General features: G+C 37.7%; 1 protein-coding gene across 1 annotated transcript; it reads left to right on the plus strand.

Annotated features, from left to right (window-relative positions):
• Positions 1-32,217: 32,217 nt before the first annotated feature.
• LOC149138102 (uncharacterized) lies at positions 32,218-39,041 on the plus strand. Its single transcript, XM_089450250.1, has 3 exons — positions 32,218-32,463; positions 32,554-32,686; positions 37,255-39,041. Exons 1-3 carry the CDS (start codon positions 32,218-32,220, stop codon positions 39,039-39,041), a joined length of 2,166 nt encoding a protein of 721 aa, XP_089306376.1.
• The last annotated feature ends 33,048 nt before the right edge of the window (positions 39,042-72,089 follow it).

Consider the following 72,089-nt stretch of genomic DNA (forward strand, 5'->3'; position numbering starts at 1 on the left):
TTAATCTTAATTTTAATAGTTCTTTTTTTTTTTTGGTTTTTTTTGTTAATTTTCTACTTTATTTTTTTAATCTAGTTTGTTTTTATTTTTTTAATTTTTTGTTAATGTTTTATTTTTTTTATTTTCTATTTTTATTTACTTCATTTTATAGTTTTTTTAATTTTGTCTGCTTGTTTTTTTTTTCCATTTTTTTTTTTTTTTTTTATGGTTTAGGAGATAATTGTTTTTTACAATTTTTTTAAAAATATGTTTTTCTTATTATTTATTTCTTTATATATATATATATATATATATATATATATTAGTATTTTAATTATTATTTTTTATAGGTTAATTTTGTTTTGTTTTTTTCGTTTTTTTGTTTTTTTTAATTTTATGTTTTGTTTTTAATATATATTTTTATTTAGTTTTTGTTATATTTTTGTAATTTTTTTTTTTTTTTTTTTTTTGAATTTTATGTTTTCATTATTCTTTTGAAATTTTAATGTTTTTCGGAGTCATGATAAAAACTTTTACAACATTATTTCAAAATGTTGAAAATCTACCCTAGAAAAAAAAGTGTTATTGCAACAACACTTTTCATTTTGAGGGTGTTTTTTGCACAAAAAATTGGTTTTCACTGCCATTTTTAAAACATATTGAAAATCTACCCTAGAAAAAAAAATGTTATTCTAGCATCAACACTTTTCGTTGTTAGCACTGTTTTTCATGTTTTTTTGGGGTTTTTTTTGCTAGAGTTCCTGTTTTGAGTTTATAGTTCCCGTTGCAAAGTTTACATTGTTGAAAGTATGGCATGTCTAAATAATAAACCTGCGCATGCTGAAACCAAAGTCATGCAAGGAGTTTGAAATGGTATTTAAATATTGTAGAAAACTGGCTTTCACAAGTAATATACCTCATAACAAAATACGCCACCTCAACCCATGGGTATGGCATTTACGATCATACCCTCTTCCTTTCTAGATCGTTGTCTCCCTAGCCTGTAAAAACAACTCCAAGAACTCTGGTAAAGGAGACTTCCGATAGAACCATTTCTGATCTCCTCACTGCAACCTGCTGACAATTGAAATAACTTCCTCCATAATAGACATATCGAGCCCATGGACTCTGGAATGATTTCCTTCCAGGTTTAACACAAATTCAACTGCGATAGCTTCGTTAAATCCTTGTAACCTCTCAAAATACACATGCCATCCTGCATCCAAGAAGACTTGCCAAACATCTGCATTGCGTCGAACCTGCTCTATGCTTTCTAGTTCGTGTCTCACAGCCTGCCCACCCATTCTACAACGACTTTGTAGCAACACTTCGAAGTAATATCAGACTGTCGAGGAGGAGTGCCGACAGGTAGATTTGCAGTGAGAGAGTTGTGATAGCGATGGGGTGCAGTGAGAGTGAAACTAGGAGGATAACAGTGAAATATGAAAAATCCATGGCGGATAATGGTAATAATGAGTGCTAATTGTGGTAATTACTTCGCAGCATTGGAAAGGACTGTTCATTATTACAATAGTACTAACTTCAAGTCCTGATGTATATGGGTAATCGTGCGAAGTATGATGGAAATTGTGGAGTGTACGCACTTAGCACAAGGTTCAATAATGATACTAAAAAGTCATTATTGTAATTTAATTATGGAATTTTTTTCATTTATTATAGTACCTCCCCCCAACTAAGGGATGACTGTCCTTGGTCATATCGAGTCATGTCACATGAATTATCAATCAAATCCACAAAGTCGATCGGGGACGTACCTGGCGACTTACCTTGACGAAGTAACAATAGCAGAGGAGTAGCAGCATCAGAGGGAGTAACCGCACCCGAGGAGTAACAACCGCAGGGGAGTAACAACACGCGAGGAGTAACAGCACAGCTTGAACACTTAGTTGGAATCATGATGGAGTAACATTAGAGGAGTAACAACACCGCTTAAACACTTAGTCGGAATCGTGACAGAGTAACACCAGAGGAGTAACGTCATCGGAGGAGTAACAACACTAGAGGAGCAACAACACCAGAGGAGTAACAACACAGGAGTACTCAGATGAAATCGCGATGGAGTAACAACACCAGCGTACTTAGACGAAATCGTGACAGAGTAACAACACCGAAGGAGTAAAAGCACCGAAGTACTTTGACAAAATTGCGACGGAGTAACAACACCAGTGAAGTACTTAGACAAAACCACCATGATCAGATTAACATCACCAGAGGAGTAAAAACACCAGTGAAGTACTTAGACAAAATTGCCCTAATCAGAGTAACAACATCAGAGGAGTAACAACACCAGTGAAGTACTTAGACAAACTTGCCATAATCAGCGTAACAACACCGAAGGAGTAACAACACCAGTGAGATATCTGCAAGAAAAAAAAAAGAATGATAGAGTAGTAACAACATTTTATTATATTAGATATATAAATATATATTATTGTTTATTTTTTAGATCAGGGTTGCAGAGGAGGAATTCCCTACACTAATAACTTCAAAACCAGAGTTATCAGAGAGATATTTAATAAAGGAGTCCCTTGAAGCTGGACGGTGATATAATCTGAGGCGATGTCCATTCACGATCAAAGGAGTATGTGCCTTATCAATTGTTATAAGTCAAACAATCCATTATCGAACACCGTGTCAACTGCATATGGTCCCATCCACCTTGAGCAAAGTTTTCCCTTAAAATACTTGAATCAAGAATCATAGAGTAATGCCCAATATCCTATTTGAAACACCTTTTTCTTAATGAATTTGTCATACCATTTAGTTTTCTGCTACAGGATTGCAGCAATATTATGGACAACTACCAAACGAATTTCATCCAGCTCATTCAATTGTTCCAGTTGGTGTTTCTGAGCTTTTGAAAGATCTAAACCTACTTTAAGGGCTGTCCTGGGCGTCTTAATTTTGAATTCCACTAGAAACAAAGGAGATTTCCCATAGACAAGATTGTATGGTGAAAACCTTATTGTGTTCCGCCATGTTGTTATATACGCCCACAGTGCCTTAGGAAGCTTTTTAGCCCAATTCCAGTGATGGTTCGCTACAGTCTTTGTAAGAATATTCTTGAGTACCTTGTTTGTGCTTTCAAATTGACCATTCACCTGAGGGTGATATGGAGATGTTACCCTATTCTTGATTCCATACTTTTTCGTAAGTCCTGTTATCAGATATGATGTAAACTGTGCCCCTCCATCTGAAACTATGTCTCTAGGAACTTCGTACCATGCAAGAATTTCTTCAAATAAAAAGTCTAAGACAGCCTATTCTATTTCTTTCAAAATAGCCTTGGCCTCTACCCACTTTGTCACGTAATCCGTGCAAACCAGAATGTGAACTTTCTGCTATGAAGGCGGATTAAATGGCCCAACGAAATCGATAGCCCATTTTTCAAAGGGATCAAGAGCTAGTTGGGGCTGTAACGAAATTTCATCTGCCCAACTAGGCTGACCCATCTACTGGAAACTATCACACCCTCTAACATATTTCCTTGCATCACAAAAAATAGAAGGCCAATAGTATCCCATTTGTAACACCTTATGACCTGTCTGCTTATCTGCAAAATGTCCCCCACAGGGGCCATCATGAGCAACTTTCAGGACATCATAGATGTCATCACCACTTATGCAACGCCGAATTTTCTAGTTAGATACTGTGTAAAAGAGATGTCCCTCTATCCATGAATAACGAGCATGTTGGGTGTGGAGCCTGATTATCTTCTTTATTAAGAGGTATCTTCGCATTGGACCCTAGTTCGTTGCCGCCCGTAAAATGTGTGCCGCCAGGGGGGTCCAGGGGGGGCGACGACGATTATTTGGAGCCCCCCCTGGAGGGGGATCGGGGGTAGTGCCCCCGAAGCTAAAAATAGATGTAAAATTGCCTTGTAAAATGTTGTAATTTCATAGTCAATCTGGGCTGTTTATTAGGTGGAGATCTGACAAGAGAAGTTATGTTTAATTTAGGTTTTTTTCCCTAGAAGGAAACCCCTCACTATATATGAGGGAATTGTATTGCGTCTATGTATATTTTTATTCTGAGCGAGAAAGAGAGAGGATATTGTGTGAGAGCGAAGAGGGAATTACAACGGATCTGTTGTAGGTTGTATCTCTTCAGTTTGTTGGATAATATAAAAGGAAGGGTTGGTTGTTTCTACGTGGACGTAGCCCAAATTGTGTGAACCACGTATATATGTGTCTCTCTTGTTTTATGTGTTATCTGTGTTTATATTTCTGCAATATATTTGATGTGTTCCATTGCTTTGTAATATATAATTTTCTAACAAAGCACTATGATGGATAATCCTTCGCTGTTCTCTATAAGGCAAGTGTTGAGGCACCTTTCCTGTAGAAATATAGTTAGAAATATCTACATACCATGGAGTGTGAGTAGAGATTGCAAAAATATGTTCATCTGGAAAACCATCCTCTACAGGTGTACCTTCATCACTAGTATCCATCCTAGATAGGAAATCTACAACTACATTATCTTTCCCTACTTTATCTACAATGGTAATATCAAATTCTTGAATTAACAATAACCATCTTGTAATGTGACCAACGTTATTGTTTTGTCCATCAGATACATGATAGTTGTATGATAAGTGTGCACGAAAGTAGGATACACTGTGATATATTGCCAAAATTTATTAATAGCATAAATTACAACCAAGAACTCCTTTTTAGTTACCGTATAGTTTAATTCAGCAGGGGTCAAATTCTTGATGCCATAGTAAATTGTGTATGATTTCTTATCCTCCCGTTGCCCCAAAACCGCCCCTACTGTTGTTTGAGAAGAATCAGTAGAGATGTGAAACGGGAGCTTCCAGTCAGGAATGCGTAATATCAGAGCCTTGTAGACTAGTTCTTTGATTTCTACAAAAGTTGCTTCACATTCATCTGTCCACACAAATTCTGCATCCTTAGGTAGTAATTGAAAAAGTGGGAATGCTATTTTAGAAAAAAATTCTATGAAATTCCTATAATAGCCAGCATAACCAATAAATTTGCATACCTGTGTCAGTGTCTTAGGCGTAGGAAATTTTAATATTACCTCTACCTTTGCAGGATCAACCTGAATTCCTGCAGCTGAAAGCAAGTGTCCCAACACTATTCCTTCTTTCATCATCATATGACATTTGACTGTACTAAGAGAAACATGTGTTTTCTTGCATCTTTCAAGTACTTTCTCTAAGTTTTTCAAAGCTTCTGTAAAGGAATCCCCATATGGGGTGAAGTCGTCCATGTAAATCTCAACACTATCATTAACTAGATTAGAGAAAATTCCTAATATTTCCCTTTGAAAGGTAGCAGGTGCGTTACAGAGGCAAAATGGAAGGACTCGGTAGGAAAAGGTTCCCCAAGGGCATGTGAAGGTAGTTTTGTCCTGATCCTCAGGAGCTATTTGTATTTGATTGTATTCGTTAAATCTGGGCAGAAAGGAGAAAAACTCCTTCTCGACTAATGTATCAAGGACTTGGTCAATAAAGGGTAAAGGAAAATGGTATTTCTAAGTTGCTTTGTTTAGTTCCCTATAATTAACGCAAATCCACCACTTTCCATTCTTATTAGGAACAATGACTAGTGGGGAAACCCATTGAATGTCTGATATCAGATAAATAACACCCACATCTAATAGCTTCTGTAATTCATCATTGACAATGTTTTTTAAGGCAGGATTTATTCTTCTTTGTAGCTGCCTAATAGGTCGACATTCCTGTTTAATGTATATATGATGAGTACATAAATCAGTAGGGATGCCTTTCATATTTTTATACTCCTGTGAAAAGGCTTGTTTATGCTCTTGAAGGACTTTCAGTAGCTGTCGGATTGGGAGTGTGAAATGTCAGGATTAATATTCAATGTTTTCCTTGGTTCAATTTCTACAAGAACACTATTACAAGGTACAATTTCAAGAATGTTTTCTACTTTTGACAGCTAACAGGTTGAGTCAGAAACAAAGTTGGGACTGCTGAGAGGGGTGCTAATGGAATCGTCCTTCGTTTCATCCTTAACACAGAGAGCCTCGATGATGGTAAGGATGGGTATAACTTCTTCATTCTTAGTTTCAGGCTCTTTGGTAGGTAGAGAATTTTGTATCAAGGTAAATCTGGGTTTATTTGATGAACTTGGTTCTACAGTGGGGTAAAGGATAAGATTCTTTGTAACTTCCCCATTGGATATTACCATGTTTCTAGATCAACACCTAATGTAAGCATTTGTGGTTGCAAGCCAAGGTCTTTCTAAACTCAAAGGATCCCCACCAGTTGGGGATTGGGTATTTAAAACCAAAAGGTCAACGACGTACTTCCATGAGTCTACCGAAATAGTGATATCTTCCAGCTTCCCTACCGGTTTGATAGTAGACCGATCTATCAATTCTAGGATGGTTGGAGTTGGTTTAAGGTTCCGTAGACCCAAGGTAATCACGGTTTCCGAGGTTATAGCATTAATCACTGCCCCCAAATCTACTAGTACATTTTGGATATCCACCCCATTAATATGTACTATCAGAATCGGGTTCCCAGATCCTCATATTTGACAGGTATAGATTTCCCCAGCATTATATCTGATAATTTACCCATGACATGAATAGTAAGCGGGTCCTTTGGTTTTCTGTTAGGTTTCTTAGAACAATCTCTTTAACTATCTTAGCATAAACCGGTATGTCCTTCGTAGCCCGAAGTAACGAAATTTTAATGGATAAATTCTACAATTCCCCTAAAAAGTCAAATTCGGGACAAGGACTTGGTTTGCTCAATGATAATATCTCAGGATAGGGTGGACTAGTCTGGCATCCTATAGTAACAATAGTTTGTGAAGGGGTTTGTTGCTTTATGTTGGTAGGCTAAATTGCTTCATTTTTAACCCTTTTTCCCTTCAAAACCATAACCTTATACCTCTGTTTTAACCTTGCAAACCCCCTTATTCCTGCACTAGTCCAAGAATCGTATCCCTTCCTGCACTAGATTTATGTTTCATGTTTAAGGGTTACGAGTGTGCTTAATTAATCATTTTCATAGATTTTATGCTTTTAAATCTTTTCAACTAATAATTCTCTTCCTAGAAGTTTTTGATGGACAATGAATTAATTATCTTGTTAGCATGGTCGACTGCAGGTAGGATTCCTGCACCGCTGGCGAATCTTCAACTACTATCACAACTCACCACTCCATGCAGACACCGTGTTCTTGAACGATTAACTCGAGTTGGGCTCGGAGCATAGAGGGAAATCAGGGATATGGTGGAGATTAGGTCACCAACTGAATACCTAGAATAAACTTTTGTTATAGCTGAAAGGCTTAGCATGAGCTATTGTTCTTATTTTGTTATAGCTGAAAGGCTCAGATTGGAACACTCGTTGTAATTTGGTTATGACTGCAGGCCTGAATGAATGTATAAAACATAGGACTCAGATATCAAATGGTAGCGAGTGATAGATATAGCAAGTATACTATGATTCTATCCATTTGTAATTTTGCTTATATCACCCTCATTCTGGGCTGGATTCGAATTGATGATGTATATTTGTTGATCATTAATAGAAAGGAGCTGCCCCATTTTTTCTCAATCTTGCATTGTAATTCTATGTTGATGCGTTGATTAAAGAGATGAGTCTTTACATTTCATAAACAGGGAAACAAGCTGGTTGGCTGGGGCCCAACCAACCCAACTTGTTCTCCCTCGTGTTCTTATCTTTATTTCAATTAAGGTGTGTAATTTTTTTTTAATGCAAAGTGTGAAGTAAACAGATGTTTCTTTTATCTTTCTGCAAGGTTTAAATCTGATTTCATTACAGTGTGACGGATCCATGGTGTGCGAGTTCGATTGAAGTTTAATCTTATGATTTCCTTCTTTGAAGTTTAATCTCGTTTTTTTCCTGGATCGTGCAAGCACACATTCCTGCACTAGTGCATTTTCAATTTTGCATATTGATTCTTCTGATTCATCACAGTAATGACCTTTTTCTTTTATTTGATAAGTTTTAATGCGATCCTGAAGAGTGTGATTTTTATTAAGTCTTAATGTGATTCTGAAAAGCGTGATTTCCATTTTGAAGTTCTTTTGATATTTTGAATTAAACACACTTCTGAAACAAAATGCTATTGTGACACACACTGGTCTGTGCTTGCACTTTATGATATGTAGGAAAGATCTTATTCATGCATAGTAATTCTTAAAGGAAATATTTTTTATTTCAAAAGGTTATGCATCCAGATCAGTTCGTGTGGATAGCTATTACAGGATTGAAGACTGATGTCACATTTAAAAGATATCTTAGATTACATGCAGAAGTTCCTTAATTAAAGAAGAGCGTGCTTTGACATTGGGAATTAATTCTTGTTTTAGACATTAAGATTAGTCGAAGCATATTTCAGTTTGAGGAATTTATTTCGAAGTTCTGTTCACCTTTGCAAGTTATTTTCCTTAGCTACCACATTCTTTATTTTCTCGATTGGAAAACTTGGTGCCTGAACCTCTGTTCCAGTACAGGAATCAATCTCCTAATACAGGAACAGAGTTCTCTAGCCTTAAGGTTTAGAGTTCCTGCATAGAGATATAAATCTTCAGTATAGGTGTAAAATATACTCCCAACACCTAATCTTTGTTTTGGTACTAGTGCAAGAACATTGCAGAAGTACAGGAATAATAACTTAATACAGGGAGGAAGATCTAAAAGGGTCAGATATCTTCAAGGGTCCAATTATTAATTTGGAACACATCTATACTGAAGAGAAACATAGATTTACATTTTCAAGGATTGTTGCAAGAGGTTTTGAGAATTCCTTTCATTTGTTTTCCTACAAAAGTACTTTCTTTCATATTCCAACACTAGAATATCTTTGGTGTAAATTGTCGGGTGATCTTTTCTTTTTGATTCTGCAAGATTGCAACTAAGGAATTAGGAATAGAGTTTGGAAAAGTTCATATCATTTATGGCATTTCCTGTGCTTCATCTCTAAGTTTACAAAACCCCCGGGTTGACAATTAAGTGTTGAAGGAGTCTACTTGACAGCAATTCCTGCACCCAACATTTTGGCGTCGTTGTCGGGGAGGCGATTTGAAATTGGTAAGAACTTTCCATTTTTCTGCAATAGCGGTAAGTCTAATATTATTTTTTCCTGTAGTATGATTCTGTTGTTTTGAGGATTTTACAAGTGCTGATTTTCTTTTCCATTGCAGCAATTAACAAATTCTTTTTCTTTTATAAGCATTTGAATTTTTTTTTTGCATTTATTTTTTTTAAAATGAATGCCTAAGAATTTTAGGGGTCCGAAGCCCAATAAGGGCCGACAAAATATTGAAAGATCTGAAAACTATTCTCATATTGGACCTTCTTTTGCAGGTAGGAAGTCCAAGTTAACGCAAACTCATCACGCTGGAACAATCCACCTGGATTCTGGACATAGTGATTCAGGTGTGAAACAACCCGAAAAGGGGAAGAAGGAGGCTAAAGGTGATTAGAAAGTTCGATTCAGCATTATTCAACCTTCACCTTCTAGGAGTAGTATGAGTGGAGGCACAACAATGGCTGATCATGAAGACCATGCAGAGGGATCTGGCGAGAACTAGGTAAATGACGAACAGTCCACTTTTGGATTTCCAATATTGAACTCGAAAGAGAATGTACAAATGATGAATATTTCACCTTCATCTCTTCCACACTTTCAAGGTAAGGTGCACAAAGATCCAGATTCATTTCTTTTCGAATTTGATATATTATGTCAAAGTTATGATTACTCTTCTGATGCCCAGAAATTAAAGTTGTTTCCAACGATTCTCAAGGATTCAGTCTTGTGCTGGTTCATGGGACTAGGAGGAAACACTGTAAGTTCATGGGACCAAATCAAGAGAGTATTTTTGAATAAATATCAAGAATATTGTAAAACTAGAGAAATGCAAGACGAGATCTTCACTATTGTACAAGGTGATGATGAGACTTTGGAGGATTACTTAGAGAGATTTTTGTATATACTCCAAAGGTCCAAACACAAATTTGATTTAAGTACTATTCGAACCTTGTTCCTACGAGGAATTATTGAGGATTCTAGACATAATATGAATTTTTTAGGAGAAGGAGACATTGCTCAAAAAACTTTTGAACAAATTTGTGACTTGTGCAGGAAGTTCTCCAGAAACCAGTCTAGATCCACTAGAGGAGGTTGAAGTAAAACTAAAAAACTGGGGTCTACAAATGATATGATCATTGGATTGGAGAATAAGATGGGAAATATGAAAATTGAAATAATGAATACTGTTAGCAAACAAATAGACTCTTTGAAATTTCAGCAAAAACTAGAAAAAGAACTAGAGTCATTGTCTATTTTTTTTCCAAAGTGTAGAAAGAAGCATCCTTTAAGAGAATGTCCACCTGATATGAAAAGTGCTAATAAATGTGTGATTTGTTCAGAGAACCATGCCATCGAGGATTGGCCCTGATTAAAAGTTGTACTCAAAGGAGAGCATTCCGAACCTGAGTCCTTACATGCCATGGGAGCACAAAGGAACTGGCCTCAGGTAAGTGCAGGTATGGCTCCTGAACCACATTTTTATGGCTATAATCCATCTCCATATTCCTATTATAATAATAATAATCACTCTCAACATTGGAAGCATGGGAACCATTTCCATCATGGACAGTCTTCTCAATCTTGGCAATAAGGATGGAGAGGGCCAAACCATTCATATCATTCTTATCTTGCTCAGATGCCATCATATCCTCCTTCTTATGCACCACACCATACGTCAGAACCATATTTTCCCTTTCTACCTTAGCAGAGTCAATCATTGACACCATTTCCTTTGCCACCACCATTCAGACCACCTCAACTACTTTCTCAATCGGTACCTAATCCTAATAATAAGGTGGTACAACTGATTCATTCGGTTGGACCATCTCCTCTCCCTACCTATCAAACCTTGTCGGTTGGGATAAATGAGCTTCAGTTGAGATCGGGAAGGGTGGTTAAACCAGAAAAACAAAAAAAATCCACGGTGATTATTGAGGAGAAAAATGAGGAGGCAACTGCTGATCATTCGAAAAACAATATCACCCTTCAACCCATTCCCGTACGTTCAGATTCACCATCTTCTTCAAACTAGCCCCCCTATCCAGAACGGTTGGTAATGGAGAAGAGCGACCTCGAGTCCACCTTGGCTTCTGAATTAAGGAATCCTTTTATAAAGGTTCCTTTACTTCAGGCTATTCAAGAAATTCCCATCTGCACAAATATCATTTAGGAATTATGTCTTAAAACTCCAGGAAGGAAGAGAGTAGAACCTCAGACCATTCTATTTGTTGGTAGAGCAGCTGAGTTGATGACGGGATGTGTATCGATGGAGAGATATACAAATCCTGGAAACCCAGTTGTTTCTATCCAGATAGGTGATATCCTTGTCTCTAATGTATTAATAGACCTCGGGGCAGCCATCAATGTGATGACTAGGAAAACCATGGAACAACTTGGGTTGAGCCATATTCGTCCCACACCCATTGTGCTTGAACTTACAGACAGATCTAAAATCAAGCCCAATGGAGTATTGGACGACGTGGTTGTCTCTATATATTCATGGGAATACCCCGCGGATTTCATTGTGCTTCAGCCAAAGAATCCCATGGGAGGACATCCTTTGATTATGGGATGCACATGGCTTGCCATGGCTAATGCTTACATTGGATGTCGTTTCGGTGACATGTATATTTCACATGGAGACTCTAGGAAAAAGGTCACCTTATACCCACCTGCTAGATCTATTCAGGGACTCAAGGATACCTTATGGTTAGATTATGACAGTAGTGATGAGGAGACCCAACCTATTTCTTCGATTCAACATCATACTGAGTCTGCTCAGGATGGTAAATTGCGAGATTTCTTGAACAATCTAGACACCATGCCTAGTTTTGATACACTTCATCAGATCTTTAGTCTGGATTTCCAAGAAAACTCTGATTCCCAACCTTCCTTATCCCATACTATTGCATGATATTCCTGTACTCTTGAGCCTGAGACCACTCTTGTTGAAATTAGTCCAGGAAAATCCTTATAGATTAGTTCAGACCTGGATTCATCTCAGCAAGAGCAGCTTGTTACCTTGTTGCGAGATCATTTGGATGCATTTGCTTGGATTTATGAAGACATGAAAGGCATTCCTCCTGAGACTTGTACTCATCATATCTATATCCAGGAGGGAGCCCGACCTATCTGACAACCCCAGAGACGAATGAATCCCACACTAAGAGATATTGTTAAGGAAGAATTACAAAAACTCTTAGATGCTAATTTCATCTACCCCATTTCTGATAGCCAGTGGGTCTCTCCATTAGTGATAGTCCCTAAGAAATATGGGAGATGGCATATTTGCATTGACTATCGAGAATTAAACAAAGCCACTCTCAAGGATTACTTTCCCCTTCCTTTCATCGATCAGGTGCTAGATACCCTTGCCGGTAAAAAGTACTTTTCATTTTTAGATGGCTTCAATGGGTATAACCAAATCTAGATCACACCTTCAGATAAAGACAAAACCAGCTTTACATTCCCTTGGGGTACATTTTCCTACCAAGTGCTTCCTTTCGGGTTGTGTAATGCACCCGCTACCTTTCAAAGGGTTGTTGTTGTTGGGAAAAGTATCCAATACGGAATGACCCTATCCCACTCTAAGGGTGATAGTACCTCAGCAACAACTGAATGCAAAGCTATTCAAGATTACTTCTTTATGAGATGTAAGAGAGAGGAGAAAGAGATCCACTAACCGTTGTCTTCCGCTAATGATTGATCCAATCTTTCCTCTTTGCTGCTTGCTCCCAGCTCCTTACTCTTTCACTGACCCAGCTACACCAAGATCCTGCAAAATAACAAGAGGGAGAAACTACAAGAAGCATACATTCATAATTGATTCAAGGATTAGAATAAATCAAATATACAAGTATCAATACGCCATTGAGACACATGCATATAAAAGAACCTCAAATGCTTTATTAATGGAAGAAGTAAAGTTCTGAGAGTGTTACAACCATAAGAGGCCCAATCCAGCAACACCTCCCAGTAGAAAGAAATCTCCTCTTCACCTCCTTCAAGCAAATCACCCAATAGTTCTATACTCAAACCAACAGCACTTCCTTACATTCACAAGATTCCAGCCTCCCTAGACCTCATGAGAGAGCTCTATATATAGGAGTTTTGGAGAAAGGATGAGTCAGCTTGAGGCTGGCATGAAGCTGACTAGTGTCCTCTCCCACTTCAGTTATTATTCAGTTCTTGAGTCCACTTGGAGGTTCTTGCTTCCACTTGGAGATCTAGATCCTCTTACTCATCACAAGGCGAATTCCCTGATCCAAGTGTCATTTTGGAAGCTTCCTGGGCATTTGACACATTGAAGAATGACTGTGCCACTTGGCCAATCTCGCCCAGCGCAGGTAGCCTTCATTGCTTTTGACATTCAGCGCAGGTACAGAGTGGAGCAGTTGACATTCAGCGCAGATGCTCAGTGGAGCAGTTGACATGATCCAGAATTAGCTTGATTTTGAGTGTTTTCAGGTGGAGAACTGATATTCAGTGCTGTGGTTTGCTGACCTTGTTCCTCTAGGGGTAGGAACAACATGTTTAGGGACTTTGGATCCCTTAGATTATTGACATTTCATGCTTCATGCTGTAAGGCACAAAAATGTCTATAACAGTTGCCCCCTAAAGTATGAGGTCGTTTATCGGGTGAAATGCTTTATCAGGAGGATCCGAAGTTCATTCAATCGCTGAGAGGTGACCTGTAATAAATATAATACAATACATTATTTTTCATTCTGCTTTCATGATCTAGCTAAGGCGGGCATTCCCATGCTCAGCTTTATAAATTCATTTTGGTACATAGAACAGACGATCGTCTGATGGTAGACTGATAATTCTCTGCTGAAATTATCATCCTTTGAGTAGGATGATCATCTGATGCAATGATGTACATATCAAATTTCTTTATATTTCCTGAATATATATCGCAGCCCGGATGGATGAAACTAGATCCGGGGTCTTGAAACTCGTTCGATCTTCACTCTAAGTACAAGTCGATCCATGTGAGAATTGCGCTGAAGTCGAACATGGAAAGACATCGCTTGATTACCGGTCAATAATGTAAACCGTTAACAAGCGCGAGAGGAATCATTGATAATGATAATGATCCTCAAGGTACTGCAGTACAATTCACGTGGTGTGAATAAAGGACTTGGCGTCGAACACCACACAAAATCTTCTGGTCGAAGGTCATTGATGTATACCTGTCGCCGGAAGTGAGAAACTTGCCATTGAGGCATGCAAGCTTCAAAGTACTGGGGGGTTTCTTCCTAAATCAACTTCTTGGATAATGAGTTGAAGTCGACAAGAAGCGATCTGTCAAAGGAGGGCCTTAATGAATCCCACATCAGTGACACGGAACGAAGCTAATGATTTTAGTGGAGGTGAAAACAATCTGTGATATATGATTCAGGGTGGCGATCATGGGTGGATGAAGGATAATGTATGGCAGTGGATGAGACACGGTTGACTCTTTCTGAACAACATCTCTTGAACATATAACGACACTGATGTGATGGATCGGTAGCATTACCCCAAATGTGGATGGTTTGGCGAGGACCATGGTGATGAGACCGGTGAATGAAACAACCCAACCCGATGTGATACGGAGGACAAAGTGTCATGTTCAAGAGCGACTTGCTACCATTAAAGCTTTGAGGTTCTCCCAATTTTTCCCCAGTCATTTCTGACCAGTACCTCTTTATTTTTGTCAAGCTTGAGGAGGATAACATATGCTTGTTCTATAACCTGCCCTTCGGGCAAGCCCATCGCTATGTTTTAACGAGCCTAGCGATAGGGAAACTCGTTCTCGTCTAAAGACAAGTTTGTCTCTATTTAATCATTTTAACGAGTCTAACGACAAGGAAAACTCGGTCCCTTTCATTTTTAGAGAGTCTGAAAAGGTATAGAAAGTTAACTCCAAAATTCCTTTTTTGTCATCTAATCCCTTAAGTCCGAAAAAGTATAAAACAATACAGAAGGGATGAGTTTTCGATAATTTTAACGAGCCGAATAAAACAAGCGCTCGACTTTTTTGTGTAATAATCCCTCAGTTCCAAAAAGATTAAAATCTAGAGGAGGGATAGCTCTTCCGGTCACTTTAACGAGCTGGAAGGCCAAAACTCGGCAAACTTTTCATATTTTACGAGTCAGGAGAAAAGAGCTCAAAGAAGACTCGTCTTTTGAGGAACGAGTGATAAACAGGGATAGCAGCAGATTCCAGGTACAGTTTGGAATTTTCCAATCACGGCAGTGTCACAAGGATGGCTAGGTGAAATCACTCTTCGCAGCTGTTCCTCAAAATGGGTAAACAATCATATGGGGGTGAATGATCGGCCAAATGGAATGGAGGTGGCAGGTGCAAACACGACCAAGGCTTTTTATGGCTAATAAATTTACGATCACAATGGTTATTTACCGAGATAGGTTCATTTTTTAATGAGCTTAAACTCTGGAGGAAACTCTTGCTCACGCTTTTCTATTTTTTAACGAGCATAAATTCCACGGTAAAACTGCTCGATCTTATGTTTATTTTTTAACGAGCATGAACTATGTGCTAAAACTGCTCGGATCTCGCTTTTCTATTTTTTAACGAGTATAAATTCCGCGGTAAAACTGCTCGATTATATGGTCAAATTTTGATTTTTTACCATTACTAGCTTTTCTCTTTTCAGGTATAGTACTGTATTTTCAATTGCTGTAACAAACTTTGTTAGAAATGAATGATATTTGCATGAAAATGAGATTATAACCCTAATATTTCACTTTGAACTACGTAAAAAGCCATTAAAAGGTGTTTTTACCTCTCATTTACCATTTCATTTGCATTTGGTTTGTTGGAGCTCTGGAGGTGCCTCTTCCCCCTTGATTTTCACCAGCTGATTCCGGGAGATTCTGCAGACGATTTTCGGCGTCGTCTGGACCAGGTAGGAGCTAAACCCTAGCTCTTTCTTTTCATGGTTTCATTTCTCTGTTTTAGGCCCATTTCCCAATATTTCTGAGCCCCAGGGGTTTTGCAAAATCGCCCTAGTTTCAACGCAGGTTCCCCTTTTGAAACCTGCGCTAAAGGTCAAGCTGCCTTAAGGCAGCCTGACCCTCAGCGCAAGTGGGAGACTCTCTGCCTGCGCTGGGCTCAAAAACTGAGTTTTTAAGGTCATTTTTGATGATTTTTCCGCCAGTTTTTCATCAAAATCAGGAACTTACTCCTTCTCTTGTTTGCTTTGCAGGGAACTTTGAACAAAATGTCCCTTACATGGCGAGAACGAGAACATGAAGAGGAGGACATGATTGCCCTTCATGACCCAGTCACGGTGAACGCGCTGCGGAACTGTGGCCTGCTGAAGTTCTTCCGTATCTCTAGCATGAGAGCACATATTTCTTTGCTGCAGTACATGCTTGATGCTTGGGATCCTGTTAACCAAGTGTTCCAGATTAGGGGAAAGGCCATCCCCTTGACCATAGAGGACATGTACTTCTTGACTGGACTGTCAAGACGAGGTGCCCCCATTTCCTTGTCAGGTACGGCCCGGGGGACTGATTCCACCAGAGATTATGTCCGCCAGTATTGCAGGGAAGGTTCTCAGCCGAGCAGAGACGGCAAGATTGTTATCCGTGAGATTACTGATCGGGTTCTCAGGTCCATTCTATTCACTATTGGTAGGATGGCCGGCAGTGCAGCTCTACATGTTGCCAACAGGTCTTATATGCAGCACGCCTTGGAGTGTCTCCAACCGAAAGTATTCAACTGGTGTGATGCAGTACTTGTTCAGATGAAAAGTCAATTGACCAAGGTAAAGGACGGGAAGCTGAAGAACTTTGGATTTGGTTCTATTCTGACTGCCTTCGCCTTGGAGAAAATCCCACTGATGCAGCCTCAGTACATCATACTCGACTTGCCTTCTCCGACCGAGCCACGCATGCAGAGGTGGGTCGACCACATGTCTAGGCATGCTGGTCAACCTCAGATTACTTTTACTGAGGCCTTCTTTAGGTGGTTCGAGCGCTAGGAGATGGCGTTTTCCGAGTATCCATATGTGGGTATGGATTTCCGAGGTGATCCGGATTTGGTGCTACCGGATGGCGAACAGTGGGGCGCCATTGGTAAACTCCTTGACCATATTACTGTTTACTGTTATTATTTATAATGTTGCTGTGCTTTATTCTATCAAGACTTTTAATTGTACTCTTGGGTGCATGCAGATATTGGTCCTGTTCGTCCAGCAGTTCGTCCGAGATCGCCAGTCGCTGCCCCGGCAGCGGAGCCTGCTAGGAGAGTTGTTATTCGCGACCTTGACGATAGACCCTTACAGTTGTGCAGGAGCAGGTTGAGAGCCTTACTCGTGGTCTTCCGGATGTACAGATTGACGAGTTACCTTTAGAGCTGCAGCGGCATACTATTGGTGTGCCTAGACGATGGACTCGTCTCTTGCGCATGATTGCACAGGCCGTGACGTACTATCATGAGCACCACTAGGCTAGGGTGCCCCCTAGCATCTTTTTGAGTTTTAGTTCATATGACCAATTTTGTCTTGGTTACAAAACATTATGTATGAACTTATATAAACAGCTTATATGTATTTTGATTTTCGAGTTTTATTCTGGTTGATTTATGTGATCCATATGTACAATCTTTAATGATGTGTCCTTTTTATAAATGTTGCAAATGTCTATCTAACACATAGTTTGCTAATGAGTCAGTTAATGTATTTAAGTTTCTTGAAATATGTTGATATTGAATTGAATCAAATCGTCTTTCCAAGATCTTAACCCTTAGGAACATGCGATAAATAGCTGGATTGCGAACAGAATATATACCATTGAGTTGTAGTATTACGAGCTATGAGTCTAGCCTGACAATTAGTCGGCGTATGCCATGTGTGATGGCATTAGAGAGTAGTTCTATCAACGCGCTATACTCAGCGATGTTATTTGTTGATTGCCCAATACATACACCTCTGAAACTTACTAACTCGCCGCTTGGATCAAAAATGGCCCAGGCTGCGGAGGATAGGTTCCGCGAACTACGACTCGCTCCGTCAGCATATCCAACACATGTCTCCAAAAGGTTCGACATCTGCAATAAATGAAAAGGTGGATCACTCGACCATAACAAATACTTTAGCGAAAACAAAATACAACAAAAGCATGCAGGTTATTGTTTAAGCATAGTAACGCTTGAGGTACAACCCATTACGGGGCTGCGCCAGTGGAATTCCGTCGTAATCCATTAACTCGTAGGCTCCTTTTGCTAACACCCTTTTAACAATATAGGGGCCCATCCATAAGGACTTGAATTTATCTGCTCCCAATTTATCGGATTCTTGGTCATAAAGCAAGACCAAATCACCTTCTGAGAAGACACGGGGTTTGACATTTTTGTCGAACTGAGCCTTGACTCGTTTCTTATGGGCCTCGTTAGCCAAAGCGGCGTCACGACGGGTTTCATCCAACTGGATTAATTCCAAGAAACGAGCCTCTTCCTCTGAAGTTCCAGGGAGGAGATCGATTGCGAGTTTAAGCGACGAAATTTTGCACTAGATTGGCAAGACTGCTTCCAGGCCATACACCAGTTGAAAAGGTGTGAACCCGGTTGCGTTCTTTACTGAGGTTCGGTAAGCCCACAAGGCTGAGTACAGGATTAGGTGCCACCTTCTTTTATGAACTCCGATCATCCTTTGCAACATACACTTCAGGACCTTGTTGATTGCTTCAACTTGTCCGTTGGCTTGCGGATAATACGGGGTAGAGCTGTCGTGAGATAGCCCTAGCTTGGCAGCTAATTCGACCATCATGTGATTGCGAAAATGTGACCCATGATCTGTCACTATAGCCTATGGTATGCCGAACCTGGCGACTACATGATTGAAAAAGAAAAGGGCAGCTGTTTCACCAGTGTTATCCAATGTAGGCATCGCCTTGGCCCATTTGGTAAAATAGTCAATAGCGACTATAATATACCCATGCCCCCCGGTCGAGGTGGGGTTACATTGCATGAAATCGACGCCCCACTTGGCGAAGGGCCCAACAGCAACTATCGGCTGTAAAGGTGCGGGTGGTCGTCTGGTTTTGCTATCAAAAATTTGACAAGCATGGCAACTTCTGACTGCGGTTATGCAATCTTTGAACATGGTTGGCCAGAAGTATCCTGCTCGTAAGATTCTTTGTGTTGTTGCATATCCAGACTGATGCCCCCCACATGTGCCTGAATGACATTCATTCAGGGCTTTTTCGGCCTCCTCATGGGTAAGGCACCTCCTCAGAACTGTATCGACACCACGGCGGTAAAGTGTATCACCGACGATCATGTAGTCTTTTGCTTGGTATCGTATACGTTTTTGTTCGGAGCGAGAGGTGTTAGGCCTGAACTTCTGGGTTTGGAGATAAACTATGATATCTCCATACCACTCATCACTTACAGATATCAGAAACAAACTTTCGTCCACGATTGACTCTTCCGATGTTTCATCGTTGGACGACGATGGGAGATCACACAATAATTCTGCGAAAACTAGAGCTTTCTTTGATTTGGATTTCACAAATTCCAGATCAAACTCTTGAAGGATCGCTATCCATTTTGAATATTTGCCTCCCAGCAACTGTCGCGACAGTATATAAGTCATGGGGTTGCAATCTGACAAGATGGTAGTTTTCCGAAAGAGGACATAATGTCGAAACCTTTGAATCGCTTGAACAACTGCAAGCGCTAGTTTTTCAACATAAGAATATTTACTTTCTGTATCATTTAAGTTTTTACTTAAATAATAGATAGGATGTTCAATTCCATCGACTTCTTGAACTAAAACCATTGCAATGGTCCTATCCGCTGCAGCCAGATACAGGTTAAAATCTCTTTGATAGTCCGGGGCGTACATTAATGATGCTTTTACTAGACAATCTTTCAGAGCATCAAAGGAAGCTTGCGCCACCTGGTCCCAGACAAAAGGTACATCCTTTTTCAAAAGACGAGTATAACCCTTAGCAAGTTCTGCATAATTTGGAATGAACCTCCTCAGAAAGTTTGCTTTCCCTTAGAGTTTCTGAATCTGAAGCAAATTTGAAGGTGGAGGCAAATTAATGATTGCCTGAACCTTGCAGGGGTCGAGACGAATCCCATCCTTAGAGACTACAAAACCAAGTAAACAACCAGAACCGACGCAAAACACACATTTGTGCGGATTGAGTCTTATCTTGTAGTGTTGGCAACGTAGAAATATCGCTCTTAAATGCTGCGGATGATCAGTCCGCTTTCGCGAATGAGCCGGAAGATCGTCGAGATAAGGTTGAACAATGTTCTTGATGTCATGGAAGGCATAATTCATCGCCCTCTGAAACGTCGCCCCTGCGTTCTTTAAACCAAAGGGTAATTTTCGATAAGCGAACGTGCCCCATGGACAAATAAATGCAGTCTTTGACTGGTCCTGTGGGCGGATATTTATTTGATTATACCCGGAAAATCCATCCATAAATGAAAAGATTTCACATCCGGCGCATTCATCAATTATCTGGTCGATGAAGGGTGTAGGGTAGTTGTCCTTCGGACAAGCTTGGTTTACATCCCTATAATCAACACACACTCTAATCGTCCCTTGTTTCTTCATAACAGGGACAATATTCGATACCCAATCGGTTAGAGGAACCGGGTAGATGAATCCAGCATGGAGGAGTTTTTCAACTTCCGCCTTAATGGCAGCGGCTTTCTTGGGGTGTACCTGTCGAAGCCGTTGTCTTACTGGTTTGACATCAGGATACATTTTAATTTCATGTTCAACAATACTCGAGTCAATGCTTGGCATTTCATCATATGACCAAGCAAAGACATCTCTAAATTCGCGAAAAAGAGCGTTATATATTTCCAGTTCTGAAGGGGAACAACCTTTGCCGACATAAATATTCTCTACAACATCTGTTTTAGTCGAGATATTTATGGCTATAGTCTCTTCAATATTGGATAGGTTTCGCTCGGAATCCACCGTGTTTACAGTATTTGTTAGGAATTCAAAAACTGAAGGGTGATAAAGGTCACTTTGAGTATCTTCTTCGTATTCCGAAAGAAGGGAACGATGGTGGTGATCATTCCATGGTGCCCCCTCAATCATCATTGATTGTAAGATTCCTTTGTCAGTCCCATGTACTTTCGACCAAGGATCTAATGGGGTTCCATATTCTCTAGACCTATCTACCCAAACGCTTGACGAGCGTTGATTTGGGTTTGCCTCCCATGCTTGAAACATTGATTGCTACAATATTTCTAAAGGGCTTGGGGGCAAAACCATTGAATGATCCATGTTGAACTTCGTGGAAGATATCATGTTGCAGGTTGCTACAAACGGTATATTTCCCATATTAATAGGGGGTGGTAGCGCGAAAGTTCCCATCAATGTGGGGTCTTTTAGTAATCCTACTCCGATATCTTGAATTGAATGGTTGCTCTCATGGATCATGGGAATGCTTCCTGTAACTTGTGAACCATTAGGGAGGAAATTCTGTTGGTCGACGATCATAATCCCTCCTTCAAACGGGAATGCGATCTTCCTAAAATAAGTCGACACGATAGCTGCCATGGCATAAATCCATGGTCTACCCAGTAGGATGTTATAGTCAAGATTTCCATCAATGACCTCAACATCAATTTCTACTGTTTTTCCTCCCAGTTCAACTTTCAAGTTATTAAGGATACCGTAAGGGGTATAAGTCCTTTCATCGAAAGCTTTTAATGTCGTCGATGATCGCGACAAGGTTGGAGATCCCAAAGTTTTCCAGCAGCTCATCGACATAATACATGTCGATGCCCCCTCATCAATAATTGTTCTGTGAACAGTTTTGTTGAGGGCTTTCACTTGAATAAGGAAAGCTAGCTGAGCTGGTAACTGAGGATCATATCCCTTGTGATCAAAGGATACAAGATTGGAATCCTTGGGATCAACCCCACCAATTGCCGATAACAACGCCTGCCTTTGGGTTGGACAATTTTGTAGCACTTCAAGAGTCGACATAGCGGATGGCGATTGGGCCAAATCTTCCACTATATTATAATGCTGCGCCGCTCTGGCACGAGGATTAAATGTCGACTTGTGTACTACACCCTTTGGCGGTTTTATTGTTAATTCAGGGATGGTGGGTGTTACAACTTCTGTCGAAGTTGTTGTCGAACTACTTGGTTGATCTTTACCTTTTTCGTTCGACAGCTGAGGATTCCCATAATCTTTGTTCCTTGTCGAAATCAAAGCATCATTCTGCTGTTTTGAAACCGACAACATAAGGACTTGCGACGGGGAAGCATTTCCACTATCAACCAGATTTTGACCTGGGTTGGGAAATGGATCAGTTAACACAGCTGAGGTTTGGGAACTTTTAAAGAACCTCTTTAACTCAGCTTTGAATGGGCAATTCTTTGTGCCATGATCCTTATCATCACATATTAGACATGGATAATTTTGTTTTCCTTTGCCAGGAGGGTTTGAAGAATTTTTTCCAGGGGATGACTCACCCTGTTTCTTCTTCTTCCCTTTGTTTTGCTTCTTCTTGCTTCCTGGTTGATTGGTTTCTTTGCCTTTATCTTCCGATACGGCATTTACTTCCAAAGCAAGAATTTCTTCTTTTGCATTTTGATCCGAATTCTTACGGGCTTTCTTTGACGAAGCCTTTATCGATTTCGTGTTTGCCATGCCAATCACGCCATCACCGGCATGAGAGTCACTATTTGATTTAGGAGGGGGAGGAATTGAAAACTCTGGTCTAGGGGCGTCAGGTATTTTGTCATAGAGTGTGCCGGACTGAGTATAAACTAAGTCCAAATATTGCGCACGAGCAACGACTTGCTCCTCTGTTACGACTCCCCCCTTGGCCACATCTTCCGTAATAGCTGGAAGTAACGACTTTATAAACCATTCAGCTAATAGCTGATCGGGAACATATGTTTTCACCATCCTACGACGACGATGCCACTCATGTATATGATCAGATATATGGGTAGCAGTTGTCTGTTTGAAGTTGGTTAATATTTCTGTTCCCGTTTCATACCTTATCGGTAATTGAAAATGGGTTAAGAAAGTCGTGGCTAGGGAACTAAAATTGTCGAAAGAGGCTCTTGGCAATTCAATATACCATTTAGCCGCTGGACCTGTCAATGTCCTCTGAAAGAGGCGAAGCCTTATCGAATCGTCGTTTAGGGTGTTCGACGAACACCACAGATGAAAAGTCATCACGTGATTCGACGGGTCCTCACCTGGATTTCCATTGAATTTAGGAATGTCAGACAGAAGTTTGTGAGGAATCGCTGGCCACCAAGGGGCATAAGCAATCGGATCGTTTGTTAAACGGTGTAAATTGGGTAACTCTAAAGTCGCCACGAATGGTAACTGTTGATTCAGGTTAGGCGAAGCGTAACCAGGGTACGATGGAATCGCTTGAGCAGTGGGTCTTTGCATACCAGCATAATGTAATTGATGTTGGTATGACTGATACGGTTGGTGGACTTGACCACTGTAAAGTGGTTGGTTTTGACCGTTTTGTATATACGGTTGTCCACTGTTCGCAAAGATCTGCTGCTCAGAACCTTGGTACACTTGCTGGAATTGCGGTTGTTGGTATTGTACAAGCCATGGTTGTGACGCCATGTTTTGTTGTGCTATGCTAACCGTTGGACCAAGGTGTGGGGTAATTGTACCCGTTTGGACCTGTGTCGCCCCACCAGTTGGCGATTGTGGTTGTGACCCATGATCAAGTGGCTGTTGCATTACAACCTGAGAAATCTGAGGTTGACATGCAACAGGTATCGCTTGAACTTGTGACACTGTTACAATAGCCGGTGTGGTTGGGATGTTCGTCACAGGTACACACTGTTGCATAGAATATACAACCCTTGGTTGTTGAGGTAGCATAGGTACCCAACTACTTGATGCAATTCCAGTATAACCTGAATATTGTTGAGAACTGCCATATGGATATCCTCTTGGAGGAGGTAATGAAAGGGCATACTGCCCCCCATATGGTAGTAATCCGGAACTCAGAGGGATTGTTAGTCCTTAAGGACTGGATGGCCCAAATTGACCTCCATGAGGATCAATCTGTCGAGCTTCAACATAAGAGTTGCCGGGCATTACTCCGGATGAACAAACTGGAACAGACCATACTGTCGAAATAGTCCCTTGGTGGACTCCTTCTAGCTGTTGTGAGCTAGTTGGGACAGCTGGTATGTCGGCAAACATCGTCGGAGTGACGGCAGGGGCTTCTGCTGTCGCTGTGTCATTTGACACAGTCCTAGATGATGACGGTTGTTCAGACATTTTAAGTCTATCCAATAGATTGCCTAGCGATTCTACAGGAACTTCCACTTGTGGTGGATTAACTTTTGATGAAGGAAATAGAGTGACCCCGACTCCAAAATGAGTTGGAGTACTTGCTTGCGGATCCTCTGCAATTTCCTCTATCGCAATCAAACCCGGTGGAAGAGGAAGACCATCAGGTCCGTAAAATATTTCTGGTGCCGAAGAAGTGGTTGTTTCGACAGCGACAGTTGTTTGAGGAACAAAACTCTCTGGACCGGTTACAGATGGAACAGGTTCAGTTACACAAGTATTTGCCCCCAGACTAGGATCAGTATTACTGTCCTTCTGTGGCTGTTGAACTTCTTCTATAGAGGCAGGGTTTCCAGAAATGTTAGGAGTAACCGGAACCTCAGATGCAGTTGGAACACTTGTTCTAACTTTTATAGGAGATTTTGAACCGGTTAAACGAGTTCGCTTTGTCCGTACTGTTTTCGATTCCGGAGACAAAGACGGTTGACTCGTAAGTCTCCGCGAACGACGGGGTTTCAATTGACTTTCTTCCACGATTGCGGATTACTCGATCAACCAAAATATTAAAAGGGGAAATTTGTGTTTCCGAATTGAATGAATTTTATTAGACGCTTTTAGACACAACTTGCTTTTTCACTTTTTAAGAGTTGAGAAAAAGCTAAAGATGACTCTAGTCTCCTTCGATGTATTAACGAGCCCGAAGTGACAAATGCTCAGTTGGACTTTTTCAGTTATAGATTTTGAAAAAGGCCAAAAGAAACTACTCTGGAGATCTAGGCAGAGGGTGTGCCAAACCTTTCGCAAAACCACAGAATACGTTTTACGGTACGGGTGGTCGATCTTCGTGAATGCTGTGTTCACTGCATTGCGATCAGTAGGGCGGCCGACACGGCTTCCTAAGGATAAAAGATATATGCCTATAGGGGTCTCCCAATATATACGCGACGGTACGTGGGAGCACAAGTCCGTATTAGTGCCACCGACTCTCAGGAGGAATCACCCACCTTCGTCGAGATCGACAGTCACTATGTTTAACGACGCCGGAACACGTCTCTAGCTTAGACCTCTATGTGTTTGCGTTATGTTTCAAAGCGTTGTTAGGTTCATTCAATATATTTTAAGTTGATCTTTTTAAAGTTTGCCTTTCAAGGTTCACCACGAGATGTTTTGATACAAATTCCTAAATGTAGTCTAAGATGAGAAGCAAGCTTTTTCAATCTTTTCGACTTATGAAAATCTTAACTACTGAGGGAAAAGAGAGACAAAATCTTTTCACACAGATCAAAGAGCACTCACTAATGCACTTTTTCCCTAAATCAACATACAAACTTATATGCAAAATGCAAAATGCAGGTATTTCTTTTCTCTTTCTTAATGTTTGTGCGATACAAAAGAAAGTTGTTGTATAACTTCGAATTCAATTTCAAGTGAAAGAAAACAAGCTTGTCCAAAATCAAAAGACACCTTAAGATTTACTTGTTTCGACACTAGAAATATATAAATTCAAACCATATGACGAAAGCAAAAGCTCAATCAGCTATGAACAGCAAACAAACTAACTCTTAAGATCAAAACGACACTTAATCACAGGTCTAGATCTAAGAGGCCACAACAAAACTATTTCACTTTCGTTATGGGAAACTGTAAATGATACAAGAAATACACAAAGAACAAACACAGTTTCTTTATACAACCGAAGCGAAATAGTGGCAAGGAAAGTTGGTTTCAGATAGGTATATTGACTGGTAACAGGCAGCAAAACAAGAGTGAAAACAGGGCAAGAAACAGCAGGAAACCCCAGTAGCTCTAGGCAAAACTGGTCCAGCACAGGTAGTACACAGGCAGTTTGACCTTCAGCGCAGGTAGCCCCTTCGGGAACTGCGCTGAAATGCAGACAGCCTTCACACAGCCTGCCCTGAAGAACGAAACTTTCGTTTCTCTTGGTTTCCGGGTCACAGATTGCTCAAAAATTCACAGTTTTTGGCCAAATCAGAAGCTATCAGTCAAGGACACACTAAGGGATGAAAAGGAGGATGAAAAGATATCACTAAGAGCTATTTAGAGTCCTTGTGGATCAGCTCTTCAAATCATAAACATGCCCAGAAACTAAGCTAGAGTAGCTGCCCTCTACTTTGCATTTGAAAGATTCAAATGCAATTCGATTCGGTATTCCCTGTGTTTATGAAATGAATAGCAAAAACACAAACAACCAACAAGATACGATCCCCAGTGGAGTCGCCAATTTGTTGTTGGGAAAAGTGTCCAATACGGAATGACCCTATCCCACTCTAAGGGTGATAGTACCTCAGCAACAACTGAATGCAAAGCTATTCAAGATTACTTCTTTATGAGATGTAAGAGAGAGGAGAAAGAGATCCACTAACCGTTGTCTTCCGCTAATGATTGATCCAATCTTCCCTCTTTGTTGCTTGCTCCCAGCTCCTTACTCTTTCACTGACCCAGCTACACCAAGATCCTGCAAAATAACAAGAGGGAGAAACTACAAGAAGCATACATTCATAATTGATTCAAGGATTAGAATAAATCAAATATACAAGTATCAATACGCCATTGAGACACATGCATATAGAAGAACCTCAAATGCTTTATTAATGGAAGAAGTAAAGTTCTGAGAGTGTTACAACCATAAGAGGCCCAATCCAGCAACACCTCCCAGCAGAAAGAAATCTCCTCTTCACCTCCTTCAAGCAAATCACCCAATATTTCTATACTCAAACCAACAGCACTTCCTTACATTCACAAGATTCCAGCCTCCCTAGACCTCATGAGAGAGCTCTATATATAGGAGTTTTGGAGAAAGGATGAGTCAGCTTGAGGCTGGCATGAAGCTGACTAGTGTCCTCTCCCACTTCAGTTATTATTCAGTTCTTGAGTCCACTTGGAGGTTCTTGCTTCCACTTGGAGATCTAGATCCTCTTACTCATCACAAGGCGAATTCCCTGATCCAAGTGTCATTTTGGAAGCTTCCTGGGCATTTGACACATTGAAGAATGACTGTGCCACTTGGCCAATCTCACCCAGCGCAGGTAGCCTTCATTGCTTTTTACATTCAGCGCAGGTACAGAGTGGGGCAGTTGACATTCAGCGCAGATGCTCAGAGGAGCAGTTGACATGATCCAGAATTAGCTTGTTTTTGAGTGTTTTCAGGTGGAGAACTGATATTCAGTGCTGTGGTTTGCTGACCTTGTTCCTCTAGGGGTAGGAACAACATGTTTAGGGACTTTGGATCCCTTAGATTATTGACATTTCATGCTTCATGCTGTAAGGCACAAAAATGTCTATAACAGTTGTGCTGGCTATTTTTGTTGATCTTGAATGTGTTGAGATTTATATGGATGAATTTTCTGTGTTTGGTAACTCATTTGCTGAAGCTCTTAAAAATTTAGAAAAAGTGCTTTTATGTTGCCAAGAGGCCCATCTTGCTTTGAGTGATAAAAAATGTAGATTAATGTGCAAAGCAGGAGTGGTTCTTGGTAATTTTATTTCTAACAAAGGTATTGAGGTAGACCCTGCAAAAATTGAAGTTATTATTCATCTGCCTACACCCAAAATTGAAAGGGAAGTGAGAGGTTTCCTGAGACATGCTGGTTATTACCGGAGATTCATTGAAAACTTTTCCAAAATTGCTACCCCCCTTTTTCGATTACTAGCTAAGGATAGTGAATTCACTTGGTCCATGGCTTGCCAACAGTGATTTGAAACATTGAAGGAAAGATTAGTACAGGCACCAGTTTTGAGAGGACCAAACTGGTCCCTGCCATTTCATATTTCCTCCGATGCTTCAGACACTGCTATTGGTGTAGCCTTAGGACAAGAAGAGAATAAATAGTCTTATGCTATTTACTACATTAGTAAAAATTTGTCACTTGCTGAATTTAACTATACATTGACTGAGAAAGAATTTTTAGCTGTTATTTTTTCTATTAAAAAATTTAGACATATTATTACAAGATATGAAGTTTATGTGCCTACTGATCATTCTGCTATAATATATTTAATGAATAAACCCTTAACTAGTAGTAGAGTGACTAGGTGGTTACTTTTATTACTAGAATTCAATGTTACAATTGTTGATAGGCCAGGAAAGTCTAATGTTGTAGCTGATTATCTTTCCAGATTAAACAATCTTGGCGAAGCAATTCCTGTTGATGATGATTTCCCTGACGAACATCTTTTTGCTATGTCAGCAAAATCTCCATGGTTTGCTGACATAGCCAACTATTTAGTCACCGGAAAGACACCACCTCACTTATCTGCTCATGAAAAGCGGAATATTATTCAGAAAAGTGCTTCATATCCTTGGATATAGGGAAACCTCTTTTACATTGGACCAAATTTTGTTATTCGTAGATGTGTAAGAGAGGAAGAGATGTTTGATATTTAAAATCTGCCCATGATGAACCTTGCAGTGGCCACTTTGCTGACAAACAAACTGCATATAAAATTTTACGCACTAGCTATTTTTGGCTTTGTTTGTTTAAGGATTCCAAACAATATGTTAGGCATTGTGATAGTTGTCAACGAATGGGTCAGCCTGTTCAAGCCAATGAAATGCCTTTATGTCCTCAAGTCATGATTGAGCCCTTTGAAAAATGGGCTATTGATTTTGTAGGACCCATAAATCCCACATCTTTAAATAAAAAGCATATATTGGTTTATACGGATTTTGTTACTAAATGGGTAGAGGCTAAAGATGTTTCTTTTGCCACTGAAAAGGTTGTTGTTGATTTTTTGTTTAATGAAATTTTTACTAGATTTGGTGTTCCTAGATAAATTGTTTCTGACAATGGACCACAATTTGTTTCTAACTTGGTACAGGAAGTCATGAATCAATATAACATTCGGCACAAGAAATCTACACTGTACCACCCACAAGCAAATGGCCAGGTGGAATCCATAAATAAGGTGATCGAATCCATCCTCACCAAAACAGTAAACATGCATAGGAAGGATTGGGCTAGTTGGTTGCCTGAAGCCATAGGGGCTTATCGGACCACTTGGAGGAACAACACGTGGCATACAACATATGAGCTGGTGTATGGAAAACAAGTCCTTTTGCCGCTTGAATTTTAGATAAAGACTTTCAGGACTGCAGTTCAGTTGGGTCTAAATCTCTTGGAAGCACAACAGCAGCGTCTATTGCAGCTAAACGAATTGGATGAATTTCATAGGGATGCTGCTCAGCAAAATATTTTGGTGCAGCAACAACGCAAGAAGTGTCATGACAAGTTTATCAAGAAAAAATAGTTCCAACCAGGTGACTAGGTACTTCTCTACGATTCTAGATTTAAATATTTTAAAGGGAAGTTCCATACTCGTTCGATGAGACTGTATGAGGTGATTCAAGTCTTCAACAATGGGATTGTAGAAGTCAAAACCATCAATGGGAAAGATCCTGCTTCCCTTGTGAATGGAAAGAGGCTTAAGGTATATTTTGAACCCATCACAAAGGAAGAATTCATGCAGCAAGTGCAACAACAGTCTGAACTTCAATTGGTAGGTGGCTATGCCAGCCTATTGTGATCTGATTTCTTCTCCCTTGAAATGAAATTTAAGGAAAAAAAAAAAACAAAACAAAATTATATAAATAATTAAAAAGAAAATAAAAATACAAATTCTTGTGATTGTGAAAATCATTTCTACTGACATGATTGCAGAAGGATCAACCTGAAAACCAGCTTGCTGGCAGGAAAATCAGTTCTAATAAAATGGGAATGTTGTTTGACCTTTAGATGTGTTAATTGTCGCCAAGAAGAAGTAGGTTTAAGTACAGGAACCAAGCTCTTATCCAAGTTTGGGATAGCGGGCACGTAATTTTTATTTCAAGCAACACTCAATTCCCGCTGCATTTATTTTATGGATCATCACTATGCAGGTAGATATCAGGGGAAATTCTGCCTTTCTTCTATTCCCATTTTTGAAAAATAAATTCCCTTATTTTCTTCTTTTTATCCCAAAAAGTTTACCATTCCTTTCTTCAAATAAATTTCCCTATTCGATTTTGCATTTCTCTCTTTTCCCTTGAATTTTTTTTTCTACAAAATCCCTCTTCGATTTATCCCTCTTGGTGGTTTCGCTCTTGAATTCCCTATCGTAATTTCCTTCCCATTCTAAAAATTTACCCTTTGCCCACTTCTTTTTTCCTCATGGATTGATTGCAGGATCTGATGTGAACCTACAAATTAGATCGAAAGGAATATGTTAACACCAAGGAATGGCGAATAAAATCTCCTTTGTATATTCAACAAATATTTTTTTTTATCTTGTTTATGAATTGTATTCTATCAGAAACCTTGTTTGGCTCCTACTATGCTACAAATATACTTGGTGCAGGAATGTGTGTTCAAAGTGCAAGAAGATTTGGTGCATGCATGGGTAGTGCAAGCATGTCTGAAGTGCAAGCACGCTCGGTGCAAGCATGGTTGGTGCAGGCACATTCAAGTACAGGCACGATTTAGTGCAGGAATCCTCACTGCTGAGTGTGCCCAATTGAAAAATGCATGTTCTGGTGCAGGAATACCTGGTGCAGAAGAAATGCGTATTGAAGCTTATATTTTGTTTCATGAACCTTTGTACAAGCATAACAACTGTGCCACTAGCAGATAATGACATTCAATTTATATTATGATTAATTATTTGTTTCATCATTTACTAGATTAGGGAGAAAACATTTAAGTGCAAGGATATTTTAGGTTATAAAATCTTATCTTTTCAATAAGTACTAAATTATGTTTTATGTGAAATCATGGAGTAATTGCAGAGTGGTACGATTCTCTTGGAATTTCATACTTACCTTCCCTTGAAAAACTCATCACCTGTTAATAATAGCCTCACCCCATGTTCGACCTTGCATGACTGTTATGTGAAATTATTGTCTAAACTACCGCCTCTCCCAATCATTATAGCCTGCCTGTACTGACACCAATTTACATTCGCATTCGTGTAATTTTAATGATGAAGCATGACCCTTTGGGAAATGGTTGATATAACGGTGGGCGTGTAGCTCAATCATCATTTAAGTTCTTTTTTCTATGATATAATTTTGAAACAAATTGTGGGTGAATTTGAACAGACATGGCACTTGTAAGGATCGAGCCATGATCCATAGAGATGGAACATACAACTGAGTACAGGAATAGTCTTGCAATGTTGTAGGAATCCGGGTTCCTCCCATTCCTGTAGAAGTTCGATGGGTTATACTCAACTATGGCAATACCATTTGCCCGGACCTTCAATGGGAGCCGAGACAAGGTCAGTTCATTAGAATTTTCAGTAACAAAAGAGTCAATATCTCAGGCCACAAGGTTGTCAGCAGTAGGGGATAAATGGTTCAATACGGAGAAGCTAGAAAAGAAACTTTGGCGTCGGTTCATGGTCAACCCAAAGCAGAAGGTAGACTGGAAGAACGACCTCTAGCGGAATGCCATGATAGGGAAGTGGAAGGATCAACTATATGTGTTGCGGAAGTTCCTTACTTGCGAGGGTTGCTATTTACTAACTTTCCTCTACCACATATGCCTACTCTTGCACTTTGAGTCCGGTAAGCTCATAAATTTCCCATATTATTTTCTCAAAAGTTTAGAAAAGATGGCGAAGGGGGTTTAGAAAGGAAAATCCAATCAGGCTGCATGCAAATTATATCACCACGGGCTGATCACAATATTAGTTAAGAAGGAACTGGAAGCTAGAAGTGTGACTTGGGAGGAATTCTTGGAGGAGTTTCGAGGGCGGAGTGTAGAGAAGTTGACTCAAAATAAAAGTGTAGAGAAGTCGACTCAAAATAAGAGTGTAGAAGAATTGAAGTCGGCTCAGAAGAGGAATGTAGGAAAAAATGAGAAATTAGAAATGGTGACCCCTCATCCTATAGAAATCAGGAGGTCGGCCAGGCGAAGAACTGCCTCCTCAAGCATGGGTCAGGTTCAATCCACCTCTCCGATACCGTTGGATGACTTGCCACCTGCTTCACTAGGTAAAGATAATCTTTCAATTCTTGTAGAGGTAGAAGCCCACACAGTGCTTGATGGTGACTTTGTGGAGAAGGAAGACGACACACCCTTTTCGGTCCTCCTTGGCAGAATGAAGAAAATAAAGGTAATGTCGAGTACAAGTAAGGACTCAACAAAGTGTCAGCTGGATGACAGGGCACAGGGTGGTGAAACCCACAACAATTTTGAATAACAGGGCAGTGAAACCCTTGACATGATGAATGAGCAGAGTACTGAAACCCTTGATGCGATGAATGAGCAGGGTGCTAAAACCCCCAACAATTTTGAAGAGCATGGTACTGAAACCCTTGATGTGATGAATGAGAAGGGTACTGAAACCTTGATGTGATGAATGAGAATGGTGTTGAAACCCTCAACGGTTTCGAAGAGCAGGGTACTGAAACCCCTAGTGAGATAGATGAGCAGGGTACTGAAACCCTTAATAACTCTGAGGAGTAGGGTACTGAAACCCCTAATAACTCTAAGGAGCAGGGTACTAAAACCCCTGATAAGGTAAAAATGCAGGGCACTGAGACCCTTAGTAACATTGATATTCTGGGTAATGAAACTCTTAATGATATTACAATGCAGGAATTGAAAGGTTGCCAGGATAACTTCGACCTTGATAATGATGGCACATGTCTAGAGTCGACTGCTGAAAAGTCGGCACTCGCGAATTGAGAATGGAGAACTCCACCCTCTGTTTACACAGTGATATAGAAGAACTCAAGCAACATGTTTATGGCTTATAGGTGTTAAACCGAGCCATTAAAGAGCAACGTACAGAGCGAAAACGAGCAAACACAAAGTTGGCAGGGGAGGTGAAGGAAGAGAAGCGACAAGTTAAAATATGGAAGTCTCGGGCTTCAAAGTGTTATGAACGTCTTAAGAAGGTGACCAAGAAAATTAAAAAGGATCGAAGCAGGAAGGCAAAGATAATGAAGGCAGGGATCAATATACAAGTTCAGAATTAAAGGGAGGCCCTTCTGTTTTAGGTTTTTTTACAACAGGTAAAGGTTGTGTGTGGACGCTGTTGACTCTTCAAAATGTCATTCATTTCCATTACACTTTCACTATTATGTCCATTATATCACCTCCATTTCACTACTATGTCACCACATTCATCCCACTTTCATTATCATTGGGCCACATTTATGCTTTTCCAATCTTTATTAATTCTAAGCCTTTTAAGTGAATTTGTGGTTAAAAATTACAAAATAATGTGCATATGCTTATACCTAACAAGTGGGTTGAGATTGTTGACATGTGTAGGTTAAAAGGAGGCTTCTAGAAGACCCTTATGTGGCACTCTAAGGCCAAATTCAAATTTTAGTGGAAAGAATCATGGGATCATGAGAATATGTGTCACATCTCCTAATTATATTGTAATTCTAAGAAGACATTTGTCTTATCAGTTCCTATTTTGATTAGGACTCTAGAGGTAGAGGGAGAGATTCATGGACTCTCATTAATGAGATGGCTTCTCATCTTTTTGTATAAATAGGAGATCTCTCTCCTTCAGTAGCTAGCTTGACTTGGCTTTTAGTTATTTAGCTTGGAGTTTGTAGTTCTTCCTTGATGGCTTTGGAAAGCTTTGGAGAGCTTTGTTGTACTTTGTAATTTTGAAGAATTTGAATAAAGCTCTGATATTCTCAACATGGAAGCAGATGTGAAGTAGATGTCATGGAGCATATTAGAATGTAAGGTAGAGTAGATTTCATTTTGTAACTTTGCTTTGATTTTATTATGTCATTTGATTGCTTTCAAGTTTGATAGTTTTGATTTTCCATTCATGCAATTTTAATTCATGTAAGTGTGTTCAACCGGTTGATTGTAGATTAGTTTTTCTTTACATGTTTTTGCATCAAATAGTGACATGAGATTTGCCTCTCTGCTGACCTTATTTTTTTTTAGCTTTTCAATTTCATTTATGCTTTGATTTCAGTCTTGTTCATTTGCTTTGTTAAGTTAGTTTAGAAATCAACTCACTCATGTCATTAACGATTACCTCCGAAAGCCATAGCGAGACTAATTGGCGAGGGATCGAAATATGAATGTTGTGATTTGATTTTAGTTTACTTTTCTGCAATTAGATATTGGATTGCTCATTTCATTGACGGTTACCTCCGAAAGCCATAGCGAGACTAATGGTGAGGGATTGAAGTATGAGTGTGTAATTTGATATTAGTTTTACTTTTCTGCGAATAGATATCAGATTGCTCAAGTTTTTTATGATTACCTTCGAAATCCATAGCGAGACTAATGGCGAAGGGTAAGAATATGAGTTGATGTAATTTGATTTTAAGTTTACTTTTCTGCAAATAGATATCAGATTGCTCAAGTTGTTTATGATTACCTCCGAAAGCCATAGCGAGACTAATGGTGAGGGGTCAGAATATGAGTTGATGTAATTTGATTTTAAGTTTACTTTTCTGCAAATAGATATCAGATTGCTCAAGTTGTTTATGATTACCTCTGAAAGCCATAGTGAGACTAATGGTGAGGGGTCAGAATATGAGTTGATGTAATTTGATTTTAGCTTTACTTTACTTGCAATTTTTGGATTTCTGAGTGCAGTAGCTTAATTCATTTCTCTTGTATTTAGACAGCAGCAGGGATAGTGATTTCATGATCAGTATTTCATCTTTTGCTTGATTAAAGTAGCTGCATACTTACACTTTTGTTTAAGTACTAATTCCATCAATAACATGTTTTAAGATCTTTTGAAGTGCTAAGTTTTGGAAGTTACCATTAGGGACATAGACCTTGTCTTGAAATCTACTTCCATATTTGACCTTTAAAAGTATTCTTAAGACCCTAGAATAGGATTTCCATTTGCATTAGATACTTTAGGAGATCAACAAGAACAAAACCCCAAAACAAAATAAAATCTATAAAATAACGAAGTAAGAAAAATGTTAACTAAGCACATATAATGCACCACACTTCATCAGTTTACGATACCCGGATTGATAATTTATGTAGAGCAATTTAAGACATTAAATTGACTAAACATTTTGGCGCCGTTGCCGGGGAAGTGTAATTAGGAGACCTTATTTCTTACATCTAAAAAATTAATAATTCTTGAGTATGCTCTCCTCCTGCACTTTGTGTGATCTAGAGAATTAGAAAAATAATTGTTGTGTAAAAAAAAGAAAAAAAAAGGGAGACAAAATAAACTTCATCATTTCAATTGATTCAATAATAATAAAAATAAAAAAATAAAAATAAATAAAAATAAAAATAAAAATGAAACCCAACTACTTTGATAGGTTCAAATTGTCCAAAATTTACTGGTTATGGTTTGTAGTGGTCCTCAAAACTTTGTATCCTGTTTTAATAAGGTTTTGCAACTTAGTTGCGGAATGTGGCCTAATTCCGCAACTAGTTGAGAATTCCGCAGCTGATTTCAAGGTTTAGCAGGTTACAAGCGTCCAATGAAGAAACCGACCACATGGGCATCTCCAGAATTGTCCCGACATGGATCCTATCCTAGTCACCCAGCTCAGATCGATGAAAAACCAGCCTAAGACCTCAGTCAAAGTCCTGTTTTTAGCATATTTTCTTTGAAGTCTTTTGCTGCCTGAAATTGAAAATCATTAATCTTTAAAGAGTTTAGACTTCTGTGATCCATACTTGATTGTTAGAGATTTCAGCAAAATCACATAGAGAATCATTTGTCGACGCGTTTCGAACCAACTAGTGTGGTTCATCGTCAGGACAAGTTGAGAAACAAATCTGAGCGATCCGTTAAATAGAGTATGCAGGTCCTTCAACGGCTATATAAACGGCTATATGAACAGGCAACGGTTAAAAAGTCCTTTAACGGTTAAAATATATAAAAATAAATATATATATATATATATATAAATATATATTTATTATTTTTATTATTTTAGTTATTATTATTATTATTTTTTAATTAATTAATTAATTAATGTATTATATTAACCTCAAGTTAATATTACTATATTAATTTTAAATTAACATTTTTGAATATTATTATCAATAATAGATTAGGGTAATTTATATTTTATTTTTATATTCTATTATTATTATTATTATTAATTTTCATTTATTTATTATTTTTATTTATTTATTTTTATTTATTTATTTTATTATTATTATTATTTTTTTATTTTTATTATTATTTTTTATTTTTATTTTTATTTTATATTTTTATTTATTTATTTATTTATTTTCTTCTTCTTCTCTCTCTTTTTTTTTTTTTTTTTTTTTTAAATATATATATATATATATATATATATTTTATTTATTTATTTATTTAAGAGTGAGATCCATATTGAGATTGATTACTTTAATAATAACGATAACAATTGTAATGATTATAATATTATGGTAGATTATAATAACATTAATGATAATTATATCAATAATAATAATATTAGGTACGTTAATAATAATAATAATAATAATATTTATAATAATAATAATATTATGTATCACTTTAATAATAATAATAAACGGTATGATATAGGACAGAGTCAGAATAACGATAACATTAATAATAGGGGAGGAAATAATGATATTAACGATAATAATAAAAATAATATTTACGATAATAATAATAAGGTGTATGATAATAATAGGGAAGGAAATAATGATATTAATGATACTATTAATATTGATGAAAATAATAATAATAAGGTGTTCGATATAAAACAGAATTTTAATAATGATAATAATAATATAAGACGAAATCATAATATTAATAATAACATTAATATCGTTAAAAATTATAATAATAATAATAACCTTGATCCGGGGAGTAATTCTCACCCTCTACCCCCCAACAATAAGGTGATCAATCTCTCTAGCTTTTCCTTTCCCCCATCTGTCTTTAGTCTCTTAAGTAAGGGTCTTAATTTTGCCTTAGCTCCGAAGAAAATTCTAGTTGAAGACATCATCTGCAGTGTGGAATTTGGTATTAAGAGCCTTCCAGATAAAATTAAGGACACGATTAGGCAAGATTGTGCCGTGGCCCTTAGGAAGGCAAAACCGCCCCGTAGTAATATCAACAAAGCTGAGTTTGAGGCTCTGAAAACCTTAAACCAAAATCACAATATTGTTGTCCTAAAAGCCGACAAAGGTGGGGCAGCAGTCATCCTTAACAAGGATGATTACCAATCCAAGATGTTGGATCATCTTAACAATAGTGGAAGTTACAAAAAGCTGTCCAAGAATCCTTTAAAGAAGGTTTCAAAAGCAGTTGCTCTTGCTACCAAGTCCTGTAATTTTACTGATTCTTTTTCCCAGAGGCTCATAGAAAGCAACCCCATCACCCCTAGGATCTATGGCCTTCCAAAGATCCACAAAGAAGGGGTTCCCTTAAGACCTATTGTCAATACCATCGGTGGTCCTACTTACCTTCTTGCAAAATTCCTTGCCTTAAAGCTTAGACCATTGGTTGGCTGCACAGAGTCCTTTGTAAAAGACTCTGTGTCGTTTGTTGATGATCTTAAGAAGGTGAAGCTTGACCCCGATGATATTCTAGTTAGTTTTGACATAGTCTCCTTTTATACTTGTATTCCCATCAATGAGGCCATGGAAGTTATCAATAGGCTCACTGACCCTGATACCGCTCGGTTAGTTGAGTTATGTCTTACTTCCACCTTTTTTAGCTTCGAAGGAGAGTTCTATGAGCAAACTTGTGGGGTGGCCATGGGCTCCCCCCTATCCCCAGTCGTCGCAAATCTTTTTATGGAAGATTTCGAGTCCAGAGCTTTGTCCTCAGCCCGTCTCTTGCCAAAGCTTTGGAAGAGGTTTGTAGATGACACTGGTGTCGTTTGGTCTCATGGTCATGATGAGTTGGATCTCTTCTTCCGTCATCTCAATGAACAATCCTCCGCCATTAAGTTCACTATGGAAAAGGAAGTCAACAGTTGCCTTCCCTTCCTGGATGTTCTCATCTCAAAGAATATTGATGGTTCCTTCTCCCACCAAGTCTTTCGAAAAAAGACTCACACCGACCAATATCTCCATGCCAGCTCTCATCATTTCCCTGCTCAGAAGTTAGGCGTTCTCAACACGCTGGCTACTCGTGCATTAAGAATTTCTGATGAGAAAAACTTAGCGAAGGAGAAGGCTCATCTCCTGGATGTCTTCGTTAAAAATGGTTACAGTAGACACCTAGGTCAAAAAGCCTTCCTCAAGGCCCGGAAGGAGCCCTCTATCCAAAAAGATCCTAAAGACCGGATCCTTGGGGTACACCTCCCCTACATCCAAGGAACCACTGATAGGATCGCCAGGATTCTTAAGAGGCATAATATCCCCTCGACCTTTAGACCTCTTAACACCATCCGTAGCTCGCTGAGATCTGTTAAAGATCTTGTTGACCCTAAAGACATGAAAGGGGTCTATGTCATTCCCTGTTCTTGCGGGGCCCCATACATTGGTGAAACTAATCGCTCAATTAATCAAAGGATCAGTGAGCATGCAGCAGACTTGAGGCATGGTAGGGCAAAGTCCTCAGCCTTGGCTGAGCATGCTGAGAAAACTAAACATCAAGTCTGTATCGAAGAGGCTCAAGTTATCGCAAGAGTGGCACAATTTCACCATCGAAAATTGAGGGAAGCCCTTGAGATCGAGAAAAGACCTTTGAATCTCAATAGGGATGACGGCTGGAAGATTAGTAGGTGTTGGATCCCAGCCCTTTTACCTTAGCCTCTTCTTCGCCTGACCCCTCTCTGTTTGTTTAGCTGGTCATTGTTTTCTCTTGATATCATTGGTTTAGTAATAGTAATTTCACCCTTTTAATTATTCACCCTAGACCTAGATTATTAATAATTAACTAATTGCAATTTTATTCATTTCACTCATATATTAAAAAAAAAAAATAATAAAAATAAATAAATAAATAAAATAATAATAATAATAATAATAATAATAAAAATATAAAATAAAAATAAATAAATAAATAAAAATAACAATAAAAATATATATAAAAAAAAGAAAAGAGAGAAGAAGAAGAAAATAAATAAATAAATAAAATAAATAAAATAAAAATAAAAATAAAAATAAAAAAATAATAATAAAATAAATAATAATAATAATAAAATAAATAAATAATAATAATAAAAATAAATAAATAAATAGATGAAAATTAATAATAATAATAATAATAGAATATAAAAATAAAATATAAATTACCCTAATCTATTATTGATAATAATATTCAAAAATGTTAATTTAAAATTAATATAGTAATATTAACTTGAGGTTAATATAATACATTAATTAATTAATTAAAAAATAATAATAATAATAACTAAAATAATATATATATATATATATATTTATTTATTTATTTATTTTTATATATTTTAACCGTTAAAGGACTTTTTAACCGTTGCCTGTTCATATAGCCGTTGAAGGACCTGCATACTCTATTTAACGGATCGCTCAGATTTGTTTCTCAACTTGTCCTGACGATGAACCACACTAATTGGTTCGAAACGCGTCGACAAATGATTCTCTATGTGATTTTGCTGAAATCTCTAACAATCAATCATTAATCTTTTTTATAAAAATTTACAATTTCAGAAAAAAAAAAAAAAATAAATAAATAAATAAAATAAAATAAAAATAATAATAATATCAATGGATATCTTGAATCCTAGCTTTCACTGTGGCTTCAACAAGAAAATCTGCATCCCTGTTCAAGTTTTGACCTTAAAATGAACCTGCAAAAACATTAAAAAAATAAATAAATAAATAAATAAATTGTTCCAGTTGTTTTGACCGATACCTGCTCAGAACTCTCATGATCCAAAAGAAAATAGACCTAGGAAACTTGTTCGTGATAATACTAAGGCACCAAGATATGTGCCATTTGTTGATCAGATTCCCCAAGTCCCATTATATCGACCTGACACAGTATGCACCATTGCTTGATGCTTATGCTTTGTAAGCATCAGATCCGTATGCTTCTGTGTAATAGAGGCAAGCCTTACTGTGAGAAATGGGTTGTAATTATCGTGGGATAGATCCAGGGTTTGAATATTTACACCGGCGGAGAATAAGAGAATGTGTTTTAAGAGCAGAATTATCTCAATGAGATTAACAGGCCTTATGTGCCAAGAAAGGTTGACTACGCTGATGTTGCCCTTTGTAGAGCTGACTTCACACCTCTTGGACATTCATATCCTTCACTCTTAGAGTCATCTTCAGTGCTAGGGTCATCTTCACTGTATTGGTACTGATTCGAAACTTTACAGGCCGAATGCAACAACTCAGGAAAAACGTAAATAGAGAAAAACGTCAAACTTTGAGAGCACGATTTGGCCAAACGGAGACGAATCTGAAAAAACGAAAACATGGGTTTTTTTTCCAGTAGGGTCAATTAGATAACCCAGAAACCGTTTTAAGATATTCGTGGCGGTTTGGGAGAAATTATCGGTTCTTTGGAGCCCATTTTTGCAGGCCGCGAGGAAAAAAACGGGATTTGAATTAATTAACTGACAGTTGATTTTCGGCTGCTTCTGATTTGAAATCAATGGGATACTGATAATTAACTATACGTCTTCCACCCTTTGCCACCACGTCTCCTGCCTTTTATTGCCACCTGTTGACACCTGTAATCCCAATTGAAGACGGCTCTGCTTGTGAATTAATTCCATTACGTGAACCAGTTGAGTACGCCTTTGTCATCTTCAACTGAACTTCTCCACTCCAACTGTTTAACAGCTAAATTGGATAACTTGACCAAGTGAATACGACTCTTTTACATCCATATTGCTTGGACTATGATAGTGGAGTTTGAGTGCATAATTATTCTGTGTGGAGGAGTGATCGCTCTCAGTGGTAGAACTGCATGGTATAATGCACTGAAATTTGATTTTATAATGCGTTAAAGAGGAGAATGTGAGTGAATTTCAAAGACATGAATGAAATCATTATCATATTTATTTACTCATTCTCTACTCTTAAAAAAAAAAACCATTTACATGAACTTTATAAACGAATGAGTGGTGAAGAAGATAATTAATGGGTTATTCATTCAGCATAACTCTGTTTTCAATTGGTGATTACGGTAATGGGTAGCGTGGTACTTTCAAATTATCACTGGTGAAAATGTGAATGAGGTAGACAAAATTGGCCAATCCGAATGGTCATCCATATTTTATAATGAACAGGGCACAGAAAATAGAAAATAGAAGCATGACAGCAAAGGGAAATGGGTTATTTTATGATTTAGAAACTGGAAGGAGTGGAGGTTTTATCATGATGTGCCTTCAGTTGTTTATCAAACTATAAGTTGAAGCTTTGTTGCTCATTTTCCTTAGCAGTCTGGTGAATTTCAAAAGTCTGATATAACTGCTACAACAGTGTAATCTTCGAAGTTTGGTCCTGAAAATAAGTTATGACAATCCTAATACACTTAAAGGCTCAATAAGTATTATCTTGTTTGTTTTTCAAGTGAGATTTTGGGACTATTTGCATGCTAATTGTGGGCTGATCTAAATCATATCAAAGTCTGGTGCATTATAATGGTATTCTTGAAATCATTGGTTTTCGTTTGATCTTGAAAATAATCTATCATTTCTGCATACTAGCTCTTGCATATTTGCACTTTTGCATAAGCATCTTTTTGATAGTCGAAGTGCTCTGAAATTGTTCCCGTGCCTAATTGCTAAGTAACCAAAAGATTAAATTCATCTTCAAGGTTTATGATTCAGAAGGCAGTAGGAAAGTGACACTTCGGGTTAAAAATAAAAATAAAAATAAAAATAAAAAATAAAAAAAATGAGCAACAAAAGAGTAGGTACCCTGGTTTGCTCCATATGCCACTACCATTCACAGAGTTCCTACATGCAGACAATGAAAAAAATAACTTAAATAAGAAAACTAATGGTTGACTGTTTCAGCCACTTTCCGCAGCTGATTCAACTTTCCACAGCTGGTTCAACTTTCTGTAGCTGTTTTTGTTAAACTCTAAGTTGCAAGTGTCATCAAGCAAAACAAGCCACATGGGTAGCTGGGGAAATGTCAGTACATGGATGGTGTCCTATTCATTTGATCCAATTCGATGAAAAAGACCCCGGTCAAAGGGAAGTCAAGTTGTGTGTTATCACTGAGTTGCCACAACTAAGTCACCACATGTCAAGAAAAAAAATAATAATTTTGAATCAATGAAATGAATAAGTTATTTGCTCACTTTTCTGAAGGTATTGATTAATTTTGGACTGATGATGAAAGATGAATGGCTAACTTTTTATTCAAGATTTTTAGCTACAGAAACCGTCGACATTCTGCAGCTAAAGTCCAATTCCAAAGCAGGTATAAATTCTTTTGATTTTTCCTTTGAGAACTTGTTTCATTAATACAAATTCTTAGTTTTGTGTGTAAATATCATAACTAGAGAGATTGATCACCTCTCTCCTTTGATAATCTTACATTCCATTGCAGAAGAAGTATTAGTTTTTTTTGCAAGTTCCAGGAGGAAGGACAAATGACTACAAGAGAATGGTGTCTCTCTAAGAAACCAATTTGTTTCATAAGAGGATGATCAACAACAAAGAGAAAATATGTTGATGTAAAATCATATTCAAACATTTGAAAAACTTTCAGATACTATTGTCTCCATCATATCCATCCATCACATCCATACCTCATAATAAACCATTCATCTCATTTTCCTCCATATTTTCCATTTACATTCACATACACTTTCCATCCATTTTTTTCCATTCATAACCCACAAATAAAAGCAAGAGGTTCATTCACATGTTTATTGCCCATTTCCATTTCTACTCTCCATTGCCATCTTCCATTTTCATCTTCCATTTCCTGTCGTTTTCATTTCGCAAATAAGCCCTGCTTTAATGCAAATTATTGAGTCCATAGTCCTTTGAGTGTAAGTTCTTTGTAAAAACACCTTGAGGCTTGCATGCCTTAATGGAAAGTTCTCATACTGACAAACAATGGGAATACATTAATGTCCCTTGTTCGTCAGATCTTCTAGGTGACTCGACATCGACAAAATCATTCGTACCTAGCAAGATGTGTTTGGACATCTTGACTCTCATTGTCATCAATGGTGAGAGTTCTCGTGTTGACTAGTGGCATCCATTAATCGCCACTAAGCCAACAATTTCCTGCTATGTTCGACATCAGGACATATTTTCACATAGTAGGAATTGTGCCAATGAGTTTTGAAGACATGAAGACTATTATTTTCAGCATTTTGGAGCAGATTCAACAAGTTTTAGTAGAAGCAATAAAAAGTCATCTTATCTTTCTATCCATGACTTCTCTTGTTCAGCCACTTGAAGAAGAATATGATCAGAATTTTTCAGCCACAACACATACAACTCATCCATTTCAAAGGGTAAGTGAAGGTACGTCATTTTCTAACTTTTGACCATATAATTCCATAAGAAGCTAGAATGATAATTGTTGGAAAAACATTTCTCTTCCTCATTTCATTAAATTGTCAATACCATCAGTTGGAGGGGGGGGCGAATACATTCATCTTCATATGCCATATCCATATCATATTCAGGAGCCCACATACTTCCAACATATATTAACTATTACATTGTTATTATGAGCATATAATGGCTTTTCAAAAAGTGCTTAAAAGATAAATTAGATAAAAACAAAATCATGGTTGTCACACAAGAACCAACCATCATGCAATCCAATAAAGATATACTTCGCAACAATAATCAAAATATCATTATGCAAAGTTCAAAAATCAAAATAGAATGCAACAACAAAAAAATAAAAAAAATTAGTTGTAACACAAGAACCAACCATGTTGCTATTCAAGTAAAACACTTTGCAAAAATATGAAGTTATCAAATGATATCATGCAAAGTTAAGCCAAAGCTCAAAGATCAAAAGAGTTAATGTAATATATATTGCATGAGGACATGCAATAACTTCATTTGGGGGGTATGTTGAGTCTTTAAAATGTCATTCATTTCCATTACACTTTCACTATTATGTCCATTATATCACCTCCATTTCACTACTATTTCACCACATTCATCCCACTTTCATTATCATTGGGCCACATTTATGTTTTTCCAATATTTATTAATTCTAAGCCTTTTAAGTGAATTTGTGGTTAAAAATTAGAAAATAATGTGCATATTCTTATACCTAACAAGTGGGTTGAGATTGTTGACATGTGTAGGTTGAAAGGAGGCTTCTAGAAGACCCTTATGTGGCACTCTAAGGCCAAATTCGAATTTGAGTGGAAAGAATCATGGGAGCATGAGGATATGTGTCACATCTCCTAATTATATTGTAATTCTAAGAAGACATGTGTCTTATCAGTTCCTATTTTGATTAGGACTCTAGAGGTAGAGGGAGAGATTCATGGACTCTCATTAATGAGATGGATTCTCATCTTTTTGTATAAATAGGAAATCTCTCTCCTTCATTAGCTAGCTTGACTTGGCTTTTAGTTATTTAGCTTGGAGTTTGTAGTTCTTCCTTGATGGCTTTGGAAAGCGTTCGAGAGCTTTGTTGTACTTTGTAATTTTGAAGAATTTGAATAAAGCTTTGATGTTCTCAACATGGAAGGAGATGTGAAGTAGATGTCATGGAGCATATTAGAATGTAAGGTAGAGTAGATTTCATTTTGTAATTTTTCTTTGATTTCATTATGTCATTTAATTGCTTTCAAGTTTGATAGTTTGGATTTTCCATTCATGCAATTTTAATTCATGTAAGTGTGTTCAACCGGTTGATTGTAGATTAGTTTTTCTTTACATGTTTTTGCATCAAATAGTGGCATGAGATTTGCCTCTCTGTTGAACTTGTTTTTTTTTAGCTTTTCAATTTCAGTTATGCTTTGATTTCAGTCTTGTTCATTTTCTTTGTTAAGTTAGTTTAGAAATCAACTCACTCATGTCATTGACGGTTACCTCCGAAAGCCATAGCGAGACTAACTGGCGAGGGATTGAAATATGAATGTTGTGATTTGATTTTAGTTTACTTTTCTGCAATTAGATATTGGATTGCTCATTTCATTGACGGTTACCTCCGAAAGCCATAGCGAGACTAATGGTGAGGGATTGAAGTATGAGTGTGTAATTTGATATTAGTTTTACTTTTCTGCAAATAGATATCAGATTGCTCAAGTTGTTTATGATTACCTCCGAAAGCCATAGCGAGACTAATGGTGAGGGGTCAAAATATGAGTTGATGTAATTTGATTTTAAGTTTACTTTTCTGCAAATAGATATCAGATTGCTCAAGTTGTTTATGATTACCTCCGAAAGCCATAGCGAGACTAATGGCGAGGGGTTAGAATATGAGTTGATGTAATTTGATTTTAAGTTTACTTTTCTGCAAATGGATATCAGATTGCTCAAGTTATTTATGATTACCTCCAAAAGCCATAGCGAGACTAATGGTGAGGGGTCAGAATATGAGTTGATGTAATTTGATTTTAGCTTTACTTTACTTGCAATTTTTGGATTTCTTTGAGTGCAGTAGCTTAATTCATTTCTCTTGTATTTAGACAGCAGCAGGGATAGTGATTTCATGATCAGTATTTCATCTTTTGCTTGATTAAAGTAGCTGCATACTTACACTTTTGTTTAAGTACTAATTCCATCAATAACATGTTTTAAGATCTTTTGAAGTGCTAAGTTTTGGAAGTTACCATTAGGGACGTTGACCTTGTCTTGAAATCTGCATCCATACTTGACCCTTAAAAGTATTCTTAAGACCTTAGAATAGGATTTCCATTTGCATTAGATACTTTAGGAGATCAACAAGAACAAAACCCCAAAACAAAATAAAATCTATAAAACAACGAAGTAAGAAAATGTTAACTAAGCACATATGGTGCACCACACTTCATTAGTTTATGATACCCGGATTGATAATTTATGTAGAGAAATTTAAGACGTTAAATTGACTAAACAGACCCACAACAACTTAAGGAGGGGAGGATGTTGGTAGGTTAAATTAATTCATTTTTTAACCCTTTTTCCCTTCAAAACCATAACCTTATACCTTTGTTTTACTGCAAACCACCGTATTCCTACACTAGTCCAAGAATCGTATCCCTTCCTGCACTAGCTTTATGTTTCATGTTTAAGGGTTACAAATGTGCTTAATTAATCATTTTCATAGATTTTATGCCTTTAAATATTTGTAACTAATAATTATCTTCCTAGAAGTACTTGATGGACAATAAATTAATTATCTTGTTAGCATGGTCGAGTGCAGGTAGGATCAATGCACTGCTGGCGAATATTCAACTACTGTGATAGCTCACGACTCCACGCGGACACCATGTTCTGGAACGATTAACTCGAGTTGGGCTCGGAGCATAGAGGAAAATCAGGGATATGGTGGAGATTAGGTCGCTGACTGAATACCTAGAATAGAGTTTTGTTATAGCCGAAAGGCTTAGCACGAGCTGTTGTTATTATTTTGTTGTACCCGAAAGGTTCAGATTGGAACGCTCGTTGTAATTTGGTTATGGTCGCAGGCCTGAATGAATGGATAAAACGTAGGACTCAGATAGAAAATGTTAGCGAGTGATAGACATAGGAAGGATACTATGATTCTTTCCTTTTGTAATTTTGCTTATATCGCCCTTGTTCTGGGCTAGATTCAAATTCATGATGTATATTTGCTGCTAATTAATAGAAAGGAACTACTCCATGTTTTCTAAATCTTGCAATGTAATTCTGTATTGATGCGTTGATTAAAGAGCTGAGTCTTTATGTTTCCTAAACAGGGAAATGAGCTGGTTGGCTAGGGCCCAACCAACCCAACTCATTCTCTCTCATGTTCTTCTCTTTCTTTCGATTAAGGTGTGTTAATTATTTTTAATGCAAATTGTGAAGTAAACATATGTTTCTTTTATCTTTATGCAAGGTTTAAATCTAATTTCATTACAATGTGACAGATCCGTGGTGTGCGAGTTCAATTAAAGTTTAATATTATGATTTCCTTCTTTGAAGTTTAATCTCATTTTCTGCCTAGATCGTGCAAGCACGCATTCCTACACTAATGCATTTGCCATTTGGCATATTGATTCTTCCAATTCATCACAGTAATGGTCTTTTGTTTTTATTTGATAAGTTTTAATGCGATCCTGAAGAGTGTGATTTTTATTAAGTCTTAATGCGATTCTGAAAAGCGTGATTTCCATTTTGAAGTTCTTTTGATATTTTGAATTAAACACACTTATGAAACATAATGCTATCGCAACACACACTGGTCTGTTCCGACACTTTATGATATTTAGGAAAGATCTGATTCATGCGTAGTAATTCTTAAAGGAAATCTTTCTAAGTTCAAAAGGTTATGCATGCAGATCAGTTCATGTGGATAGCTATGACATGATTGAAGCCCGATGTCACATTTAAATGATCTCTTACATTACATGCAGAAGTTCCTTAATTAAAGGAGAGCGTGCTTTGAATTTGGGAATTAATTCTTGTTTTAGACATTAAGATTAGTTGAAGCATTTTTCGGTTTGAGGAATTTATTTCGAAGTTTTGTTCACCTTTGCAAGCTATTTTCCTTATTTAACACATTCTTTATTTTCTCGATTGGAAAAATTGGTGCAGGAACCTCTATCCCGGTACAGGAATCAATCTCTTGATACATGAACAAAGTGCTCTAGCCTTGAGGCTTACAATTCCTACATAAAGACATAAATCTTCAATACAAGTGTAAAATATACTCCCAACACCTAATCTTTGTTCTGGTACTAGTGCAGGCACATTGCAAAAGTAAAAGAATAATAACTTAGTATAGGGAGGAAGATCTAAAAGAGTCAGATATCTTCAAGGGTCCAATTATTAATCTGGAACACAACTATACTGAAGATAAACATAGATTTACATTTTCAAAGATTGTTGCAAGAGGTTTTGACAATTCCTTTCATTTGTTTTCTTGCAAAAGTACTTTCTTTCATATTCCAGCACAAGAATATCTTTGGTGTAAATTGTCGGGTGATATTTTCTTTTTTATTCTGCAAGATTGCAACTAAGGAAGTATGAATAGAGTTTGGAAAAGTTCATATCATTTCTGGCATTTCCTATGCTTCGTCTCTAAGTTTACGAAACCCTCGGGTGGACAATTAAGTGTAGGTTTTAACAGTGTACATAAATTACTTGCATATGAATTCTAAAACACAAAAAATAAACAATGTGAGATCATAACACATAAAACACATATACACAGAGATTTTTCCCTGGATCACAAAACCGGGACTACCAGCTTGATTTTTCATTATGTTCCTTTCAATTTTACAATACATATTTATACATGCCGAAGCATCCAATACCATGGACCGAAAACCATCGCATCCAAAGCCATGTGCGAAAATCATGCACAAAACCATAGGTGGGTCCGCACCCCTCAAACCCCCTGTGACCCCCCCCCCCTGCTGTGCAATCGATGCAACAAAGGGGGGGCTTCGCCCCCCCTCTAACCCCTCGGTTAACTACATGGGCTAGTCGTGGAAAGAATATAACACAACCCAACATTAAGTGTTGAAGGAGTCTACTTGATAGCAATTCCTACACCCAACACTTTATAGGAATTTGTGTTGGCTCATCCCCTATCATTCTATGTTCTGGTTTTGAGACTTCATCATCGGTATGTTCAACAATTATTGGTGAAGTCTGAGTATTGACCACCTGACAAGATTGAAGATTTAATTTGTTACATTCCATAGTGGTAATACTATATGCAGGGAGGTTGAGTGTCTCAACCTATTGATCTCCTCTATTATTTGGATTTGGATTGGATTGGACAGGGAGTTGAGTATGAAGAGGAGTGTTACTAGTGGGCACATTAGCAGGTAGCTGAAGATGTTGTTGTGGAATAGGTTGGGAGAATTGTCCTGAAGGATGAGGAGGAGGTCCACGCGAGTTCTGGGACCATGACGAATTTGGACCAGATTGAGGGTACCAGGGTTTCTAGGGCATTGGATATTGGTAAGACTGTGGCCAAGAGGGTGAAAAATGTACAAACTCCTGACCAAAATTCATATTATTAAAATACTAAGACAGGTCTTGAGGAATACCTTGATTCATGTTCGGTGGTCATGGTTGCCAAGGTTTCCTTGATCCCATAAAATAAAGTTGATATACTTCTTCATTTGTTCCCTAAAAAATTGCCTTCAATCAAGGAAGAGACAAGCAAGTGCTAGTGGAATGTCTATGTTCACATATGGCACAAGTCTCCACAGAATTTAATGGACATTCCTTCAATGGATGCTTCTTCTTGCATTGAGGGTAGAAAATAGACATGGACTTCTCTACTTCCATCTGCTTATGTTTCACCTGCAACACATGTAGCTGCGATGATAATGTGCTTAGGATATCGGTTCTTAGGTTGTTCAACAGATTCCCAATTTTAGCCTTTGTAATTCCACCGCTGGATGTTTCTTGAGTTCGGATTCTCTGCCTCTATCTCACAGCCCCTCGTGAACACTTAAGGCATAATTCGCCGATGGTATCAAATTATTCCTTTGATACATATCCTTTCACTACTACATTCAATAGCTCTAGGGATTCGTCCCTCAGTGCTTTGAGAAAGATGATATTCAAGATATTCTTATCCAGGTCACTATGGCCTGATCTCTACAAACTATATTAAAAATGTTCCACAAAATCTTCCAGTTTCTCATCCTCTTTCTAAATAATCTTAAATATTTCCTCTTTCACATCTCGGTATTTGTAGTAGTCTTGATATTTGTCAAGGAAAATCGTCTTCATATCATCCCATGTAGTAATATATTTCCCCCCTAAACCCATAAACCATCTCAAAACTATGTCCTTCAAAGTAGTAGGGAATATCTTCAATTTTTGAGCATTAGAAATATAATCATACCCACGACAAACAACGTCGAATTCAAAAATGAATGTGTCCAAATACTCGGACTGATATCTCCAATTGGAAACTAAATTGAAGAAGTTGCAGAAGCCACGGATATCTCCCAATACCCACTTGGAATCTCAATAGGTTTTGGCTCTAGCTGTTCTATAACAAGTGATTGAAATTATTTAAAAACACTCCCTTGATCAAATGGTGCCAAGAATTCCCTCAAATCTTCTTCCTCTGAACTTGTAATATGCAGTTCCTCAGATCCTATGCTTGCTACTTCTTCTTCCCTGAATTGCACTTCTGCTATTGGGGGAAGTTCTCGTTGTGAAACTAATTGTCCTCCACATCTCGTATGAGATCTTACCCTAGCACTCGCTCATGATGATGCTCCAGACTCGACCCTTGAGGTGATCTCTTGGATGTAAGTTTGTCTCCCTAAATCAACCCATTTTCTTTTTGGGGGTCTTCCTCTGCCGCTTTTATTGGTGTCTTGTTCATACAATAAGGAAATAAAAGGTAAACATTCAAACAAATCAAAATCTCAAGACCTGGAACAGGATAAGGACTTCCCTCCCTAGGACGAGAGAGTGGCCCCTAAATAAAACAAGAGCAAGAAAATAAGAAAATCACAAAAATCAAGCTCAGGACCTGAAACAGGGAAAAAAAATAAAACTTCCCTTCCTAGGAAAAGAGAGCAATATTTATGAAAGAAGAACAAAGAAATATAAAGTTCCACACTGGAGCAAGGTGATAAAAACTTCCTTCCCCGGGACGAGAGAATAATCCTAAAAAAACAAGAAAAACGAGAAACCAAACAACCAAATGATCTAATAATCAAGACCTGGAGCAAAGTGTAATCTTACTTCCCCAGGATGAGAGATTAGTCCTATGGTCAATAATGGTCATACTTTTGCGCGTTTGATAGCCTCCCTAGAGACGACGCCAAAATGTTGGTGTCTAAGTATGAATCATGCAATTCACCCAATCCACATTTAATTTTCAACCTGGGGTTCTACCAATTTTTTCAAGGCTATCGTGCACTGTATGTGCAGGCCACAGTTTCCCTACCCAACATTGATCATTAATTACAAGTTCATCAATGTGTAACAACAAGCAATAACTGTAACAACAAATAAGAGTAACAACAAGTAATAACCATAATAGAAGTAATAGTAACAACAATTAGGACTCACAACAACACACTGATAAACATTCAAAGCAACAATAAACTCACAGAAATAACCCTAAACACACATCTAATCCAGTAACACCTAGCCAGGAGAGTGAACCCAACTCCCTGATCAAGGCTGTGGCGAGATCAACGAATCACGATATGCTCAGAAGATCAAACTATGATTAATTAAAGAAATATTACAAGTATTTTGTTATAGAATCAAATTTAGAGAATTTCTCGTGTAACCTTAATGAATATTAATAGAGATATCTTTCATAGCCCGCAACTCTACTTTATACATTTTGTCAATAATATAGCTCCTAGAATTATGACATTGTCTTCCTTTAATTACATGGTGGTTTTTAGAACGAAAAAAAATGTAAAATATAGCAACGTGTCAATTGAGAGATTTATTCACCGTTGTACCTAATGTTCAAGGATAGTGCTGCCAGCTTTGACAGTATAATTTAGTGAATCACGGTCCTGGTCATTCTCCCTTCAAATCTACAGAAATAACTGAATTAGCAAGTCGCTTAGGTAATAATCCCCTATGACTATGCTTCATTGACCAATAATCCATAAAGACATGACAAGAGGTATACATGTGCATTTTAAGATATCGATTAACCACTATTGGTGTGAAATGGATAAAAATAACAAGGTAAAAGGGTGAGTAAAAGTATGCAAATCTAGACACCAACACATTCCATCCAAATTTGGTTGCTAGAGAATTTGCAAAAACTTCTAAATTTTCATACCCCATCCACCCCATTTTTTGGGGAGAGAAGGATTATCCCATCTGGCCCAAGAAAATATATGCCCTTCTTGTTTTCCTTCCATATGAATCTACAACAAAACTGTTGTATTCTATGTAATATGCCTCTCGGAATACAAGAAAGTGACATCCAGAATAATGGACTAACTACCAGAACAGATTTAATGAGGACAAGTCTGCCTGCCCTGGAAAGCCACTGTGATGCCAAATATTCAGACGCCTTTTGATATTAGCCACAAGCCAAACCCAATCATAAATCTTGTATTTTTCAGGCTTGAGCCAAAATCCAAAATATTTGAGCCCTTCATTCAAGGCTAGAAATGTGTATGGGAATTTCCATTGAGCAGAGACGATTTCATTTTGTGTGCATCCCGTAGTAGTCAATGTATATTTGAGGTGATTGCATTCCATGCCTGTAAAAAAACAGAATGATCATAAGGCAGAGGAGAAAGTAGTAATATCCCCAATCGATCCATTCAGAAATATGAGAACATCGTCAATGAATAGGAGGTGGGTAAGGATGCAATTATTTGTGATCTTGACACCCATCAGTCTGCCTTGTATTTTTTCCTCTATTATATATCGACTCAACCTTCCATGACAAGCAAGAAGAGGAGAGGTGAGAGGGTACAACCTTGTCTGAGGACTCTCTCAGCATGGAAAAAGGATGATGCAGATCCATTGATAAGAACATTGTAAGAGACATTAGTAATACAACACATAATCCATTGAATGAAAGGTAAAAGAAAGCCCAGACGAGTCAAAAGCATCCTCAGATAGAGCCAACTAGTGCGGTCAAATGCCTTATCCATATCAACCTTGAGAATCATACCTTTAAGCCTCTTTGTTTTGATGGAGTGAAGGACCTCCTGTGCAGTGCCAACTGCTTCATGGATATGCTATGGTCAAGAAAACAAAATTATTCTAGAGATGAACTCAGATAAGATGGGCTTGAGGCGATTTGCGATGATCTTTGCAATGATCTTGTATATGCAGTTGCAGAGTGAAACATGCCATAAATCATTAAAAGTTTGAGGATCTTCAGATTTGTGGATAAGAGAAATAAAGGTAGAGTTAAATACGTCATATATTCGCCCCCCCATCCGTCATTCTTCAATGACCTCAAGGAGATCATTTCCCAATATAAAAAAAAAATGCAAGATAAAATTCAATCGGCTAGCCATCCGGTCCAGGTCTTTTATCCTTCTTAAACCATGTAAGTGTGCCTTCCAGTTCCCCCATAGTAACAGGAAAATCAAGGTCCTGTTGAAACCTCTAAAATCACTGCATCAACATCTTGGAAAACCACCCGGTCCGGACCTTGGAGCAGCTCCTTTTCCGTTTGGTGTGGTGGCTCCCACTGGATGTAATGGGACCAGTTTCCCAGTGATATATGAGATGATGGGTGATTGGTTTGTAATGTATAACGAGAGTGATAAGTGCTCTATTCTGAAGTGAAAAAATATACAAAGATAACTAATCTATCCCGGGTGTTCTTCTAACAATGCGATTCTTGATTGTTTCTATTGACAAATAAACATAAAGATGACTTATTCATAACATAGAAATATGAATTCATATGATGATTACTTTGTTTAATTAATTAAACAAAGTAATAATAAACATTATCGCATTGATCATAATATATCACTGACATATATATTTAAAAGAGGACAACTCTAAAACATTCAAAAGTGACAAGTTAAAGAATTGTTTTAGAAACATATACATATTAATAATAGCAAAGTTGATAAATACTAATTCACATTGAGAAATAAAGTGAAAACATAGATAATAGTACCGTATGCATTTGGATCTCCTCTGATGTAAATCACATTCAAATTCTACGTTCTAATTTGGGAATACTTTTACAGGATGCAAAAGTGCAAATCTCATAAAAACCTCTGTCAAAATTCAGAATTCTGGTCCAGTCTTTTATAAAAAAATATATATCGGAAGTACAGTAGTGCAACCTACGTTTTAAGTCTTAATAAAAAATTGTGGACCCTTTCTAAAAACATGAAAGGGTCTTTAAATACTACAAATAATAACAAACTATGAAAGAAAGTTGTTATGCGCTGGTATAACAAAAACACATAAATTTGGGATTTATCTTGAAAATAACAGTGTTGCGGCGGTCGAATGGATTCACTGTATCGGCTTATATTCTTGTGATTTCAGTTGAAAACTGGCAAGCATTGGCTAGATCTCTGGTGGCTAACTCATCCGGGAGTGTAACTGAGCTGTATATGTGGCATCAACAAGTTTGGGGATCATGCAGTTGATCGCATCCGTGAGACACTTCATTGCCATTTGCTGACTGTGTGGTTTAACAAGGAAAAACCAGAATGTTTCCCATGTTAGGCTTTGAATGCCTCCGATCAATTTTTCTCTTTGCATCAACTCTTGTTTCCAATTTTGTTCCAATAATTTTACCTTTGGGAGTTTTCCTGGAGAGAAATCTGTAATTAGATTAGATAAATGCAGACTGTTGTTGATTAATTCAATCAGATTATTTGTTGCTGCTCTGCATCTGGATGTAGCTCTCTCAGCTTTCATTAATTGAGACTCCCATTTAGAAAACAAGATTTCCTTATGTGACTCCTGTATCCTTGGCAGATTGGCAGCTTTTCCCTCTTTCGAATCTTGCCATGATAGAAAATTAGTTAATCTTTCATCTACCTTCTCTAACTCAAGCCTTGCATCCACTGATTTTTCAATCATAGATGCTGAGATATCACATAAGGGGACGGCCAATGATATATTATGACATAGAATATCCAATTGCCGGGACAAAGCCTTGGTCATTTCCAGGGCTTCAGTTCTGAATTCATTTACCTGGGGATATCCTTTGAATTGCTCTATCTGATCTTTCATTTGTGCAATTTGCTCTTCTTTTGATTTCTTCTCCTGCTCGCTCAATAGCTGTAGTTTTCTCAATGCTTGAGACAAATATTGTTGTTTATGGATGGCCTGTTCATCAATCCTCTACTTTTCATGTTTTAACTACTCATTGAATTGTTCATTAAGATGCCTCTGTTCCATCAACTGTTGTTCAAGCTGCTTTATTTTTTGTTGTCGTTCCATTGATTGTGCCTCTAGCTGAATGATTGCCTGGTCTTTTTCCTTCAACAGAGGGCTAACATTTGAAGCCTTATCCATTGTTGCTGCTGTATAAGCTCCGGCATACTGTGAGATTTTTGTTAAATCTTCTGAGGGATTTACCTCTTCTCTCCATACCATGTTCATCATTTCTACCTGAGGACTGAAAATAAGACTGTGATCAATTTTCCTCTTCTTCCTCTGTCTTTTGACTACAGCCCTATGCTTAGGACTGTAGAAGACATCCAGTGGTGGTATTTCTTCAATTTGTAGTACAATCTCCTTAGTGGGATTTTCAGGGATAATCTTTATATCTTTCTGGAACTTGGGTGGGCCGCTTGTTCCAACAATTGGAACTGTGTTGACTGCTGATTTCTACACTATAGACACTTCTGGTGCAGTGAACCCTTGGGTTTCCTTGGGATTACTGATGATTGAATCAAACTTTTTCCATTCCTTGATTAACTTGGGATCAATATTAATATCTGTATCAAGGGGTTCACTAGCTATTACCTGCTTCTGCTCCTTTTCTGGTGTCTTCTCCTTCTCAGAAATCTTTTCAATTTCAGGAGTCTGCTCAGTAATTTCCTTGTCATTGTGGCCTTGTGGTTGTACCATAGAAGTTATATTTAATAAGTCTAGAGGAAGTGTTTCCAATATCTACGCCTTGAGCTTATATAATTCCTCTAGTCCTTTTGCTCCCAATTTGATTTTGGCCATATGTTTGACTTGAGAAAATACTTCTGAAGAAACAAACAAGTCATCGAAGCTATCCTCCTCATGATCAAATTTGGCGATTTTAGCCTGAGAGGTAACATTGTAGGCAACCTTTCTAGGATCGTACTGCCTTTTTGGGATAGTGGCAAGTTTTAACAACTTTATTTTCTCGACCTCCTTCTCTGCATGTTTAAAATCATGTAGGGTAAAAGCTCCACATTGAAGGGGAAATGTCGGCCACATGTGCTTTTTAGAGTCCCTAAGGGTCCTTGACATCCCTTCAACTGTTATTTGATGTGCTAATTCCTTGGCCAGTAGTTTATCAGGGATGTATAGAGGAAGAACATGAGGGTTGGCAAGGCTGCTGAAAAGTCTTATATAGGTGAATCTTTCTTCTCCAAACCAACTGCCAATTGCAGTTAGGTCGACTGATGCTTCCTCGGATAACCTAGGAGCAAGCTTATTGAATATGGCATAATACACGGGAAGAATAAAACCATGACAAATTCTATATAGATGATTCTTATAATGGGCTTTCCATAGCTCCTTATGATAGATGTGAATGGGATTGGGATCCTGCGGAGTCCATTTCCATCCAAGAACGGGGTATTCGGAATTAAAACAGATAGTGTCCATGACATATGCACTCATGTAAAAGGGAGGTATCACCAGGGTAGACACAAACCTATTTTTTCTATATTCAAGTATCTCGGTGGCCATTTTATTAGATAGAATGTTTGCCCAGTCCATGATATAACCATTAATTGCAACCTCCATTAATGAAACCATATCTATAGAGAATTTAGCAGAATGTTGGACTCCGAAGAGTCTGCACATCATTGCACCAGCATAACAATAAGGAGAAGCCAATGAATCTACAGAGTACATACCCGATGTCTTGTGCTTGTGTTTGGTCGGAAAATGTTTCCATTGTCTAATAGGGTTAGATTCAATGTCGTTCTCCTTGGCAAAAGCCTCTAAAAATGCTTTGTTATACCGCTTCTCTAGCTGAGGTAAATGGTACATTTGTCTAAGATCCTCTGCTCTAAACAACCCAAACACTTTTTCATCAGCTATAGAGAATGTCATGTCTATGATCACAATGCTTTCAACAATCCACCTGACCACATCATTATAGGGTAAAACCTTGGCACGAGCTGCTCTTTTATGTAGATATGAACATGCCAATTCCTTAAGAGTATTCTCTGATTTGCTCTTGGAATCTGTTGTTGCTTCTTCTTCGAGTTCTTCAGGCTCCTCTACTTCCAGCAAATTGTAGATACTCTCCCAGGATGCTTTACCTAAACCGAGGCAGGTAGTATCAGATATCAATCCTTTCTTATTTGGTTCTTCTTTGGCTACGACAGGGGCCTTGGGTTTCTTCACCTTCTTTCCCATTTTCTCTGGATTCATCAGCTCAGAGTTGCTCTATACAGACAATGAAAAATGTAACAGAGAAATATACTTGCTCAAAGCTAATATGAAATGAAAAGAGTTATGGTAATTTACACATGATAAACCAAATGTAATTAAGTATTACCACGGGTGAAATCCTCGAAGGATTCACCCTTAACTGCAAAATTAATGACCTTCATAACCGCCAATCGTGGTTAATAAATGTAATAATTATATGTCGCATCGCACATATGCTTGATGGTCCTTTAAAACGTATCTTTTGATCTTCCTGCTCAGCGATCAATGATAAATCGCAAATCGCAATCGGGAGGTTCATCGGTCAGGCTTAACGTTTTGGGCTGATAGCCCCGATTGCGATAAAGGTAAGGAATATAATAAGGCAGAGGAATAATTAGCGGACCGTTTGATTTATTGCTTTTTCATTTATTATTCCTTTTAAGATTTACGCCTGCTAATAATACCTTTTGACGGTCTTTTCTTGAAACGCGTGCCTTACTTTATGATATCGCAATCAGGGAATTCGAAAGGGCTTTCGCTATGTGTCATGTGATATGTGCGATCGCTGATTGCAATTACGTTATTGGATCGGAGGTTTAGTATAGACCTTTTGGGATGCATCCTTGTTTAACTTTGCGATATGCGATCTTCGATCGCATTATCGCATCAGAGATTTGCTTATGAGGGCTTCTCAAAGAAGGATATATCATATTATATTACATTTTAACAAAAGGTTTTGGATATTAGTTCTATCGGGTCGGACCTTTTGAAAAGGATTTCCATGTGTTATATAATTAAATCTAGGCATGCGATTATTATTGAATCATTGAATTTAACTAAGTCTTAAAAAGGGACCCATTTCTATTTAAAGTTTTTTATAAAAATTTTAGAAATGGGGGGGTTGTTGTACAACACAACAATTGGCGATTCACTGGAAGAAACAGTTATCTCTGAGAAAGTAATGCAATATTTTGACTTTCTTAATGTGGAAACCTTTGAGTATAGAGAAAATAATTTAAGAACAATTAGATAATCATTAACTCTGAATATAATAATAAAAAAAAAAAATTGCAATTTCTTTCCCATCTTAAAAATAAAAACATTCTAAGTTTATTTAAGCCTTGATTGGTTGATAAAGATAAAACAAGAGGACCTCTCCAACTTAGCTTATATGATGACTCTGTTGTCATAGGTAGAGCCTCTGCTGCCAGCAAACGTTTATAGTCTCGACAGGGTTACCTTTTAATCATTCAATCATTCATTGTCCCATCTACCACAAAGTATAATTACTAAGAGTAAATCCAAAAAGATATGTTTACACATATTTTCCTTTTTGTATTTTACATCTTCTTTATTTTTTATTAAAAGATAAAAAGCCATTGTCCTAGTTTGGTGGCCAGTTATTGACAATGCCATTCACTGGTTGTAATTGAATTGAACAAGCTGGCTCGTGATGAGACCCCTTGTCTTATAATTATAAGCCATTACCCTATTTTGATATGCAGTATTGGTAATGCTAGTTTAATTAGTTCCCTATGATCATGGTAAGCAAGCTCATAATGAGACCTCTTATCTTTTTATCAAACATATTTTAGAATTACACTCTGAAAAATCATAAACTTTGTGGATGGGGTGAATGATTTACTCCTTAAGAGAATATGGATGACAATTTAAGAGTTGTAGATGCTAGGTTTGGATAAGTCTTTTCTTTTTACAGATAACCTCATTTGGGCTTTAAAAACTTGGGATGATTTACAATATTTTCAAGGTTTGTAAAAGATTTTACAAAAATAAAAGAGGTTTTCAGAGTTTTATTTTTATCTAACTCCCTAGAACTTCCTTCTTTTCCTTTAAGGCTTCCATCTATCAAAAGTAAATATTTACACTATTTTATTTAAGCAACTTTCAAAACAGCAAAGGCCAATAGAAGGCTATTTACAACCTTATTTCCTAACAAACAAACAAAACTGCAAATTCAAACAAACACAACTGCAAATTGAATATTTACAAGTAAGAAGGGGTTACCTTCTTAGGTAAAGAATTTTTTCAAGATAAGCCCATTGACAGGAAGAGAATCTCTCTTTCCTGATAGATCTTGCAATATGAATGTTGATGGGCCTACCTTCTCGATGATTTGAAACGGTCCCAGCCACATTTTCTAAAATTTAGTGTGTTTTCCTTTATCTTCGTGCACTTTGTCCCATTTCAAAATAAGGTCACCAATTTGTAAAAATTTTGGGCCGGTAGAAATTGTATCAAAAGAAGACTTAATAACCTGTTGATGCTTTGCATGTGTAATTCTGGCTTTTTCCCTTTCTTCTTCTAATTTAAGGATTTGATTATATCTCAATTGAATAGAAGATGAGGGATTTTCTTCAATAAACTGCACTAAGGCTAGAGATGGGAGTGCTAAGTTTGTTGGTATGACAACTTCCTTCCCATACACTAAATTAAATGGAGAAGTGCCTATTGAGGCCTTCTGTGTTATGCAGTCTACCCATAATGCAAATACAAAAGACTTGTGCCAATTCTTTTGATTCTGGTCAACAATTCTCTTAATGATTTTGATCAGATTTTTATTGGTTGATTATGCTAAACCATTACCCTGAGGGTAGTAGTTTGCAGAATATTTCAATTTAAATCCTCTTTTAATAGCAAATTCAAGTATGGTATTTCCAGAAAAATAAGATGCATTATCGAAAATGAGAGCATTAGGTACGCTAAACTTGGTAATGATGAACTGATCTATGAATTCAATAATTGCGTCAGAGTTGGCTGTCTTCAAAGGAATTGCTTCTACCCACTTCGTAAAGTAATCCGTGGCTGTAAAGATATATTTGTGTTGCCTAGAGGAATGTGGTATAATCTCTCCAATGATATCCATTCCCCATTGTTCAAATGTTTTTTCAATGTTGACTGGTTGCAAAGGAAAGGCTGGCTTTCTTTCACTTCCACTGGAAGTTTGACATATTCTGCATTTCCTTACATATTCATGGGCATCTTTGAATAACGTGGGCCAATAATAACCAGCATGTATAATTTTGTGAGCTGTTGTATCACCTCCAAAATGTCCACCTGCTAGATCATCATGTAATTCCTGCAAGACCTTTTGCGCTTCAGTTTTTTCAAGGCATCTTAACAAAATCGAATCATAGTTCCTTCTAAACAACACATCATCAATAATCTCAAACTGTTTCGCCTTCAATCTTAAGGCACGTTTATTTTTGTAAGAGAGATTAGAAGGATCGTACCCATTTTTCAAATAAAATAACAAATCCACATATTGAGATTCAGGGTTGATGGTACTTATCTCATTGACGCCCTCAATATTGTTTGAACCTTCATGTTCCTGAATGTTAGAAGCTCCTACTAACAACCTGCAAAAACCTTGACCTTTGACAATTTTCGCTGGTTTAATGTCCAAATCATATTCTTGTAATGCTGTAACCTAGTTTGCCCTCTTCTCTGCTAATTCCCTCTAGACTAGTAATTGTCTCACTGCTGAAAATGGGACTATTACTTTTGTATGCGTTTTTAAGAGGAAAGGCCTAAAGTGTTTAATAGATTTGAACACAGTGAAGGCTTTCTTTTCTACTTCGAGGTAATTAAGTTCAACACCTTGGAGATTTGAACTAAAAAATGATATGGGTGCTTCAACTTGCTGATCATTGATTTGTGCCAATACAGCTGCATAGGAAGTATCAGATACTAAGGTGTATAAAATAAAATGATTGGAAAATTTTGGAGTGTTTAATGCAGGAGCAATTATGATTGCCTGTTTGATTTAATCAAAAGCTTACTTTTCTTTATGCCCCCATTTGAACACTAAATTTTTCTTTATCATGGTCTGTAATGGTAAAACAATCTTGTGAAAAATCTGGAACAAATCTTTTTACAAAATTTATTTGACCTAAAAATGATTGCATTGATTTTTTATTGTGTGGAAGTGGAATATTAGAAATCTCCTTGATCCTTTTTGGATCGATATAAATACCATATTTTGAGACAAAAAACCCCAAGAGTTTACCTTGTTCAAGAGCAAAAAATGATTTCTTGGGATTCAATGAAATCCCATACCTTTTACAGTGTTCAAATATTTGCTTCAAATCATGTAAATGATTTTCTCTTTTCTTGGAGAAGATAGTAATGTCATCCAAATAGACAACAACTGACTTATTAATTAAACCCTTGAATGCTATATCCATTGCTCTCTGGAAGGTAGCCCCAACATTAATCAAACCGAAAGGCATTTTTTGGTAGGCATATGTTCCCCACTTAGTTCTGAAAGTAGTATTGAATCTGTCATCTGGATGCACCAATATTTGGTCATATCTAGAAAAACCATCCATGAAAGAAATTAATTTGGAACCAGCTACTGAATGAAGAGTTTGCTGCATTATTGGTAGTGGGAAGTTATCATTTTGGCTAGCTTTATTAAGATTTCTGAAATCAATGCAAATTCTAATGTCACCGTTCTTCTTTCTAATAGGCACTAAGTTAGAAACCCATTTTGAATGTTTAACAGGATAAATTATCTTAGCTTTCAAGAGTTAGTTTAACTCTACTTTAATTTGAATTTCTAGGTTCGGATGAATTTTCCTCAATTTATATTGCACTGGTTTCTCTTCAGACATCATTGGAATTGTATGATGTATGATAGAAGTATCATATGTTTTCAAGTCATCATAATTCCAAGCGAAAACATTTTTATATTTCTTCAATAGTCTAATAAAGGCAAATATTTCTTTTGAGGTAAGTCCTAATCCCATATTAACATTTTGTGGTTTGGCCTCAGTGCCAAGATTTATTAATTCAAATCTCAAAGTAGAACTTTGAAGTTTTGAATTAGTAACTTGCTTAAACCTATGCTTGATTTCATAAATATCTCAAGCTTGACTACTGATTTAGGTATGGAATTCTCCTTGAGTTTTTGCTTTATTTGAAGATCATGATCACTTTCATCAATAATCTGATCATCATAGGATTTCTCAGAAGTTAAGAAATTCAAAATGTCGTTGTCATGATTGAATACCCGTCAGTTAGTGAAATTGGCTGGAACCGATGGTCGAAAAATTAATTCAACTGAAAATCTATCAGGGCTATAATCTTCGGATGGGATGAGCTTAGCAGCAACATTGGCTAGTAAATCAGTTGCTGCATTCTAAGATCTAGGAATGGGAGAAATATTAAACGCTAGAAAATGAGATATAAGGTCTTGAACCAAGGACTGATAATGTTTAAGATGACCAGAAAGGCAATGTATAGTATTCCTTACTTGCTTAATAACAATCTCAGAGTCACTGAATACTTTAAGATATTGCACTTTCAGGCCTATTGCTTTGTAGAGTCCTTAGATCAATGCCTCATATTCAACAGTATTATTTGTACACTCAAATTCTAGTCTGCAAGATAACATAGTTTTTCCCCCTCAGGACTAACTAAAATACATCCTGCTCCTGCACCGTCATTGGATTTTGACCCATCAAAATATAAAGACCAAAATACAGGCTTATCTATAGTTTTATTTACAATTTCTTCAGCAATATTAACACACCTTGATGTATCTGTATGAGAAAAATTTTCTATTTGAGATGTGAAACTATTAACTGAGAAAGGTGATGATTGGGCATTAAAATTACCAAAGAATGATTCTAATGAGTAATTTCCATGAATGTTATTATTGAAATCTATGGGCTGATTTTCTTGTTCAAAATCTATTACAGTATGGGTCATATGTTTTTCCCGATCGATCTTAATTTGATTTGGTTTCCCTTTATAGGGAAGCCACATATGAGACCAATCAATAGAAATGTAACCATGGAGTTTCTCAGACCAATCCCTGCTTAAAATTAACCCATAAAACTCAGGGATGTCAGCAATCAATATATCAATTCTCTGAACAACTCTAGGATCAGTTGATAACCTAATGGTGATTGAGTTTATCTCTCCTAATACTTGAACCTTAGTTCGATCTAACTACACAATATGCACTGCAGATTTTTGGGGTTCAATATTTAATTTTGAGCAAATCGAAGCTGGCATTATGTTCGATGAAGCCCCTGAATCTATTAAGCAATTATGCAGATTTCTATTGTAAATTTCATAGGTCAAGAGAAAAGGAGGGGTATGAGAATTAGATCTATCTCCAATCAAAACAACATCAGTAGCTTCTACTCTATCGGATGGTGGCTTACCTGTTCCATTAGCTGCCTTGGACAGTACAACATTTGGAAGAGGAGAAGAAGGTACTGCATTTAATTCTTTGAGTAGCAATTTTTGTTGATGTTTGAGCTTGCTAAGCTCAAATATAGAGATATTTGCTCTAGTTTTCTTCATGTCTTCGATGATGTTGTAATCCATAGAGTCAGCAACTACTAATGTCTTGGATGATGAGGATGGATTGGAAGATGATGGCTAGTTTTGAGTAGGAATTGCTGTAGATTTCTTTGTGGGAGCCTTATCTTTGGTAGTAGGACTCACATTTTTCTTCTTTTGAATTGGTTGAATAGGCTCTGTGGCTCCTTTACTCCTGGTACTTACTGGGAAAGCTTCCTGTTCACTTTCAGTATCTGAATTGGGAAAAATGAAGTCCCACATACCATGACATTCAACAACCTCTTCTTCTTCAGTTTCTTCTGATGATAATATTGTATCTTCATCTTCTTCATTATCCAGATCTGATTCTGCATTAGATATAGCATTAGGTGGTTTTGTTTCAGCTCTTTTGAAGTTCCTAAATGGCTTTTTAGTGGAGGTCTCAGCTACTTGTTTCTTAATTTCTACCATTTCGTTTGACATAGTTTTTAAAACCTTTTGCAGACCCTCCATGTCATATGGATCTTTAGCCACTTTCTTCTTTGAATCGTCTTTAAAAGTAACTTTTTTGGACTTTCGCTCTTCAAGGGTGGTTTTCTTTTCTAAGGCAATGATACGTTTTTCCACAGCGATTGCTTCCTTCATATTCTCTGCTAAAGTGGGCTTTGCAGCTCTATCTACGAAGATTGCTATATTCGAAGGTAAGGCAGATATATACCATTCACTTTGAACCTCTTCACTAGGTTTAGATGCAGTAGGAATCTTATTTAAGAGCTTATTAAATCGCGAGTTGAAATCTTTGATAGGTTCTCTTGATTCAGTTTTAAGATTTGAGAGATCATTGATTAATGTCGCTGTAGACCTATCATCACCAAATTTAGTCAAGAACTGCTCTTGGAAAATATTCCAACTAGTAATGGATCCTGATGGTAATGAAAAATACCAGGACCTAGCTGCTCCTTGTAAGGTATATGGGAAAAACCTAACAACAATGTCTTCTTCAGTAACTCTTTTTAAGTTTACTGACAACATAAAGTTGTTTATGTGTTCTTCTACCAGTATGCCTATATCCGGGTTAAACTTTGGCAACCATTTTTCGGGATGAGCCGACAATTGACTCAAGGGTGCAAGCATTGTGACTGCTCCTGGATTGTTCCATGGTCTCTGTGCCATTGTTGAGCTACTAACAGAGGAAAGTGTAGATGAAGTTACAAGTGGTTGGGAAGACGATGTTGAAGTTCCAGTACCCTGTTGAACAACAATATGGAGTTGGGGAGTGGATGGTTGACTTTGCAATGGATTAGATGAAATGGATGATGATGATGAAAGAGTCTCACTATCAAACTCTTCAGGTGTCTTCCTTGCTCTTTTTCTTTTAGGCAGAGGGAATTATGTGGGTTCAATACCAAGCTTTTCACTCTGTAATCTAGTAAGAGGATGGGAAGGAATGTATTGCGAAGTCACACTGCCTTGAGATAACTCAGATTTCTGTGGTGATATTGAAAATCCTTGAAGTTTATGAATTAAAGACTGAACTTCAGGAGGTTCAAGAGTGGATTTGTTTGATAAATTCAGGTTTTCAGCAGTGGTTTTTTTCTCAACTTCCCTCTTAGAAATTGGAGATTTAGAATGCGAGGGAGAAGTCGGGGGAGATGTTGAGGGAGATTTACTCTCGGAATGGGCTATGGATTTGGATTTTCTCACCATTCACAGTTCAGGCCCTCCTTCTAGCGCCAAAAATGCTGATGCCTGTAAAATTGCTGCATCAACATCGAGGAAAGCCACCCCATCCCGACCTTAGAGCAGCTCCTTTTTCGTTTGGTGTGGTTTCTCTGACTGGATGTAATGGGACCAGTTTCCCAGTGATATATGAGTTGATGGGTGATTGGTTTGTAATGTATAACGAGAGTGGTAAGTGCTCTATTCTAAAGTGCAAAAAATATACAAAGATAACTAATCTATCCTGGGTGTTCTTCTAACAATGTGATTCTTGATTAGTATTCAGATCAGAGGTTTAGTATAGAACTTTTGGGATGCATCCTTTTTTAACTTTGTGATATGCGATCTCCGATCGCATTATCGCATCGGAGATTTGCTTATGAGGGCTTCTCAAAGAAGGATATATCATATTATATTACATTTTAACAAAAGGTTTCGGATATTAGTTCTATTGGGTTGGACCTTTTGAAAAGGATTTCCATGTGTTATATAATTAAATCCAGGCATGCGATTATTATTGAATCATTGAATTTAACTAAGTCTTTAAAAGGGACCCATTTCTATTTAAAGTTTTTTATAAAAAATTTAGAAATGGGGGGGGGGGGGTGTTGTTGTACAACACAACAGGTCCTCAACTGCTTCTTGATTAACAAACCTAGGAATGAAACCAACCACCTTGATTATCTCTACGAGATTGGCATCCTGTTAAGCTCTGAATAGCAAACTAAAACGAGAAGTACTGAGGGTAGCCAATTGGTGGAAGGACTTTGAGTGTTGACCCACATCATCCACCATATTCCAGATGGTATTGGTAACCCAACGTCCATTTGAAAAATGATAGTAAAACTTTGTATTATCATCACTCGACTGAAGCCAAATGGCATGACTCTGGAGTCTCCAGATTTCCTCTCTATCCTTCAAAATTTTGTTTCGGTCTACTTCTATTTTGATGAGTCATTCTTTGGCTTCAATTGTGACAAATCCATGGCCATCCATGTCCACCATATTAACAAGTTACACTTCAATGTATTTTAGAGTCTAATATTCCTTTTGTCTTTTTTCTTTGGCCCAATCAATGGATTTTTTCTTGACAGAGATGATCCTTTTGGAAAAATCTTCAGAAATAGATTGACTAGGTGAAAGAGGGTGAGTCTAACAATGCTCAGTGACCATATTCAAGTAACCCTCATCCTTGAGCCAGGTTGAATTGAATTTGTATGGGGCTTTAGGCTTATGGTCAGCACAAGCAAATTCTAGGTAAATGGGCGAGTGATCAGACAAACCACCAGAGCCCACCCATTATCGATATAAATAAAGGTGATACAAGAGATGGTCCTTGACAAGGAATCTGTCCAACCTTCTGGAAAGAGAAGCATCACCATTCCTTCGATTATGCTAGGTAGGCTGCAACTGTGCCATGGGAATATCAGAAAGATGATGATCCTCCAACAGAGCATTGATATGTTCAGATAGAGGATTAAGTTGTGCATTGTGACCCCAAGATTCTGCATGGCCAATAGAGAAATTGAGGTCACCCCCAAGGATGAGATTATCAACTTGCATATATGTGTGATTTAGGAGCTTGTTCCAGAAATGAGCCCAGTTGATGTAGGGGCCATATATGTTGATAAGTATTAGATCCTTCCCAAATTCAGAGGAAAAAATATCAGGACCAATGATGCCCTCCCCACCCCAAATATTTATCTGTTTGAAAACCCGAGGATTGAAACCCAAAACCAGGCCACCAGATTTCCCACGAACATCCAGCGCATTAAAATTACATCACGGGATGAGGGTGTCAAGGGTGGGGATGATCAATGTACAAGGAGAAAGTGTTTCCTGAAGAAAAATGATGTCCACCATCTTTGTTTCAATCAAACGACGAAAGGCTAGTTTCTTTGCAGGACTAGCCAGCCCACGACAATTGAAGGATAGCCACTTCATGGGGAACCAGGGGGAGGAGAGGTCAATTCTCTAAGGACATTTTCAATAGGAGGTTGTCGTCCATGAGCCACATCTAGACCCACCTGGAATATAGCCTTGGACATATTGGAGTGTCAGCCCCGAGGAGTTTTAGAGGGCAGAGGGGGAGGGACAATACTGATGCCACAACGATCACCGAGAGAAGTCCTAGAAAGGGAATGAAGGTTATAGTGATGACTCCGGCTAGAATCAATGGAAGGCTCAGCTGATGAGATGGTTCTAGGAACATTAGGTATGGAAGGGGGGTGGGGGTAAAAATAGACGAGGAGGGAGGGAGACAATGTGCACGAAATGGAGGGGGGGGGGGGGGAATGTAGGTGTAGAAGTGCAATGGGAAATGGATACACTATGAATTTAGCAATCAGATAAAAAAGAATAATTAAGTGAGGGTTTAGTGGAAGAAACACCCACATTATAGGCAACCACCGTCGTAGTCGCACGAGATCTGGTAATAAGTGGGGATGGAGGGCAAATAGTCTCCATGAAAGTGCCACAAATCGGATGAGCAAAAATAGATGGGCGGTCATCAACCTGAGAAGGACGCTTGCCACACATGTTAGCCCAATTTTATTTAGCAACATGTTCTAGCTGAGCCACCGAGGAAAAGCTGGAAGTAAGAATAGGACAGTCCTTGTATAAGTGCCCAATTTTGTGGCATCATTGGCAATGATAGGGTACCCCTTCATAATCTAGAATTTGTACTCGGCATGTATTTCTTCTGTGAATCTGCAGGTTCTCCTCTAGACCCTCTCTTGTGTCCAAATGCACCCAAATGCGTGCCATAGCCATGTTCCCAGTAACATTGTAGGACTTTTCATAGTCCAAGTAGGTACCCACGGCATTCCCAATTCATAGTCCAAGTAGGTACTTAGAGCATTCCCAATTCTTTTGAAGACATCTTTCGACCAGAAGTGAAGTGGTAATCCAGGCAGTCGAACCCAAATAGGACCAGCCCCAAATGTTCTTTCTCTATATTAAAGAGAGGACTTCATTGTTTGAGAAGAACCGGAGCAAACTCAATATGCCAATTCTTTGATAAGACTGAGGGGATGAATTCAGGGCACTGGAAGCGAAGAGCGAACCAGCCATGAGAAAGAGTTACTTATAGATTGTAATTAATTAAGTACTTGACCCCAAATTTCCAGAATCCACTGTCAGAGATGAGCAACCGAGTATGATCTTCCATGGACCCACCCAACCAGTACCTGATTAGAGGTATCGAGCACATCACCCATTTGGAGATCGTCGCTAAAGGTGAGAGAGATCTTCCTAGTCCTAGCCTTGACTCCTTTGTACTTCTTTGTAGGCCTACCCAACTTTCTAGTGGGGTGAATAGCATATGGTGTGGGAGGAGGACCAGTACTAGAACCCACCTGAGGACCCCTGTCCGAATCCGGGAGGGGAGAGAGGTACCTATGAAATAGCCCGAGGTGGGAGGGTTTGAAATCAGGGGAAGCGGGATGGAAGATGAGGGATAAGTGGAAGGGGGGAAATGAGGGTCTTGTTCTGTGGAAAGGGGAGGAAAAAGGTTCCCAGAGGAGGGGAAAACAAGGGGCTCCGGTGAGTATGAAGTAGAGGAGGGGTCCATATAGGTCGCTAGAAACTAGAGCGAAGTAGGGAGGAGGCAAGGAAAAATCAGAGTCGGGAGCGAAAAAAGCTTTGTCAGGAATCCCAAAAGACGGAAATGAGGAAGTCGATGGATCGGTCGACGAGTGAAATGGTTGAATCAGAAGAGAAAAGTAAGGGTATTCTAGATTTGTATAGACCTAGGATCATCGACAAGCGATGAGAGTATCTGCAGAGAAATGTTGGTATAGGTGAGAGACAGCTATGGGGGTGAGGACCATCCAAATGGGCACTGAAGTGTATCAGTCCTCAGAATAATCGACCATATCTTCCTCCATCCCAGCTGACAACACGTGGAGAAAAGCAGCCCATAAAAAAGTGCCAACAGATAGATGCCTAGACAACAACTGATGACCCCGATGCCAGAAAACGGAACTGGAAAACGACATCAGGTGAAGGGAGTCAACCAGGTGGGGAGTGTGCAAGATAACCCTAGTCACGGGTAGAAGGTAAAACCGAAGAGAGCACCAGAACCAGCTCCTAGGGTTTGCAGAAGCGCCATCCTTGTCTAGTTTTCTTATTAGATTATTAATATTCCTCCATCTATTTTGATTAGTTCATAAACAAAATTCAATATTTTAAAGAAAACAAGGAAAATAGAGATCTATTAGATTGCTCAAGGTTCATTATTTCATAAATAACATTTCTATATCAAAGATACAATACTACTATCATTAAACTTATCTGTCAATTGACTCTGTCAAAGATTAAGACTTGAAAAGACTTCTTTCAACCTCCCGACCTATGAGGCTAGGAATAACGTCCAAACCTCCCCTTGAGCCTCTCGGTTTACAAAATAGTTCAACTAGTATTCCTTCCAGAGCCTCAAGACCACTTGCCCAGCCTGGAAATATTTTCTTTTCCAAGGCTTCCATTGGTTACCACCAACTTAAGAAGACCTCATAGTAGAATACATGCTTCTGACAATGTCCAATTAATTTTTTCCTCCTTTCCTCCTCCCTAGGCTACCTGCCTTTTCCATCTGCGATTTTATTTTTTAATCTCTTTGGGGAGGGGAATAAATGTCCAACTACTTGGAAACCAAAAATTCTCTTTTCTTGACATCTTTTCATCTCTTTCCTCTGACCAAGTCTAATATTTCCTTTTAAGAAAAGAATAAAATATATTAATGACTATATATTATTTCTCACATGTGTTTACTCTCTTTATCAAACAAAATTACCACATTTTACATAGTAACAAAGAAACATAAGAAAAATTTATATACAAGTCCAGGGGTGTTACATCTTCCCCCACTTGAGAAAAACACCATCCTTGCTGTTTATTCATGCCTTTGGAACATATCAATTTATGATTCCCGCATCAAACTTTCATCCTCCCAGGTGGCCTCTTCCAGCCTAAAGTGCCTCCATTGCACTTTAGCCTGGGTGATGGATCGTTTCGTGGTGTTGTTTCTCTTCGGCCAAGAATGCATAGACATTCTACCAATAACTCTCCATCCGGTTCTACCTGTTCCAATATTACAGAACGTTAAAATTGTAAATATTTTAAAAATCTCTTTCAATCTCAACAAATGTACTCATTACTTAATAATAATGTTACCTGCCACTTCTTGCCAGTGAATTATGTTTCTAAAGTCAATATATATATATATATATATATATATATATTATATATATATATTATATATATATATATATATATATATATTTAACAAGGACACGTGAAACACATTATGAAGTCTCATATAACCAGGTAATGCCAACTGGTATGCAACAGGTCCAATCCTTTCCAAAATTTGGAGGGTCCACAATATCGTGGGGCCAGTGTTTTGCACACCCTTCCATTGCTCGGTGTTTTTCTTGGGCTTCACTCAAACATACACATGGTTCCCTATCTAGAATTCTTTGAAGGTTCTTTTCTTGTCCACATACATATTCTATCTATCCTGGGCAGATTTTAGATTCTGTCGTACCCTTTTTACAATATTTTCCATTTCTACCAACATGTCGGGTCCCAACATGAGTCTGTCCTTTGGAATATTCTAGTTAATGGGACTCTTGCATCTTCTTCCATATAAAACTTCAAAGGGACTCATTTTCAGTGATTCATGATAATTGTTATTGTTTGTGAATTCCACTAGGTGGAGATACTCTTCCCATTTTCTCAGGTGCTACATTACATACATTTGTAGCATATCTTCTAGAACTTGATTTAACCTCTTTGTTTGTCTGTCGGTTTGCGGATGATATGCTCTGCTGAATTGAACTTGAGTTCCTAGCCCAACAAAGAGATTTTTCCAAAGGCTGATGCAAATTTCACATCTTTTTCTGATATAATAATTTTGGGAAACCCTGTAATCTAAAAATTTCTCACATAAATACATATGCAATTTTCACAGTTTTGTATGTTGATTGAATAGGGATAAAATGGGATACTTTACTTAACTTATCTACGACCACCATGATTGAATCATTCTACTTCTTAGTTTACTTAACTTATCTATGACCACCATGATTGAATCATTCTACTTCTTAGTTTTAGGTAAACAATGATAAATTCTAAAGTAATTACCCCCACTTCCATTATGGAATGGGTAGTGGTGAAGCAGTCCAATTGGGTGTTGGTGTTAATCTTTAACTTGTTAACACTCCAGACATTTGGCCAAATATTCCATGATATCTTTTTCTCATTCCAGGCCAAAATAAAGTTTCTTAACAACAAAAAATAAATTTTGATATCTAGGGTGAGCAGCATATGGCTTTCTGTGAAATTCATCCAATATTAATTGTCTAACAACTACCTAATTTGGAACGTATATTCTTCTTTAAAAATTAGTAAATTTATCATTATTTATTCCATAATTAGTTTGTTGTCCTGAATCATTTATTGGTTTGGTTTGTTGCCACAAAAATAATATTCTGGATCTTTTCCTGCAACCGCTTTAATCGATCCTGGAAAATTAAATTCAACATGACCATACGAAAATCTCATACACATGATGATAATTCTTAATTAGTGAATCCGCTACTTGATTTTATTTCCTTTTAAATGTTTAATATCAAAATTGAATTCGCTCAAAAAGCATTCCACCTAGCTTGATGAGCAT

This window comes from Pinus tabuliformis, chromosome X (assembly GCF_031772625.1).
Source record: "Pinus tabuliformis cultivar Carrire ecotype Pingquan chromosome X, CPIR1, whole genome shotgun sequence".
Taxonomy (NCBI): domain Eukaryota; kingdom Viridiplantae; phylum Streptophyta; class Pinopsida; order Pinales; family Pinaceae; genus Pinus; species Pinus tabuliformis.

Coding starts and splice junctions, on each gene's coding strand:
- LOC149138102 (XM_089450250.1), top strand. CDS start 32,218: ATGGTGACCCCTCATCCTATAGAAATCAGGAGGTCGGCCAGGCGAAGA. Junction 32,464..32,553: donor GCAGAATGAAGAAAATAAAG/GTAATGTCGAGT, acceptor TTTGAATAACAG/GGCAGTGAAACCCTTGACAT. Junction 32,687..37,254: donor TGATGTGATGAATGAGAAGG/GTACTGAAACCT, acceptor ATTTTGCCTTAG/CTCCGAAGAAAATTCTAGTT.